The 72,089-nt window shown below is 37.8% G+C and overlaps 2 protein-coding genes and 5 non-coding genes across 7 annotated transcripts; 5 read left to right on the top strand and 2 right to left on the bottom strand.

Annotated features, from left to right (window-relative positions):
- Positions 1-24,091: 24,091 nt before the first annotated feature.
- TRNAR-ACG (transfer RNA arginine (anticodon ACG)) lies at positions 24,092-24,164 on the top strand. Its single transcript has one exon. It is a non-coding gene; the product is annotated as a tRNA-Arg (tRNA).
- Positions 24,165-24,250: 86 nt separating this feature from the next.
- TRNAR-UCG (transfer RNA arginine (anticodon UCG)) lies at positions 24,251-24,323 on the top strand. Its single transcript has one exon. It is a non-coding gene; the product is annotated as a tRNA-Arg (tRNA).
- Positions 24,324-24,409: 86 nt separating this feature from the next.
- On the top strand, positions 24,410-24,482 carry TRNAR-UCG (transfer RNA arginine (anticodon UCG)). Its single transcript has one exon. It is a non-coding gene; the product is annotated as a tRNA-Arg (tRNA).
- Positions 24,483-24,568: 86 nt separating this feature from the next.
- On the top strand, positions 24,569-24,641 carry TRNAR-UCG (transfer RNA arginine (anticodon UCG)). Its single transcript has one exon. It is a non-coding gene; the product is annotated as a tRNA-Arg (tRNA).
- A 91-nt stretch (positions 24,642-24,732) lies between these two features.
- On the top strand, positions 24,733-24,805 carry TRNAR-ACG (transfer RNA arginine (anticodon ACG)). The gene has a single exon. It is a non-coding gene; the product is annotated as a tRNA-Arg (tRNA).
- Positions 24,806-45,288: 20,483 nt separating this feature from the next.
- Positions 45,289-47,692, bottom strand: LOC149644047 (ankyrin repeat and KH domain-containing protein mask-1-like). The gene is made up of 3 exons (XM_089850488.1): positions 47,409-47,692; positions 46,483-46,538; positions 45,289-46,244 (listed from the first exon to the last, which is right to left on the bottom strand). The coding sequence occupies exons 1-3, from the start codon at positions 47,690-47,692 to the stop codon at positions 45,289-45,291; spliced, it is 1,296 nt and encodes a 431-aa protein (XP_089706614.1).
- A 20,400-nt stretch (positions 47,693-68,092) lies between these two features.
- Positions 68,093-69,442, bottom strand: LOC149644046 (uncharacterized). The gene is made up of 2 exons (XM_089850472.1): positions 68,687-69,442; positions 68,093-68,607 (listed from the first exon to the last, which is right to left on the bottom strand). The coding sequence occupies exons 1-2, from the start codon at positions 68,972-68,974 to the stop codon at positions 68,098-68,100; spliced, it is 798 nt and encodes a 265-aa protein (XP_089706598.1). The 5' UTR covers positions 68,975-69,442; the 3' UTR covers positions 68,093-68,097.
- Between the last annotated feature and the right edge of the window lie 2,647 nt (positions 69,443-72,089).

The following is a 72,089-nucleotide window of genomic DNA, read 5'->3' as shown; positions in this document are numbered from 1 at the left end:
CGAAGACGCGCCAGTCTAGACAGGTCTATTGAGAAGAAATTACCATCCATAGAAAAGTAGATTCCGCACATAGTGTTAATCATCAGATTAACAGGTTTATTTTTTGCCGTATGTATGCCTATACACCCTCGTTATAGCCGAGCTGGGCATCGAAAATAAAGAATAGATATAGGCCTAATAAATAGAATAAAAAAGGCACCACTATATTTTGTGACAATAATTATAATTCGTACGACTTTATGCAGAAAAAACAAAAATAAAATAAAAAAAAACAATTTCTTAATGCAAATGATACAGTACATATTAGATAATGATATAAAGAAGTGCTGCAGTCTAGAAATATACCGTAAAAAAATTATAGCATGGCTCATAGAAGTCAAATACTCCACGCTAACCTCTATTCTCAATAATGTCTAACGAAAGTACTATTTTATTAGCAATTAATTACTTTCTGGTTAATCAAAAGATGTACGAAGTTCCCCAAATTATTCAAGTATAACAATTATAATAATTACATTAATTTAAATATAACTATATACATAACCCTGCCACGCACGAGCTTACACTCATGTGGCAAAGGGTAGATGTACCATTTTTGTATGAAAATTTATGAGTAACATAGACATCAATAAATTAATAATAATAATAATAATAATAATTATGATATTTATACGTCATTCGACGATCCTCCTTCACTCCTCCTTGGGGGAGAAGAGCTGGTGTTTCTCGATTACTTCCCAGTCATCGTAAAATGGGGACAGCCAAATTAACGAAAACATAATGAAATAATAAAGAAGTAAATTATCTGAAAATTCCATGTGAATTATTCCTTGGGATTCGAAGTGTAGCACTTCCCCCTATAGCGCCACTCCTTCCCTTTCTTCAACTATTCATAAGAGATATGAAAACATTTTAACTGATGTAATAGACACAATTCCAACGCTTCCGAGGGATCCCCTTTACCCTAACTTACTTTGGCTTTCTCCCAAGAAAAAAGGGGGAACTTGGGTCGCCTCTCTGGCCTCATTTTCGCCAGCTCCACACGCCACGTGAGGACCCTCCTCCTCTTGGGGCTGGGCTGCGGCTGGAGCAGGGGCTGGGGGTTGGCCAGGGGACGGTGCTCGCCATGGAGCTGGGGCTGGGGGTTGGCCAGAGGACGGTGCTGTCAGATAAATTCTGAAAGGTTAAATACGAATATACTTTTAACTTAAAGCAGTTTCAAAAATAGGAACATGCCCGCTATCCGCGAGTTCAAAAATATTACAAGCCTAAAAGTGGGTTTCCAAACGCGCTTGAACAGCTAAAAGATTGAGCTTAAGCTTGAAAATTTCAAGTTTACGCTTAAGCTCCACGTCGTACCATTTCCAATCTCGCTTTTTAAGTAGCTTGCGACTGAAAAGTAGCCCGCTTGCGCTTGAAAATCGCGTTAAGCTTGTATCTGTCGTGAGTAGATATTTGCTTGAGCTCAGACAGTTCAAGCTTGACGTCATAGACTTTTTGCCCAATGAGGATCAAATATCATGTAGCCAAGGCCCAAGTTTTTATAAGCTCGGACTCGGATATAGAAAGTGAAATCAAATGAGGATGCCTACACAACGCGAATTGAAAGAGTTAATTAAAATTTAATAGGAGAAATAAAGAAACGGCGGTGGTGAAAGAAATATTTATCTAGTTATAAATAAGCCAGCAATTTGGGATAGACAAACAAACCCACTGCAAATTTATTGCAACTGGAATGAAATTATCAAGTAGGTTCAATTCAGTTTTTTATTTAGGTATTAAGCTATTCAAATAGCCTTTGAAAGTTTGAGGACATGTGTAAATCTATAGGAGTTTATTTTGTTGGTTTGAACTTTGAAATTAGTTGATAATAAAACTGAATTAGCAACAAATTCCGTTTAATAAGCAAACGTCGTTTCCGCCATTTTGATTTCAGAATTTTTTGAACTATGCAACGCCAACTAAGCAGCTATTTTTAGATTCTTTGGAAACAGGTAACGCTTGTGCTCATACTCATGCTTCGACGCCAGATGGCACTAGTTATAGGAGCGCTTGAGACGCGCGGATTTTGAAACGCTCAACGCTCAAGCTCAATTTTTTTGATTTTCATGCGCGTTTGGAAACCCGCCGTTACCCTTTTGGTAATACGAATCCCTCTTCCCGTGACGACTTACTCTATAATTCCTTATTAATTTTGTCCTTCACTCAATTTGCCAACCTTTTTGAGTTAACTCGATGTTAAAACTCGCGAATTTCTTAAGAGTACCAGCAAAAGCGGTTAATTTGTTCTGGTTTAGGAGATTACATCCAATTTTAAGCTATAAAGTCCGTTTATAGAATACTAAATATTAGGGAAAATCCGTTGAACCACATGGACGTTACTTGATAAAGAAGGATTCTGGCTTATTACAAACTCAAAATCATCTTAAAGTGGATTTTTTTTACTTTATACCACCGTATCTTCCATGAATGGACTAGGTTCGACGAAGGCATTTGAACTTCTTTGCAATTGGTTTTTGAAATATAATAAGTACTTTAGTGGTGCATCAGGTTGGACGACATAATCATCAGCAATTTTTAAAAAGCTATGAATAGCAACACCAAAACCTAAAATGGCAGTCTTTCTTGGTCCATTAAGAACTAAATTTCCTACAGTGTCTGTTAAATTAAATAAAAGACTTAGTTTTCAGCAGGTCTTTTATGTGATCTCAAGGTTGTACCGCCGATTTGGCACTTTGAAGTTTGAAACCGTTAGCCATGGGATTTCTCGAATTCAGAACATCAAAAAGACTAAAAGCAAGTAACAGTAGTAAAGTTGCGAATGTCGATAGGTATAAACATCAGTCAAATAAAGTAAAATCGTCTCTATAAATTGTATTGTTGGCCAACATCCCTGAAATACAGGATCACCCGCTTCCTTTAGGAACTTCATGCTTTTTGTTACTGAATTTCTCAGTACTTGAGCAGACAATTTCACTTTCATCTTTTGGGTTTTAAATTTGATGTGGAATTTTGTTAGCTTGTTGGCTAATGTCAAACCTGCTTGTTGCTGATACTCATGAAGAGTAGAAACATACGCCCAGTAAAAAGCCTAATAATTAGCAGGTATCAATCAATACAGTGCTTAATACGCTTCTAGATAACTATTCTTCTTCAGTTCGTCTGTCCAGCAGCATTCCATAGTGTTCCCATAAATTTTCACACGTGTCATGCATCAAGAACAAAATTAACCCATTCTTCATAATCAGCTGAAACTGTTGTTTGGTCAATGACATATATATTTCAAGCACATCAAATATTTAAACAAATAACCTGGATTAGAGAAATCGCACTGGACTAAATCCTCAGTAATAACAACACCGAGTGAGTTTGCCATTGTAATGTTGCTTCGCAACCCATCACAATATAAAGCAATGCATTTTGCACCAGGATTTTTTTTTTGAAGAAACATTCGGTGACTAGATTTTTGAGAAGCCAGCCTTCAGTTCAATTTACAAAGAAATATCCTAGTGGAACTATCCAATGTCCATTGACAGCTGATGCCATAAACACAAGTGCCAACGTTGCAACAACATTGTTATCTGGGGCATTATTGTCTAGTCAAAGGTTGACGTAGCCAGAGAATTCCTTGCCAGTCTATTCAGTGTGTTTCATCAAAGAGGAGAGACAAAGCTATTAAAACTGAATATTCTGATTTCTCAACCTCTTGTTTTATATAGGCGAAACTTTCTGCGGTAAAGCCAGGATTGCCACCAATTTTACTAGTCCATTCTCTAAGTGTGTTTGGATGAGGCAAGCAGAAACGTTTTCGAATGAAGTCGTATGCGTTTGGTGAATGGAAATGAAGCGTCATGGCAAAGCTTCTAATTAGATTCGAATATTGTTGTTTCTTTCGATTTTTGAGTCCAGACTGTCGTAGTTGAGAAAAACGCTGAACCGCTGTTGGGCCAAACTTCTCATAAATATCTATGGCGTTTTCTTCGAGTAGAAGTTTTTGCTCTTTCATTTGTTGTGAAGTATATTTCAGGTTGCCAAGTTTCATGTCTAAACATTTCCTGGCCTGTTTAATTATCTTAAGTTTGTTGCCTGTAATTTTTAGTTTTTTAATTTCGCTTGTTGATTTAAGATCTATGAAATTCACAGGTGTTTGGCACATTTCTGGAGGATAAAATATCTTATGCTCAAGAGCAAAAGTCAAAATTACACTATGACCTCTTAAATTTAATACCTCTGAAGTTGGTCGTTCAAGGATTAGTGCTGTATTGTCAATGGACTCTTCATGGCCATTATCGCCTACGAGTTCTTCGTGGACCTCCAAACCGGCAACTTCGTCTTTATGAACCACAAAGGCATCAACAACTTCTTCATCAAGAAATTCCTGTTTTCGATTTCTTCAACACTAGATTCACGCAGCATGGAGTATGTCTGTGGAAGTTATTGAAAATGTTAAAAATGTGGTATAAAGGAAAAAATTAAGTTATTTCATACATAATCTTCCATTATATTGTAACCACGCTTACGAGATTTATAAACTCGCCCCATTCGCACGTGGCCATAAAAGCCTTGGCTATAACTAAGAGTAAACTACACTGTTCCTTAGCTTCAATCATACTTTATTAAACAAACTAATTAAATGCCACTTGCATTATAAAATTAAAGAACTTATAATAATTACTATTAATGGATGAAGTCCAATACCAGGGCAAGACGCCCTATGCTCGAGCATACTACTACATTCTAGTAGTGGAGAATGACTGACTTAATAGCATAAGCAGTCGACGCTTATATAGTACGGGGAAAGGTCAGAGGTAACACAGGGTGTTAATCCTCCATGTAACCTTGCACCCCTGGAGTAGAACTCAGGAGGTTCCCCAATTACTACGGAAGGTTACATCCCCCCAGACGACAAGAGTTGGACTTCATCGGCAAAAATTCAAATACATAAATTTTCTAAGTTAAACATAACATAATAATAGTAATTAACTTTAAATAATGTAACAGATAATTAAAAGATTCCAGTTAATTATCATACTAGGTTAATTATTTAAAAGTTTAAGTAGTTTGATGAAAGCAGGAACTGTAGCATCGGTTGGCTCGTCCTAGCTTTCGTCCTCCCAGGTTAGATACGTCTTAAGCGTCCTGGATGAGGCTAGTCAGATCTAAAGCTGCCGTATCAGACGATGTGGTTGAGGAAGTCTTCGTAGGAAGGTGGTCCGCGGTTCCACCGTCCGTTGAAGAACTTGACTCAGAATCGTCCTCTGTAGGCGTTGATTGCTGACTGTAGATCTTCTCTTAAGGGAATGTCCCATGGAGATAAGCCAAGTTATAAAACTTGCTTTTGAAGAGTTGAGCATGAATTGAACACCGTGATCGCAGTGAATTGTTGTAAAGGAAGGCCATTCCGTAGTGCTTATCCCGGTAGACCCTAAGCCGCAAAGGCACTACCCTAACTTTACTCTAACAATTAATTACTACTAACTGTGATCACACTAAGGCCTAGCATAGCCAAAGCAAAATCCAAATAGACTAGGACCCGTCGGTCCTGGCAAGCTCGCCATTTGTGTAACCACGCTTACGAGATTTATAAACTCGCCCCATTCGCACGTGGCCATAAAAGCCTTGGCTATAACTAAGAATAAACTACACTGTTCCTTAGCTTCAATCATACTATATTAAACAAACTAATTAAATGCCACTTGCATTATAAAATTAAAGAACTTATAATAATTACTATTAATGGATGAAGTCCAATACCAGGGCAAGACGCCCTATGCTCGAGCATACTACTACATTCTAGTAGTGGAGAATGACTGACTTAATAGCATAAGCAGTCGACGCTTATATAGTACGGGGAAAGGTCAGAGGTAACACAGGGTGTTAATCCTCCATGTAACCTTGCACCCCTGGAGTAGAACTCAGGAGGTTCCCCAATTACTACGGAAGGTTACAATATATTTTTTAATATTTTCCAATTCATTCAGTAACATGCTTAAGAATAACAGGTTGTACTAAATTTTCGCAAATTGTTTCGATGCCATTGCGAATTCCGAGTCGGTACGACACACTTATTTATCTACGAGTGATAAAGATGAAGCGGAACACGATGGCAATTCTACCTCATTGCAACTGTAAGTTTTCTATATCACATGTATCACATATCGAACTGGATGTGAAAATATTAGAAACACAATAAATACTTTAGTTCCAGTTTTATTAAATTCTAAAAACGTCGTCTATAATTTCCATCAATGTATCATCTGTCCTAATTATTTCCACGAAAACCGAAGGAATTGTGTTTTTCTTTAGAGTTTTGAGCTTGGACGAGATCTGATAATCGCTTTTGTTAGAGTGAGTTTCACATACGAAGTGATTTTTCCCGGGATGGAAATTTGACCGATTTATCGCGGCGAGCCACTTCGTGCATAATGAAGGGTTAGATACTCGAAACCTTTTAATACAAGTTAACTCAGGCATTAAACCTAAATCCTAATAAATATGCAAAACGTTTTACCAATTTTCGGATCAATATACCTATGAAATGCAATCCTATGTCAGGTAGTCAGAGTAGACCGATTGCTACACTTTGGAACTGCGCAAGATTTTACCATTTTTATAATTTGTATTTTATTACAAATTATTTAGACATTGATTAAACATATGATACAAAAACAGTTTAATTTTCTTTATTTTTGCACTTTTATTCAAAAGTAATAAATTTACGAAAGCTTTACGTCGAGTTAAAAATTATAATGCGCCTTTTCTATAATTGTAAATTTAAAATCGCATTTCCCGCGAATTTTCACGCGCCGGCGCAAAACAAAAATATTATTAAGTTTGCGATAGATGGCGTTAGTAGTTTCTCGAGGATGTGGGCAATTGGAATTAAAAACGAGATTTTTCAACAGTCAATAGTGAGTCTACTCTTTTATATGTCTATGGATTTTAACTAGCTGGACTAAAGACGGTCTGACTCCGATCGGGCACCATTAGCCTGTTAAAAATCGTGTCTTAAAATTTAATTAATTTTAAATGAAGTTCATTAAAACACTAAATGTCGCAAATAGTATTTATATATTTTTTATTAAAACCAGAATTTAATTTCTTCCAAATGTACAAGAAGTGTAATGCTTTTTCTAGTAATGTGTCTTATCCCTTCTGTAATACCCCTGCTTTGAACAAAGAGGTTGGAAAAATCGCCTTTCCACGTTTCTCGCCTCCCGGGCTCGGCGTTACTCAGCTATTTTCAGTTCTTCTCAGAGGCTCTGAGAAGGAGCTTCTATTATTTCGAGGAACGACGAGCAAGGTGGTAAGTTGGTTCTGACTGTGCCACTTACCATGGTTGAAATCGGGTTATATATCTAATGAAAGTGAGGTTAATTCAATTAAATTGAATTGAGGTGGAAGTTTAAAGTTCCGAGAGAAGTGCGGACTTCTCTGAGAAGCGTTAATACGCTCTCGGAACGAAAGTACAGCCTTCGTTGTTAAAACGGAAGCCTTTGTTAGTCGAATAAGTCAAAATGATGTGTAAACCTCAGACCACCTACCCATGGACAGGCATCCCCGTGTTAAACCGCGGTTTTCGAATTGAAACGCGTAGCACGCGCCCTCATGTGTCGGCGGACCGCAATATATCTCCACAAGTGACACGTGATCATTTAAAGAGACTAAATTAGTTTTTTTGCCAAGGCTTAATATTATATTCTTCTTATAAAGTAACCGAGAGTTATATTAACTAAAGTATTATTAATTTAACGTTTATAAATCTTTAGTGAGATGAACTAAAAATAAACTAATGATAAAGGGTTACTCAATTTGTCACATTTATAAGATTTTTGGCATCTCTTGACGCCTATTAGGCCACTATTCTCGAGGGAGTAAGAGTTAATATTTTTCACGTGAGTGTGTTTGTAGAGATGAATTTCCAGTAGCCGACACCGCAGCGCTTTAGTCAGGCGTTACACTTTGCTAACCTAGCTCCCTATCCTCATGCCTGTCCATGGGTAGGTGGTCTGAGTGTAAACGCACCAACTGCTGTTGGAAAGAAAAGGAGGCAAGAAAACAAGGGAAGTTATTTTCGTAAGAAAAACTTAAACCATTGATGTGAAATGTTTTTAAATATTTAAATATCGTGGTGTGTTAAGAGTGGCCAATTCTGTGACTTTGTTTGAAAAATGTAAATTGAGATTTGAAATGTTTCATGGCAAGGTTTCGTAACAACTGTAAGTTGAAAACTCTTTTGTGGAGTTTGAGATATGAAAATTTTTATATTGTAAATAACTAGGAGTTTAATCTAGCCTTTAGTTTTGAAAATGTCTTGTATTCTGAATCGGTTTTCCGAAGTGGATATGTCTGGGATTTGAAATCAGTTTTTTGGGGATTTTAGATAATCAGGGATTTGAAAGTTGGTTTATTGGAGATTTGAGATATCAGGTATTTGAAACATGGTTTTTTGGGGGGACTTGAAATATCACGGGTTTGAAACCCGGTCTTTTTGGGAGACATGGAATATGAAAGATTTGAAACCCGGTCTTTTTGGGAGACATGGAATATGAATGATTTGAAACCCGGTCTTTTAGGGAGACGTGGAATATGAAAGATTTGTGTGATATCGTAAATGTCCGAAGTCTTACTAAACATTAAGTGTATACCGAATTACGTTTTATACATATTTGAACATCAATAAAGCAATTTTTCAACCTTAAAAATGTTTTTTAGTCACTTCCGTCACTTATTTTTGGGTGCAGGTGAGTATCAGGCCTGGGAATATGAAATCTGGTTTTTTTTTGGGATAATGGGACTATCGGGCATTTGAAATCTGGTTTTCTTTGGGAAAATGAGACTATCGGGCATTTGAAATCTGGTTTTATTTGGAAATGGAAGTATCGGGCATTTGAAATCCGGTTGAAATCTGGTTTTCTTTGGGAGTATCGGGCATTTGAAATCCGGTTGAATTCTGGTTTTCTTTGGGAAAATGGGACTATCGGGCATTTGAAATCTGGTTTTCTTTGGGAAAATGGGAGTATCGGGCATTTGAAATCCGGTTTTATTTGGGAAAATGGGAGTATCGGGCATTTGAAATCCGGTTTTATTTGGGAAAATGGGAGTATCGAGCATTTGAAATCTGGTTTGTTTTTGGGAAAATGGGACTATCGGGCATACTGAAAATGCTACCAATCATCCACAAAAGAAAAAGAACACTCCAAAATGGTTCTTTCTGGATCTCAAAACTGCCTTACGTAGGAAAGCCCACTTCCACCGGAAATTCAAGAGAAGTCCCATAGCCCATCATAAATATACATTACAGCGCATTTTGGTCAAGAAATTTACTCAAGCGGGACAGACTCTATCGGATCTGAAATCAGGAAAAATGTTAAGCATAATCCAAAAGCGTTCTGGAAATATGTCGGCTCTAGGCTAAATAGCCCACAACTCGATATAACTTTGAAAAAAAGAGGGCAGTGCCATATGGGATACACAGGATATTTCGAAGGAACTGTGCAAAATTTTCTCAACAATAGCTGAAGATAAATCTGACCTGTCATTTTCTTTTAGCCCCACAAATAAAATTCGACAAGAGATCTCACCCCAGGATGTGTCGGACGCTTTTAAGAAACTTAAGCCAAAATTAACCTGCGAAATTGATGGAATACCAAATTTTATTATTATCAAAGGCTGCCAGCATGCACTAATCCCACTTATGGTCTTCATCACAAATATGTGCATCAAGTCCGGCATATATCCCGACGCGTGGAAATATTCTCTCGTTTCACCAATATTTAAAAAATGGTGCACCAGGTGCAGAGTCGACCCCCAAAACTAGCACCCTATATCGTTGCTATGCTCCTTAAGCTTAGTCTTCGACTACATTATGAATAAGAAACTATACGCCTGGTTCCTCCCAAAACCTGCCAGTTCAACAGCATGGGTTCGTGAAAGGTAAAAGCGTAGAAACCAACCTATAAACCTTCTGTTACGCTGTGAAACTCGCAATTTAAAGCAAAGGGCAGGTTGACTCAATCTAGGACATGTCAAAAACCTTTGATCGATTCTCACATCAAATACATTTTAAAAAATTATCGTACTATGGTTTAAAAGAAAATGTGCTAAATCGGTTCAAAAGTATATTTATACGAAAGGTAGAACACCATAAATGTTAACAAAATGATCTTATGACCTACGGTTCTCTCGCTTTATCTATGGCCGGACAAAACATCTCTACGTGCTCAATGTCCTCTTTTTCCTCCCCACAGAGGGGGCAGCCGTCCTTCTTATCAAAAATGCGAGAAAGGCGGGCTGATGTTGCCAACGCACCCGTCCAGGCCATGAATAACAACCCACTAGCCAGGGAATTGTCATAGAAAGGTTCTATGACGGGGTTTTCTTTAAAGAATACAGTGTAAAACTCCTATGACTAGTAACATCCGGGATGTTACATCCCTCCGCCATTGTGTCTGAGAATAATCGGCAACAGCCTGATCTACTTTGGTATATCACTCATGCAACGAGTCTAAAGAACTCCGGGACAATCCAGCACCATAGGTTTCATGTAGAAACTCGACGCGCTTTAGTCAAGTAGTTTTTTAGTTCATTGCTCGAATATTGCATAAGACCCGCTGCGTAATGCGCGTTTTGTCCATAAATATCAACCTACCCAGGTAGCGGAGCTTCCTTTCAGCCTCCCTCTCCTCGAAGGTTGACCAGGCCATTTTACCCTTGACAGCGGCATACGAGGTCATAAAGTTACCACCCAACGCGGCCATACCCACTGAATTAGAGATACTTAGTGGCTTTCACCAAAACATGGTCAGAAAACGTCTTCACTAAAACTTCGCTGGCAAAACCACTACTAATATTATTATAAGAACCCAGTTCATATAGTTCTTGAGCTTTTCCTTGGTGTATTGAGATTTTCTATAAAATAAATAATTACAAATATATCCATAACTTACATATTGGAAGAGAACTTCTACAGCTTTTATAAAAATTTCAGGTTTCATTAGCAAAAAGTCTTACTTTTAGTACATTGTTAATAAGTTTGAGTTTTTTTAATACCTTAACGGGTTAAGATTTTAAGTATTCAGATAGGTCCATATTCAAGTATGTTAGCATTTTAGCAATGATGAGTGATTTGACCGACTTCAAACTTCTGAAAAGGGTAATAAGTTTGTACCAATGCATGGGTATGAAATAGGGCTGTGTGAGCCTTGATTTTTTGGGTTCGAGCCTTAAGCTGCATGTTCAAAATCTGGTTTCGAGCTTTTATCGAGCCAAAACTTTCAATGGCGAGCCTTAACGACTTTCAATTTTAGCTCTTAATTTGGAACGATATTCCTTTAAACTTTCAATTACTGGCCTTAGTAAAGAAAAAACCCTATTAGTTCGTAAATATAACAGAAAACTTTAATTTGACTATAATTAAACTTGAATCCTATTATCACTAAACGAAATTACTTACGTGCACTGACAATCGCATTGAAAATACAAACCAAGCGTATTTTTCTATACATAAAAGTAACACTAAAACTTCAAGAATGATTTTTCATTTTTTCTTTGCCCAAAAGTGGAAGTAAAACTTACGCCAATCAAATGTGGGCTTACAAACAAGGCACCAACCAGAATAATTTCCTATTTCGCGCGTCATTGCAGCGTCTCAACATTCAGTAGATTGTGTTAGATGGTATTTCTTGACTTTTAACCAAATCTAGAATCTCACAAACCACTGACTGAACCTCGATAACCTTAAGCCTTGGTCTCGAGCTTTTTTCTGAGGCTCGAAAACTTGTCGAGCCTTTCAAAGGTTGCTTATCGAGCCTCGAGCCGAGTACTCGGCTCGAGGCTAGATCGAGCTTTCGAGTCCTATCGAGTACTCGCACAGGCCTAGACTATAAAATGAGTTTTGAAGGCTATAATATTCATGTAGTAGATACAGACGTTGTTAAATTTAATTATTACTTTTAACTAAGAGCTTTTCGAACACCAGAACCCTGTTAAACCCAATTTTCTCTCTTAATTTCGCTCAAAGTTTTCAATAGCAACTGCCCCACATCATGGCCTATAGGCATCTTTTCTGTACAGGGTTGGCCCATAGGGCATTGACACGACAAGACTAAAAGTTGATTGGAACATGAAGACAATAATGACAAGCCATAGGTAAGGAGATTTGGAAATTCCAGCATATGCTCGCGACGCATTTTTTTTCATTTTTTTTCATTATAAGCAACTAAGGCAAATACCGTACGCTTGTACGTATCTTCGACCGTTTTTATAGCTTGTGAAGCAGCTTCCTTACAGTAATCAGAACTTTTAACCTCGGCTTCTGCATCTTGAGATGTTAGGAGAAAAATTTTGCTTCCAGTGTGCATGCTTGTAGCTAATATGGGATCATTCTTACAACTTGATCAACCATCCTGCATAAGAGTTATGGTAACATGCCCCTCCTTTTTTAGCTCACTTTCGAGTTCATATTCAATTTCGTCAGTTACTTGGTCCAGTATAGAACCTGCCAAATCTTTTCTCGAAGGTGGTTTGTACCCTGGTCTTAATAATTAGATCATTGCAGCAAACGATTCACTTTTGAGCAACATTGAAGGCAATGTTATTGCTATAAAAAAACTTGCCAATCGTTATGTCTAAAGCATGCTTCTGTGATGAAGAAGTCTTCATTGCGAATTCAGAAATCCCTGTTTGGCGACGCTTTGTTGCATGGAATTGAGAAGATCTTGGTCCAAAATCTATAGGTGATGGAGTCTCAGTTCTTGCATCACTCAAACTGCTTGAAGGCCGTGAGTGAAAAGAGGACTGTGATTGCGTTGAATAAATGTCAAGATTATCAAGTGTGACCCCATCATTAGGCGAGTCTAAAATGTTGCTTGAAATCTGTTTCGGTACAATATATTTCTTGGGACATTTCAACAAATGTGCTTTAATACGTTCTGGTCTTGCACTAACGTCGCATGATCAGTATTTACATTTAACCTTTTTGTTACAAAATGGTGTTTTTATCTAAATAATTCCAAAACGATTGGTGGTTACCAATGAACGCTTTGTTCAATCGCGCATGGAAAGAATCGACGTCAATGTCAGTTCGTTTTTCGTTCCATAAACTGGTATTACTGCGGGGGAAACTGTTTTAATCCAGAAATGTTGGATGTAATTTAGAAGCAAAGTTAGCGCCCTAAGTATGTCTTGGCCGATCTGTAGAAGTGTTTAGTTCGTTTACTAAATATTTGTACGTTAGAGACGCATAAAGATATAACAATGTACCAATGGTTCTTCATTCAATGGGAGAGTACAAAGTCTAATTATTTGCAGCCCTTGACCAATACGCGCAGCTGGAAGTACCGGCAGAACTATTATCATTTTCACAATCTTCTTGGGACTGTCACGAACTGGACTTTCCATACGTATATCCCGTCTGTAAAGTTCACCGAAGGGATTAACATTGATTCTCCGGTAAATAGCCAAAACGACGGAAAATAATCACAATTCATGATAATATTTCGGGCCCACTTCTAAATTTTGAATTTACGTTATTAATTCGTTGTTTCGTAATAATTCCTGAGAATAGTGAAACCAACAACCAGGAAGTCTAGCTCTCGGGAAGAAAGAGTGCAAGGTGGTATGCAATCCCATTTGAAAATCAGTCATAATGTTAGTTGGCTGAAAATTCGGGTATTAACTAGCTAAGTATTCTATAAGCTCGTGATAGGCCAAGGGGTGCTCGATCGAGTTTCGGAATTTTCAAATTTTCGTGGGCGGCTGGTCTCACGTCACCGAGAGACCCCCGAGGGAAAGAATGTTTGTTTTTACTTGTCAAAACCATTGATTATACGTATAGGGAAGCAATTTCAAAGTTTTCAAACTATTTTCATCCCATTTTTTGTTATTTTTGCAAAATGTTCGAGGGAAGAGTTTTTATTACATTATTTTCAATAATATTGTTGGATTTCGGAGGCTGAACGCCGAATAATTGACCATGGTGTTTTTGACTTTTTTGCTATTGCCAAGGCCCAAGGTTATTTGATTATTCAAATTTAAGGATATTTAGTTTTTGTTTCTTTTAGGGCTTTAAAATATGAGAGAAAAGTGTTTTTTTTCTGTTAATCGTTAAATAATTTTCAATTATTTCCTCATCCATTGTAGTACTGAACTTTACAACTCCAATGGCTAAACTATACAAATTTAAGGTGAAGAATGGATAATAGGATATTGAAATTGAATGCACAAACTACAATAGTTTACATGTTTCAGAATTTGAAACAAACCAATTTAAAGCAATGTAAATTATTGTGGTTAATTACTGCAATATATTTTGTCTACATAGCGAGATTACGTTGGATATTTTCAAGAAAACTGTGATGTAATTCTGGAATAAACACAAACATTCGTTGCTAATAAACATTTTTTTTATTAAATATGAATCTTTAACATAACAGATGAAAGATAGTCTGACTTGTAGAATCATTACTAGGAACATTTTTTTTATTAAATAATAAATATGAATCTTTAACATAACAGATGAAAGGTAGTTTGACTTGGAGAATTATTTCTAGGAACATATGTTAATCTTATTAGATTTATTGTTTTATTGTTTATTATTTGATATGATAATGCTTATCACAGAATTTAAAGGGCAATATGGCTTGGAGCCTCGTTTCTCGAAAACGGAAACATAAGTAAATTTCAAAGATTCTTATTTCATATCACAGTTTTAAAAGGCAAAAGTTTATGGTATTTTAAGAAGCATTTCAAATAAGATAGGCTAAACTCTTAAGCGGCTGAAACTAATGAATTATCTTGTTAATTTTTTGGCCTTTTTCCGACCACTGTCACCATTTTCAGCATCTGTTTTTTTGACATTATTAAGAAATTTTATTCTAATGAATACTCTTAACTTCACAAAAGATTGTACTAGTTCCTTGGGTAATGAAGAACTTTGCAAAATTAAATCACTGATATTTTTGACTAGATTTGGCTCGTTTGAAAGGGAAAACTGGTAGATAAGATCTAAAAACTGATTCAAATGTATTAACAGTTGCTAAAAATGAAGAGGATGAGATGTAGATAAGATCTAAAAATTGATTCGAATGTATTAACAGGTACTAAAAATGAAGATGATGGGATTGCTAAGCCTCTGTAAGATAAAACATTGCCCAAGATGGCAACTCATAACTATGGTCCAAGAGTGTTTTAGTTTCAGTTAAGTTCAAATCAGGAAACTGTTTGTTATGCTTTTTCGCTAGCCAACCCGCGCAAAACTCAATACCATTTTCCTCCAAGTTTGAAAAATCACTCTCGTCCAATTCATTAGTATTCTTAATAGTTTTTGATGAGTCACTATTTGCTAAATATGTTTTATTGTCATCAATTAAACTATTAAGATCTGCAGCTGTGCTGAAATCTGGATTTATAGGTTCTATTGAGGCTTTTTTAAAGGCACTAGCTTAAACATATTCTCCTTCCCGAAAAGATGGAGAATTTACAATATCACTAGAAAGATACTCGGATTGGCTTAAATCAGACGTATTGCTATTTTTGTGACATACACCAGGATTTTTTCCCATTTTTATCATTCTAGTTCGGTATATTGAATTAAGAGGCGTTGGGTGATCATTTAAGCCTCCTCTAGTACGAACCTGAGAAAAAAATTCTCGAGGCAGTCTTGATTTAAACGATTAGTTAAGATATATTTATAGCCAAATTTATTTTTAAGGTCAAAATATAAGTCTTTTAGAGACTTAATAGAGATCAGCAACCCTTTATTAAAAATTTGTAGGCATTTCGTTCCTTTACACCTAATTCAATCTATTACATTAGACATTTCATTTAATACCTCTAACTGCTCTGTTAAATGAACACCAAACGCACATTTAATTTTAACAGGATCATTATCAGTGTAGAAATTGAAAATTTGAAACCACGCATTGACCTTTTCTATGAATTTGGACAGATTTTGGTAGTCTTCAAGATTTTCATCTGAAGAATGACTTAGTTTTTTGGAAATGTAAATTGAATATAATGCTTTTGAAACTGTTATGTCCGAAGTGGGTTAGGAGTGATTAAGCGTAGTATTTAAGTTCTAAAATCATTTATTTACAAACTAATTATTGCGCGTCGTATGTACATGGAGATTTAAAGGGGAACTATCATATTACATGGCTATTGACGAACTGGATGCAATTACATGGATAACTGATCTATTTATATAATAGGAAGATGTTTTTTACTGATAACACAACGAGTTAACGGCTAGCTTTTTTATGCTAATATAGTTAAGTTCAGTTCAGTTCTAGATGTAACATTTCCCTCCCTCTAGGATTTGAAGGCGTTCAGGTGGGTGTCTTGTTCGTGTCGATCTCCTTGTGACTGTTTCTGCAACTGTGGCTTCGGAATTGATTTGGTTGTCTAGGTCGTTTTCTGTGGTCGTAGTTTCTTCTAGGTCTGTTATGGTGCCATGACTTGCCAAGGCACATGTCCAATTCGATCGAGAGGTGTGACATTTCCTGGTCTGAGTGACGTGGCGTCGAACGTTTCCTTTCGCTGTTTGAATTTCTAGCATGGTCGTGCCAATTTTGTCGATGATGGTGCCTTTGATCCATTTGTCTCCTTGGCCATAATTTCGAGTCCATACGACGTCTTCAACTTGCCATTCTTCGTTTAAGCGAGGCGTTGTTGAGGTTTCGTGATGCTTCCTGGATGTTGGTCTTAGAAGATCCAATCGATTGCGCAGTTCGCGATTAAGGAAGAGCGAAGCTGGTGAGTGACCGTGTTCGTCTGGGATGATTCGATGCGAGGATAGGACCTTTGCAATTCGGGTTTTGATGATGCCGTCTGTGATCTTGGTTACCCCATTCTTGATGGTGCTCACTGCTTTTTCTGCGGGACCATTCGATTCAGGATGGTAGGGTGCGATGGTGATGTGCTTGAACCCATTATTTGCCGTAAACGTGCCGAATTCATCGCTGGTGAATGCAGTAGCATTGTCCGAGACCAAGCATTCTGGTATTCCGTATCTCGCAAATATGTCTCGTAGTATGTCTATGGTGGTTGCAGAATTCGAAGACTTTACGGGATATGCTTCGATCCAGTTGGAAAATGAATCGACAAATACGAATATCATCGTGCCATGTAGAGGTCCGGCGTAATCAATATGCACTCGTTGCATAGGTCTTTCAGATAATGGCCAGTGTGAAGTAACTTGAGCGGGCATGGAGACTTTCTGTTGGCATGAGTGGCATGAAGCTACTGTTGTCTCTATGTCCTTGTCTATCTTTGGCCACCAAACTTTGGATCTTGCGATCGTTTTCAGCTTTGTCATTCCGAAATGTCCTGAGTGCAGCTCGTTCAATATGTCATTTCTGAATTTTCTTGGGACGACAATTCTGTTGCTCCAAATGATGATTCCGTCCAAGACTGATAGTTCGTGTCTTCTGGAGAAGTATTCTTTGGTTGAGAATGTTGGAGATGGTGGCCATCCTTTGCGAATATAATGAAGAACTTCTGCGGTCTCAGGATCTGTAATCGTGGCTGCTTTGATGTCTTCTGCCGTCACGGCTCCGGATGAGATTGAGAAATATTTCTTTTTCTCAATAGATTTTCTTAGAATGCTTACATGTGAAACATTGACGTTGCTTGAAAAGCGACTACTTGAAATTAAAGTTGTAAATGATTTGGATTTAATTATAAAAACATTTAAGGAAATTAGAACTTGGTCTTGTGAGAAAGAGATTTCAGAACAACTAAACAATATAATTTTCAAGACGAAATTGTTTGAATGTGTATCAGAAAGTGCATACATTCGAGAAATTTTGAGAATTTCTTTTGAAAAAAGAAACACTGACTCGCTACTTTAAGTTATACGATCAAAGAGCTCAAACTTTAACCAACTACCCGAATCTTTCCAGAAAACATTTATACAAATGCTATTTCGTGATCGCTTTTCCGGCATCCTTGTTTATGCAAAAATTGGTATTCCGGAGCTGAAGAAAAGAATTGAAAATAAAAAATGAAAAGATGCAGCAATGACAATGGAAGGATCGGAAGTGAAACCAAAATGGCCAAAAAATATTTATTCTCGTGAAATGAATGATGATGTCTTGCGATAAGTTGCTGGATTTCTTGGCAGAGCGTTAAAGTGGAAGAATTGTCCAAGGGAAATCATGGTTATTGTTGAAAGAACTCGAGACCCACTAAAGATGCCACCAAATAAATCAGAACGTTGGATTAGTTTATTAAATAGAGGAGAACTTATAAAAGTCACAGAAGATTTTTTTAACCTCGTAATATCAGATAGGTCTTACACTTATAACGAGTCAGTTTGAAAATATCAGAAATATAAACTTAAAAGTAACAAGTTGGGAAACCAAAATAAACCTCTCCGAGTCGAGACGAATTTACTTTCCAAACACAGGTCCACCATGGACGAAAAATACTGAAGGACGGATGGCAGAGGGAGAAAGTTGAAAACTTCTTGTGAATTCGCCTTCTAGCGGCAGATAGTAGCAAACCAGATAGTGGGGAATCAACGTTCTAACGAGGGAAGCAGTTAAAGTCTTATTTTGTCTAGATGGCGCTAGCGTTTTCCGGGATTTGACTCCGCATTTTCATAAACCCCTCCATTTTGGGGCTGAAAAGGGGGAAGTAAGCTTTACATTGGTTGTTTAGTCGCTTAGTAATGGGGGCAGTAATGGGCTGACATTGGTTCTTCAGTATTACTTCGTCCATGGGTCCACCAGCCAATGAGAAAAACCGGAAATACGTAGCTCAAATTGGCGGGATATTGCGAAAGGTTTAATCGTTTAACATTTCCCTGTGTATTCTCATAATTCTAATGAGCACCTAATATCTATCACTTAAGTGTGTATTTAACTTTCGGCTCACTCTGAACCGTTAACACCTCTTGTAAGAGGACACGAAACAATGTCAATTCTGGCTTAATACTAGGGTATCTTATTTTATAGACCCAATCGCTTCAACGCTTATAGAGAGACGAAGTATTAAAAGCCATATTATGTAGTGAAATTATAAGTTGCGTTTACACTATATTTAAATGTAGTAAAGCTGAATTAAAAAGTAAACACCAAATTTGAAATGTTAATATCAAAAGATGTTCTTGGAATATTGAGATGAAACAGAGCTTTGTAGCTACACAACTACTAAAACAATCGTAATGCCGAAAAATATTTAAAATATTTCCTTTCAATATTCTGCAAAAAGGAAATGTTATCGTTTTGTAGGAGATCTTATCATCCTACTCGCTTTATATTAACTTTGATATGCGTGTAGTGTTTCGATTCGGATGCAATCTTCATTACTCGTTCTATATTAACTCTCACTTGTGTCATTACATAGAAATAAGTTCATCTTAAATAATTAATTAAATATAAATGATATTAATTATTTTAATCGCCAGTAAATAACTTTAAAATAGTTAAATCGTTTAAAATAAAGTTGTTCCTATTATCTTTCGAAACTTTGCTAATATTGACGTTTAAAATGAAGGGTACCCCTCTTGCCCGCTTTCTTCAAATTTTGGGGTATATATACGATTCGTTTCCATTATAATAATAGATAAAAACGCATTCGCGTGAACCGATGGTGGAAGCCCTTCCATTGGGAGGCTAGACGTTTCTCGTAACCCTAGCCGATCGCCGCGTATATCTTGAAACCATTAATAGATAAAAACGCATTCGCGTGAACCGATGGTGGAAGCCCTGCCATTGGGAGGCTAGACGTCTCTCGTAACCCTAGCCGATCGCCGCGTATATCTTGAAACCAAACGATGACGAAGGAAAAGAAGCCAGAATGGACTGACTGGCGTCCATGTGGAATGGACAAAGACCTGAAGATGATGGTGCATAGAAGCTAGTGTCAATGTGGAATTGACGAAGAACAGAAGATGGTGGTGCATAGAAGCTGGTGTCAATGTGGAATTGACGAAGAACAGAAGATGGTGGTGCGTAGAAGCTGGTGTCAATGTGGAATTGACGAAGAACAGAAGATGGTGGTGCATAGAAACTGGTGTCAAGGTGAAATTGACGAAGAACAGAAGATGGTTGTGCTTGGAAGCAAGCAAGTACAGACTAGTGTCCATGTGGGATGGACAAAGACTAGCAGATTGTGGTCCTTAGAAGCCGGTTAGTAAAGACTGGTGTTGGTAGATGAATGGCCAAATTTCCTTGAACCGCGAACGCGTTCCGGAAATCGGGTATTTGTTTGCTCCGATTTGTAAACTGCGAACGCGGTCACGTGGGGTCTGACAGACAGACACACAGACAGACAGACAGACAGACACGGCCAGTGTAATACCTCTCCGTGACGTCATCGTCACTCGGAGAGGTAAAAACCGCTGAAGCGTTGTTCAAGATGAAATATTATTATCAGAGTGGAGAAAAATAACTACGGTGGATGGGCACCCTAAATGGCTGAAACAAATAGTAGAAACGTTTCTAAACACTCGTGGGAAAGTTCTAGTTAAAGGGTGACAAGCAGCAAAATCAAAAAAACTGAGAATTTGTGCCTAAAAGGTAGAGCAGAAAAAATTATCCAAGAAAATATATACTTTTAGTACATTCAGAATACATTTTATAGTCGCAAAATTGCAAAAACCAAAATTGGTAAAATTTAAAGTCTGACAAATTTCTGGGGGGCTCTATTTTAAATAGAGCCCCCCCACGCGCCAGCGATTAGAGACATTGGAGATTCTCGTTCCGATTTCCCGTGCTTACTGCCTTGAGCGCGTGACCATAGAGGGCACAGGGCGTTTACGGGTCACGGGTGCGAAGCGCGCTCTCGAGTGGGCGAAACATAAGTGTCAGAAATAGTTTTAAGCCACGCCCCTAAATTGAAAATTTGAATTTCGCCGGGAATTTTTGGTGTAAAAACGGTGTTTTGTAATTCTTATTGTGAAAAAACGACTGAATATTTTTAAGTGAAATTTTGCATGACCACGTTTTACATCATTACTCACCCAGAAAAATAGGTTTCAATTAAATTTAATTTTCTGCACCTCCCCCTTTAAGGATATACTAGAGCAATATCGCCTTGACACGAAGGCGTCATTAAAGGCTAAGAAGTCTTTAAGGAAAGATATTAAAGAAAGAAGTGATGCTGCAAGAACTAAAATTAAAGAAAATAGTCACGATGCTGCTACAGTAAATGTTAAAGACTCCCAAATGGAAGGAAAAAATAAAGAAAATGCATTACCAAAGGGAAATGGAAAAAGAAATACACAGTTTACAAATGAGGCTGTCAAGTTATGATGCCTAGTCAGATTTTATGTGATACCAAAGTTCCTAATTCAAATGTTATGCAAACATCATGTGATAATACACAAGATTACAGTTTTTTAGAAAATGATCCTGATATGGATTTATTTATGCAATACATGTAATTTCAACTAATTTGACAAAATAATTGAGTGCAATTTTATTTATATTGTTTTAATAAAAAAATTATACACTTATATTAAATATTTGTTAAGTTTTCTTATTATCCTCTTTAGTCAGTTTTGTGTTACCTCCAATTGCTTCTAAAACTAAACCTTTTAGCGTTTCTAATTTATCAATATTATACTGGTATAACAAACTGATGGGTTGTTATTTCTACCACCAGCCGATCTCATACGGCCAAAGTACTGTTCAAGTGGATCTTGGTTTAGATGTCGCGTTATGACATTAGGGACACCCTTATTAAGGAGAAATTTCACAATATTTACAGTTGAGAGTGCTAAAAATAAAACGATATCAGACTTTTTCCTGTCATAATTTTCCCGCTAGCGCTTTACCTGTCTTTTTTAGGCCTTCGATGGTTTCCTTACTTAGAAGCATCTTTGCCCTTTATTTAAATAAGGTATCCATGAATTTCACCAAAAAAATCGTGCTTTGGGTTAATTTCACCTTAATTTTATTTTAATTTAAAGGTTTATTTCGATTAAGTTTATTTAAAAGGTTTATCTCGATTAAGTTTAGTTAAAAGGTTTATCTCGATTAAGTTTAGTTAAAAGGTTTATCTCGATTAAGTTTAGTTAAAAGGTTTATCTCGATTAAGTTTAGTTAAAAGGTTTATCTCGATTTAATTTAGTTAAAAGGTTTATCTCGATTGAGTTTAGTTTAAAGGTTTATCTCGATTAAGTTTAGTTTAAAGGTTTATCTCGATTTAGCTTAAATTGAAGGTTTATCTTGATTTAGTTTAAATTAAAGGTTATCTCGATTTAGCTTAAATTGAAGGTTTATCTCGGTTTAGTTTAAATTAAAGGTTTATCTCGATCAGTTTAAATTGAAAGGTTTATCTCGATTAAGTTTAAGTTTAAATTGAAAGGTTTATCTCGATCAGTTTAAATTGAAAGGTTTATCTCGATCAGTTTAAATTGAAAGGTTTATCTCGATTAAGTTTAAGTTTAAATTGAAAGGTTTATCTCGATTAAGTATAATTTAAAGGTTTATCTCGATTAAGTTTAATTTAAAGGTTTATCTCGATTAAGTTTAATTTAAAGATTTATCTCGATCAAGTTTAATTTAAAGGTTTATCTCGATTAAGTTTAATTTAAAGGTTCAATTTCAATGTCAATTTATTTCAAATTCAAATTCGTGCTTACATTAGTTACGTTTCGTAAGGGCCTAAGTCATCTACCGACTTTTTGGTTTATCCTGATTAAGTTAAATTTAAAGGTTTATCCTGATTAAGTTTAATTTAAACGTTTATCTTGATTAAGATTAATTTAAACGTTTATCTTGATTAGGCTATAAAATGAATGTCAATAATTCATCTTAATTGCATTTTTAGTGGAGTTTTTGATTCTTATTTTATTATAAACTTTTGAATTTCGAGTCTTTTAATGTACTTTAAAGATAATTGAAATTAACTTAAGTGTGAAATAGAAATATGGGGCTTTATCAACAGCTATACAGTTTTAATATTAATTAAGTAGTTCATTTAAAAGTTATTCGAGTTTTTATCCAAAATATGTATATTTTATGTTTAAATTCACCCTAATTATTCTTAATTAAGTTGAAATTAATGAAGGATTGTGGCTTGGCAGTATTGATTTAGCTTATAAATTGAGCTTCAAAAAATTACTAACCTTAATTTTAATGTTTAGATGAGTTTTTGATTAGTTCCAACACATTGCGTTCAATTTTAATCTAGCCCCGTGCTAAATTTGCGGTAACGTGAAGATTAACAATTAAATATGTTGTACCGGGGAGCCCGTTACAACGGATCACTACAAAGGTTACAATGTTAATGAATGATGTGATTCCATAGTTTCACTTAAATACCAGTAATTAAATCAAATACCTAAACAATTCATAGCAATTCTGACATATAAACAAACGGCAATGAGGACTGTGGAAATAGCGAACGCAACCCTTTGTTTCCCACGTGGTTACATTGAAAAAATCTGCATATGGAATTTGTTTGACTAATTACGTAAAGACAATGTTCTCCTGGATTAACCAGCACCACTGTTACTTATATTTCTAAATTAAACAATCCACTCTTGGTAACAAATAATTTATAAAATGAAATACCATATACGGACTGTTGCAACAGGAAAAATTGTTTTAACGAATGATGTTGTCCTCTACATTGGTTGAGTTTCAGGAATTATACCACTTACCTTCACAATTAGTAGCATTGTAGTGAGATTAACAAATAATAAAACCCTGTATACCTCAAAGAAATGTTGAATTAACTGCAATAGAAACAGTTATTGTAACGGTTGCGGAGCTTCTGGAATTTTAAAAATACTTCTAAAATAAAATAAAGATAAGTCCTTCAAGCAGCAGCTCTTTTTCTACAACATACTGTTACTATCCTAAAGAGTGAAGATCAAGAAGCATCACTATAATTAAAATCTTAAGATCTTTTATGCGTCATAAAAAATGCATAAATACAATGTTTGGAAAAGTTTTTATATTAGAGAGCAAGGGCTTGTAGCGTAATGTATAGCGCGTCTCCCTTTGAAGCAGAAGATTCCAGGGTCGAGTAATGGCAAGTTCGGAATTAACATTTAAAGATGATTATTAGAGTGTATCGGAAGGGAAATCTATAAAATTGCAATGCTTCAATAGCATCTAGATAAACAGCTAACGGGCTTGTGGCGCAATGGTTAACGCGTCTGCCTACGGAGCAGAAGATTCCAGGTTCAAGTCCTGGAAAGCTCGGTCTTTATTTCAGTGAACGATCTTTTATGCGTCATAAAAAATGCATAAATACAATGTTTGAAAAAGTTTTTTATAGTAGAAAGCAAGGGCTTGTAGCGTAATGGATAACGCGTCTGCCTTCGAAGCAGAAGATTCCAGGTTCAAGTCCTGGAAAGCTCGGTCTTTATTTCAGTGAACGATCTTTTATGCGTCATAAAAAATGCATAAATACAATGTTTGAAAAAGTTTTTTATAGTAGAAAGCAAGGGCTTGTAGCGTAATGGATAACGCGTCTGCCTTCGAAGCAGAAGATTCCAGGTTCGAGTCCTGGCGAGCTCGGTGTTTGTTTTAGTGAAAGATCTTTTATGCGTCATAAAAAATGCATAAATACAATGTTTGAAAACGTTTTTTATAGTAGAAAGCAAGGGCTCGTAGCGTAATGGATAACGCGTCTGCCTTCGAAGCAGAAGATTCCAGGTTCGAGTCCTGGCGAGCTCGGTATTAACATTTAAAGATGATAATTAGAGTATAACGGAAGGGAAATTTATAATATTGCAATGCTTCAATAGCATCTAGATAAACTGCTTACGGGCTTGTGGCGCAATGGATAACGCGTCTGCCTACGGAGCAGAAGATTCCAGGTTCGAGTCCTGGCAAGCTCGGTGTTTGTTTTAGTGAAAGATCTTTTATGCGTCATAAAAAATGCATAAATACAACGTTTGGAAAAGTTTTTTATAGTAGAAAGCAAGGGCTTTTAGCGTAATGGATAACGCGTCTGCGTTCGAAGCAGAAGATTCCAGGTTCGAGTCCTGGCGAGCTCGGTATTAATATTTAAAGATGATAATTGAGTATAACGGAAGGGAAATTTATAATGTTGCAATGCTTCAATAGCATCTAGATAAACAGCTAACGGGCTTGTGGCGCACTGGATAACGCGTCTGCCTAACCGAATCTAAAAAGCTAGAAACTGTTGCGCTGGTGTTAGGAAACAATTTAAATTGCTGGTGGAATAGAGTAAGTCCGACTATAACGACTTGGTTTGAATTTAGAGACGCGTTTTGCAAAGCATTTTCAGGAAACGATTATAAAAGACAGTTGAAATGAAATATATTGAATAATAAACAAAAATTTAATGAGCCAGTATTAAGTTATATTTTGTAAATTGAAAGATTATGCGCTCAGCTAAACACAACAATGAGAAATAGCAAAATTGTTGAAATAGTATTAAAAGGAATGGATCCAAAACTGTTGCAAAATATGAGGTTACCGGATAATTCCACGTTGTCCGACGTTCAAGAAAAAGCCCAAGAGGCTCAGGCTTTGATGATTAGATGCTCGAATTATGAATCGGAAAACAAACCCCGAGAAAGATATGGGGCCAGTCAAGTAAACCCAAGATTCAATAATCAAAGAGCAGTAAATTCTTACCCAGCTCCTAATTACCCCAAGAGTAATGGAAACTATGGTTCAACACCTAAAAAGAGAATGAGTCCCAATGAAAAAACGAAAGATTCGGATAATGACTACAACAAACGTCCAAAGCGGCAAAGAATCAACCCACGGTATCTCCGTGATTTTGAATGCAATTAAAGACTTTATTTATGCTAAAAGTGTTTTTACAGCAGTTAAAGCCTCATTTTTCTTTAACTAAGAGTGTTTCATTCCTATAGCTAGCACCAGAGTTATGCTGACTATGAACATCACGTTTTGTTAAAAGTGACTTTCGCGCACAGGCAAAATTAACACTTGATAACTTACCATTAGCGTTAAATTTATACTGCGAAAACAAACTCTCAACAGCACTTCCATTCAATCTGAGAGGGGCTAAATAATACCCTTTATATTACTTGAAAAAAGTATTAGCTAGTCCTTCCATCCCATACACCATTACTCGTAATAAGTCCCACGTCTATAGAAAAACAAACCATTGTTAAACATAAAACAGATTACCTCATTCTAGGAGAGCGATAGCTCTCTTAGATAAGACTTCATACTGCTCTTAATGTAAAAGGAGTGTTTTTGTTTAGATGTAGGTTTTATTGTATTGTATTAATTGTTTCGAAAAAATTCCACAGAACTACAATTCCGGCCCTCAATATGTGGTTAAAATTTCAAAAAGATCCACCCATTAGTTTATTTTATAAAAAATAAAGTTGCTAAGGGTGGTTTTCATTTCCATATTCCATTTTCATCTCCAATTTAGCCATATTGTGACCACCCTTTCGAAATGAAATATTTGTTTGTTACGTTTGGGAACGGTTTTATATCAAAATATAAACCTTTTTCTAGGACCATTTTTAAGGTTTTTGCGAAAAATTAAGTTTAAGTGCTAATTTCATGTTTTTAATCATGCTTTGACTTACGTTGTTGCACCCTATATGTCTTACTGTTGGACTTACGGCGTTTTACCGTGGATAAAGCCAAGTAGAAAGCTACTCTTGCACTTACGCTGTTTTACCGCGGACGTTCATCTGATTTTACTCTCTTTCGTTGCAAAAACTGAATGATATTCATATATGAAACAATTTTAAGGAAGGAATCAAAATTAACAAATAACTTTTGTGATAATTAATCGATTTAGCTGATAATTTCGAAGGGATAGTAACGATTACAGGTAATTAAGCTAGATAAACGATTGCAGGTAATTAAGCTAGATAAACGATTGCAGGAAATTAAGCTAGATTTCCTATGGCAGGTAATTAAGCTAGATTACCGATGGCAGGTAATTAAGCTAGATTACCGATGGCAGGCAGTTAAGCAAGATTACCGATGACAGGTAATTAAGCTAGATTACCGATGACAGGTAATTAAGCTAGATTACCGATGGCAGGCAATTAAGCTAGATTACCGATGACAGGTAATTAAGCTAGATTACCGATGGCAGGCAATTAAGCTAGATTACCGATGGCAGGTAATTAAGCTAGATTAACGATGGCTCGTAATTGAGCTAGATTACCGTCGGTCCGTAATTAAGCTAGACTACCGATAGCAGGTAATTAAGCTAAAGTACCGATAGCAGTTAATTAAGCTAGATTACAGATGGCAGGTAATTAAGCAAGTTTACCGATGGCAGGTAATTAAGCTAGATTACCGATGGCAGGCAATTAAGCTAGATTACCGATGGCAGGTAATTAAGCTAGATTACCGATGGACGGTAATTAAGCTAGATTACCGATGGACGGTAATTAAGCTAGATTACCGATGGTCTGTAATTAAGCTAGATTACCGACGGCAGGTAATTAAGCTAGATTACCGATGGCCGGTAATTAAGCTAGATTACCGATGGCCGGTAATTAAGCTAGATTACCGATGGCAGGTAATTAAGCTAGATTACCGATGGCCGGCAATTAAGCTAGATTACCGATGGCAGGTAATTAAGCTAGATTACCGATGGCAGGTAATTAAGCTAGATTACCGATGGCAGGTAATTAAGCTAGGTTACCGATGGCAGATAATTAAGCTAGATCACCGATGACAGGTAATTAAGTTAGATTACCGATGGCTCGTAATTAAGCCTGATTACCGATAAGCATATGACTTGTGCTGGTGCTCAATTCTAAGACATTTGTTGGTGCTCAGATCTATGGAATCTTTTTGTGCACAGGCCTACTTAATCTTTTTGTGGTATAACTACCGCTTGCTCTGTGATGTGCTTGTGAAAATGAAGGGAAAGCAATTTGAGTTTGACTGGACGTTAATTATCAAGTCAAGCAGTCAGGATTGAAAATATGTAATAGATGGTTAGTTAGTTGAAAAGCTTTAACTAATAAAAGTGTAACGCCCTAAAACCTTCCCTCCTAAGGTTTCTAAACTATTTTAATTAATATTAAGACTGAAGTAACAGATATTAATAAAAACTGTCTTTGTAGACAAAGAGATAAGTGTAGAAATTTAATTGCCTGAAGTAATAGATATTCAATTTTCACTTTGAACACATGATTATAAAATATCAATTATTTGAAAAAATTCTTATCTTAGTTTTTTTCACCAAAATTTCATGTGCGAAAAATGTTTTTCAACATTATTTACCCTAGTATTTTGATCTCAGTATTAGCTCTAGAAAAAGGCTTCTTCAAGAATTTTTAAGGGATACTAGCTTGATACTACGTTTTACTTTCGACTGACATGGTCTTTAAGAAGGTTCAAATATTGCATATCTAAAAAAAATGAGATTTATGAGTTTAATTTTTATATTTTTAAATGGGAAATATTGCGAAGCGGAAAGTCACGTTGGCAGTTTGATTGTGATGTTGATACTAGTGTCGAAAAGATCTGTAGATTGATCGTGGTCTTTTGAGAGCTATACATAACGTGAATTTTTGAAACTTCGAAAACTTTCATTTTAACGAACACTTTTTGTTTTGATACGGTTTTCTATTTATCAGCTATTAACATTTTTCTGTCCATTTTATTCCCCTTATAGGGTTCAACCAAATTGTAAATATTTGAGAGAAAATAAATGGAAAACGCGTATTATTTTAAAATGATATATGTGTCATGTTAAAATATTTTAACTAAAGTAATTTTGGTTAAAAAAACTAAGATAAGAATTTTATCAAATAATTTATGTTTTATAATCATGTGTTCAAAAGTGAAAATTGAATATCTGTTACTTCAGGCAATTAATTTTCTACACTTATCTCTTACTTTTTCCGTCTTTGTCTACAAAGACAGTTTTTATTAATTTCATTTTGGTGTTTTCTAGAGATAACGTAGCTCCTAATAATGTTGCCGAATCCTCTATTGTTGATGTACCTCTCGAAAATGTATCATTTGTGGCTGCATTTGCTTCATCAAAATCAGCTACAGATGCTTTGCCTTCTAACGATGCAAAATCATTATCTGAAACATATAAAATAAATATAAACACTGAAAAACTATAATTAAGTAAAATTAAGCTTGATTCTAAAACACTGGTGAACAAATCCACTCAGTATCGTTCATTCTCACCAAATTTTAAGACTTTGCTCTGACAACAAGGTGTTGAAGTAGCCATAGGATTTTGAATATTTCTTTGAAGCTTTGTGGCTTTAGGGTATACTAACTCCTGATTGTTTAAACGTTTTAAACCTACCCTCCTCTCGGAGACGTTTGACAGTGCCTGGAACTTCTTTTGACTTTGCTACACCTTTCAGATCATCGGGTTTGTTCTATTATAAAGTTTAGATGGTGCACCTAAAATCCAAATATATTATCTTATGTACGATATTTACATACTACTAGACTGATTTGGTTAAGTATTTACATACCTGAGAAAAAATGCCTTGAACACACTCTTGTATAAGGTGTTACACCGTTAAGCCTTAGGTTTAACATCCACTTTTCGCGTCTATCTGTCGAAAGGTCCTTGCTTTCTACTCCCTGATTTTCTATAGCTTTTGCAACTCTATAAAAACTTAAATCTTCCGACTGATCGTTTGAATTTCTATTCCGTTTGCTCCCTATGCAACCGTTTACACAACAACGCCAGTGCTTTGTGGCCATTTTTGTCTTGAATTTGCCTTCAAAATAGAGAAGGGCGAAATAAAATAGTTCCCACTAGTGACGGTAGATGGCTGGTGACTAGTAAAATTTCATCCCCCCTTTCCCTCCGCCTCTTGTGACGTCACACTGATCGTAGAGACTTTACTCTACTGAGTACTGACTACAACTTTTTATAAAGTATTTAGAAAAGTGTACAATATGCTACACAGGAAGATGAGAGTTTTTTGTTTTGTTTTTTTATATATAGACATAACTAATTTATATAGATGGAGCACATAAGACTACATTGCTAAGTGATTTAATTTTTTTTGTAACGTGAGTAGGAACGTGTTATGTAAATGTTATCATGGGCGGATCTGTTTATAATTAGAATAAAACATTCGGGACATTTTTATCTACGTGTGTGAATATATAAAAAGCGCTTGGATTATAAGAACAGTTTGGAGTTAGTTTGTGGTGTGATTGCGGAACACGAAAGACAAGCTTGTTGAGGAACAGTTCAAAAGAAATTCTTTACCAGCTCCGAGCTCGCGTCGGGAAAGATTGAGTTGGACAAATGTAGAGTCCACGCTGGCTTTCGCAGCGTCCCTTAAAGGAAAGCGCGGCTCCATGATCACCCCTAGCATTCTGGCTAATCTTCTGGACACGAATTTTACCTTGCCAAAGGCAGGAGCCCATCAGACCTAATGCACTAGTTCCCATTGGTTCCTGCCTTTGACTTAACTGGCCTTTAGCAAGCTTAGTAGAAATGCCATCATTAAGGGGGACCAATGGAGCCGCGCTTTCCTTTAATTCGTATCTTCTAAGCACTCGCGTTGAGAAAGAGGGCTCAAGTATATAGCCTGGCCAGTAAATTTTATACATTTGGGTTTCTTTTTCTTTTCCCAATACGACCAAAATGTTTGGTGAAAATGGTGGCCCTTCTTAAACAATGTGACCCGACTAGACTCGTGGGAACTGTAAAATTATTTGTAGGCTAATAATAGATTTAGTGAACTACTTCTCGGCATAATTTTCTTTCAATAAAATCCATATACAGCCATGGAGTAACATTGTCTTATCGAGTGACGCTAACACAGGTAGATATAATATTATGTAATCGTAATTTTCTTGTTTATATTCCGAAAGATTTTTTTGTTTAGAATAACGGACACCAAATGATACCGTACTAGTCTTACGACAGAGCAGCGAAGAATCGCTTCTCTTTCGTTTCTAGATTGTGGATTAGAATTTTCAGCGCTAATAAACTGTACAACCTTCGAATATAGCAATGAATCCCAAGACAATACGACTGTTTTCATTATACGAGGTATGTTATATGTCCATTTTATAAACATTTTGACGCGTACCAGTAAATTGGCACAGTTTATAGTCTACCTATGAAAAATTCCCTTCCATTGTTAGGTTAACAACTCACTCTAAACACCTCCTCATCCTTTGTTAAGGACACTCCAACAATTGTCAAAGTAGCGTATGTTTGTTTGAATTAAATAACGTTCTTTATTCGTAGTCACAATGAATTAGAGTTTAAAATCTAATTGCTTAATTCACCTGATGCATCGTCAGACCTTTCTTAGCTTCATTATTCGGCACACGTCTCATATGATTCAAATCCCTGATCTGACATCAGGCGAGTTACGTCGCGACTAAGGTCGACCCAGTTCGACCGTTGACATAGTTGTTTAATTTCGATTTTTCTCTTTGCTTATTCAAGTTTCAACCTTTATATTATATGAAAGATGGAATCAAGGCTGATGAACTCGTAATTGAGAATTACGATAGAATGATAGCCGAAGCCCTGAAGGCAATAAGGAGATATCTCAAGTAAATATTGCTCGATGTCTTTTGGAAAGGCCCTCCTTTACCAGTAGCGTCATGTTTATCTACATTTAGTTCGGTTACGGAACACCGAAATACGATAACTTACAGAATTTGTGACAAAACTAAGTTATCACTAGGCTAATTTAATGGACTTCTGTCACTAGTGACGTGATAACTTGAAAGATGAGTTAAAGAATTGACCCCAGTACGTATGGGCCATTTTGAGTGGAAAAGGTTCTATGACATTTTCCGACTCCAAGATACTAAAATTGACGGTTTCCAGTTAATTAGAATAAATAAAATAACAAAGTGCATAGTCCTACATTTAAAACATCGATGTTATTAAAAATTAATTATTCTTTTTATTTTTAGCGTGACGTTTGAGCTTGTGTACGATGTAAGATTTTAAATACGCTTCTTTCATCAACTCCCGAGAAAGCGAGCACCTAAGGCTTGCAGACGACGCGACAATTCACTTTCACCCGCACTTGATTAGCGCTACTTTTTTTGCTATGAGGTTTCGCTTAACATATTAATGAGCTTCAACTTTCGTTACTTGGTCAAGTGCCAGTGAACTGATCGAACTTAAAAATATCTCTTAGCCCTTTTGAACCTTTTCGTTTCGTTCTAATCACAGATTGAGTACCAATAAATTACGCCCTCTCGGTTTTACCCCTCAACTTAGCGGTTTCGACCTATGTTTAAGGAGGGTGTAGTTCCCAGAAGAGTAGTTCCTGAAATAGCAACCGCGAATCCATAAAAACAGCGGCGTTGTTCAAAACTACTTCTTTTAGAAATAGCGGCTGCTGTTTTTGAAAATAGCAGTGTTTAGCTCGAGTTTTGAAAAACTCTTAAAACTACAGTTTATCTTACCTACCTAACTTAACCTTACCTACCTAACTTAACCTTACCTGACCTATACAATATCGGGGTTCAAATAATAAAACCGAACCTAAGACTATTTTGGTACAAATAACTAAATTTAACCTAACCTAACTTAACCTCAAACTATTGGGGTTCAAATAACAAAACCTAATCTAATACTATTGGGGTTCAAATAACCTAACCTAACCGAAGACTATTTTGGTTCAAATAACCAAATTTAACCTGACTTGATTAGCCTGATCTCACCTAACCTAAAATTATTGTGGTACAAATAACCAAATTTAACCTGACTTAATACTATTGGGGTTCAAATAACCAAACGAAACGTAATCTAAGACTATTTTGGTACAAATAGCCAAACTGAACCTGACTTAATTAACCTCATCTAATCTAGTATTATTTGAGTTTTAATAACGCAACATACACCATCATAAACGACTGTCGTTTGACTCGTTTTCACATCCCGGTTGTACAGCTGTTTAGGGAACTGCTGTAACGTTTCGCCGCGTTTACGAGAACTGCCGTAACGGGCAAACTGCATTTTCGGGAAACCGCTATTTAGGGAACCGTGGTCAGGGATGATGGGGAGAGGATACGTAGTCTGAGAGAAATGGGCCCGCTATCTGTTTAACGGCTCAGGTCTGGTGGGACGCTTGAAAATGTGGGAGGAATACTCGGGAAAAATGGCGGGCGGTCTTCCTGATTCATCTGATTCCCGCCATTTTTCCGAATATTCCTCCCACATTTTCAAGGGTCGCACAAACCCGAGTCGTTCCAGAGTTAGCGGGCCCACCGATTTCCCTCAGATTACGTATCCTGCCCCCAACATCCTTGCCGTGGTTACGAGGACCGCTATTACGGGATCCGCTCATACGGGAACCGCTTATACGAGGGCTTCCCATTTAATTAGGACGATATTTGGGACTTGAAGGCTTTCCCCAACGTTGTCACGTACAATCGCCTACCATACTTCCGATATACGACTGAAATCTACTACTCGAAAATTACCATGTTTTCGCAACTATCCCGAACTAAACGTGGAAGTTTCTTGTCCAATATATTCACGATACCTTCATGGGTAAGTTACGCAACGTGGTAAATAGAGATGTATTCAGTTTTAGCAGGGATAGATTTAACTATAGAAGTAGGAATAGAGAACGGTTAGTATTTACTTCAGTCCGACTCATAGCCCAGTATAGAGCTCCTCCCTCCAAAACGTAACGGATTGTTTAAATTATCTTATTGGCTCACTTAAACAGCTACGTTTTGATGACGTTGCTGACGGGGACGACGAAAAATACGTAATTCCTTTATACATCTGTCGCTATGACCGCGCCTCTTCTTTCATACCCCTCCGTCCCTTGGAAGGGGGTCCGGGACTTTGACGCGCGCCCACATTACTCTGTTCTCCATTTCTACTTCTAAAATTAAATCTATCCCTGATCCTACCAAAAAATTGCTCGTAGCCGCCTAAAATTATAAAATATAAAAATATATAAAAAATTATATTGATAGATTCGTTAAGTTTCATCTTTGTAGAGATGAATTAATTTCAGTATCAAATAGTATAATTTTGAAGAAAAAATCAAAGAAATGAACGAAAAAGAAATAAATTGGGACCATTCATGATTCAACAGATGGAGACACGTAAAATGTTTCTCGTTCTTTCGAAGGGGGTCCCAGTAGTAGCGACTAAAAGCAAACTAAAACTAAACTTAAAATAGACGAGTGAAGTTCCTTCACCCACAAATGTCTCATTCAATAACTCGGTTCGGTACTCGATCAATAAACATTTGTATATCTTTAAAATACGAATAATTTCACGTTGACACAAAATTTGCGATTGCTATAAAGGCCTACACATATGACAATGAACCAATTATGCAGATTAAGCCCCCCCCCCACAAATTTCAAACCCTAACGACGCCACTACAAATGCTACTAGATGTTCTCATAATCCAGAGGTGGAATTGACTGGCCCTCTAAGCAAAGGCTACTTTTAGCCCCGCTCTCAAGACTAGTTCTCCTATCTTTGGCAAGATAAAATTATGTGTAGAAGGTCAGCCAGAATGTTAGGGGTGCCATAGGAGCCGACATTTGCTTCAACCGTTTAATCGATAATATTTTGCGTGTTATCGATTAGTCGATTCGTGTTTCGATAAGAGAATTGTAAAGTCACATTTAATTCTTGATTTTTTTGTTTTCAGTTCTATGGATTAGTTTTTCTGGCCATTTTGGTTCTTTCGGCGTTAACGAAATATTTCGAAAAGTCAAACAAATTTGGGTCTTACGTGTGGATGTATTTTTCACCACTCTTTCAGAAAAGTGAGAAAACAGTACACCATTACTATTCTTATCGACAGTAATACCTTTGTCCGTCGTTCACCTTGTAGAGGTTCAGCTACTGAGCCTTCACACACACGCGTAATTTCACATTAAATTAGGCTTACCGTTCAGGCTCCTGTCTATCTAGTTTATGCCTAGTCCCATATCATTACGTATTTTGAGTCTCCACACTCGAGGGCGCTCTATTGCAGTCCCTGCGCGCCCCCTTGTGTTTATAGGCCGAATTAGTAATAAGCTAGACCCTATATACTATAGTCATGGAGACCAGAGAGAAAGTGACTTGTTAGTTGGTCCAGCGGAACGACTTTGAACACACGGCATTAAGTTTCCATCTCCTTATCGGCGTGGTTGAGGGTTGGCCATTCTCGGCCCTCTAGCAAATATAGTTTTAGTTCTCGCGTACTACGGTTTAATCTAGGCACGCTTTGCTTTAAAAGAACATACGCAGGAACACAGTATGGCTCTTTGACTTTGGCATTGTGAATATCATCCTTAATTTAAACCATGTTTAAACTAATATATTATTATTTACTTTATCATTTTTCTGTATAACTAAACCAATCACTAACAAGTTAACCTGAGCCATTAAAAATAACTTAAGCACTAAAGATCTGTCTTGAGTTCATAATTTCGGTTACAACCTATTTTTTAAATTTAAGGTTTTCCGGTGAAAATTGTCCACCGAGTTTCGGAGCATTTGTTAACTATCTGGTACGCGACTTTGATTTTCCTAAGCGTTTTGGTTTCGTGTGATATTACCGCCGATGTCTTAGTGGGACAAACAATTATTATGAATCATTTAAGCGATATCCTGAAAGTTAAAAACCTCAAGTACACGACATATGACTCGGACGCCATGGATGACTTTTATAAAGTAATTTTATGGCTTAGCAAGTGAACATTACGATGAGTTTTGAACGTTGTTCTATATTAGGGAATTCCCGGAATTGAAGGAGAGAAAATTCGAGAAAGGGCTTCTTATAACGTGGAGAGGAATAAGTTCAAGAAAGTGGTGAATGGCGAAATGGTTTACATCACCTGGCACGAAGAAATGGCTGAACTCGATGAATTTTGCAAAGATGAACTAAGTGGAAAGAAATATCACCGTCCTTTGTTGTACCGATCACCTTTTCCCTTGAAAACGGATGCAGTTGGACTCTACCTGTCACGAAATCACTCTATTGATCAGGATACATTGCGGGGAATAAATAGAATGTAAGTCAATCCCCAATTCATCGCCCCATTCAGGTTTGCATTGATCTTAAGGAATACCAAGTAGTTGCTTGGGGTCATTTCCCAAATAAACCATATCGATATCACGTCTGCTAGTAATTTGTTAGACTTATTTCGAGTCCTTCGTTTGCAGTTTGCGGTACGCGGCTTCATCGTGCTTGTGTGACGAAGCGATCAAGAAGGCGTACGCGTGGATGAACACCAAATGCGTCACGACGGAGAACCACGTCCAGGACATGGACTACGCCAAGAACGAAAGCGAAGCGCGTCTATTGTTCAGCATGTTCCTCGTTAGTCTAATGCCGGCATTCCTCGCTTTGACATGTGAAATCTGTTACAAACTATGTCCGTGGTTCAAACAACGTTCTATTAAACGACAATCCGTTGCAAAAAGATGGTGCGAATAATTATCTGGGCTACAAAATGGCTAGGAAAAGCGGCACTCACAGGACGTCCTCACTTCAGAACCTTATATTACAAGACAAGTACTGCACCATATATAGACCAAACCATAGTTGATGCGTACCTAAGTAAAATTGTATCTACATAAAATTCTTCTGTCAGAAATTGTTTTTTTCTTTTAATAATAGAACACGGCAAATTCCCCTGCCCAGTGGTGGTGTAGTAGACCACGCCCCTAAAGAGCATCCACACGCAAAAACACGTAACATCAAGTTTTATTTATTAAGGCATATTATAAGTTATATTTTGGTTTATTGCTAGAATTCGTTTAAGGAAGGCTTCCTGCCTTCGATCCCGCCGAGGGGTGTCGCTACTATCTACATATGCATATTTTGATTTGTTTTATAATTCTTAATTACAGTGTTCAGGGAATAGCTTCGGAGCGGACTTGTAACTGGAATGGTAACAATTCTGAAAATAACGATATATAAATACATACTTAAATATAACGGTATAATATTTTACAAAATTACCGTAAGAACACTAATGGTGTAATCCTCGAAATATAGCGGGTCAATATATGGGTTTTCTTCTTTTCCAACGTGACGTAGAAAACACTTCGCCAAATTCGGAATATCCTGAAATTAAATATATCTGGAATTAAAATTAGTTTTAAGATTGAGTAGTGCCACGCGAACGTCAGACGCCAAGAAATTGTCACGGCTAAGACAGACGCTAGTTCGACGATGGCATTTCAAATAATGCCAGGGATAAGTACAATTGAAGGTATTGCAACCACCTATTTAATTTCTTTACGCATTGTTTTCTGACTTGGAGGAATGATACCATTCACACCAGGAGACGAGGCTACTATGTACTGCACTTTGTCCACCAAGTAGCCTTGGTCTCCTGGTGTAATTGAAGTATCAACCCTCCTAGTCTGAAAACAATGTATAATAATGCAAGATAGAATATAGAGCTTTCATTTGTGGTAGTGGTACAACTTGGTTTTTGTCAGCCATATTGCTGGTTTTCAGCTTTTCCAGCGCAGTTAACCCACCAATAAGGCCGCCTATAAATTACGTCACGAGTCTTAGCCCCTACCCTAACCGAAAACTCTTTATTGCTATTACGTTTGAAAAGTTGTAATTTCCTCTAAGTGACACTGAAAATCCCTTGAGATAGGGGTTCAAGTATTTTTCTTCATATTTTAATTCTTCAACTAACCAGTTTTTTATGGTTATTGCACATGAATAGTCGAACTGCAATCTCGTTGTCTCTGCCGGAATCGCCAATGTTCTCGCTGCCCGGCGCAAATTCCTTGCATTTCGAGAAGGGTTTAGCCAGCTACAATATAATTTGTTTAATTTGTCTCTAATTTACCCTTCATATGAAATTTTCATTGGCAAAATACTCTTAGCTTACCGAATAGGCGTAGTTTTCTAATTCACAGTTAGAAAAAGTTTCATTTTGCGATCCAGCATAACCCTCTGAAAATATATATACACCAAGAATGTATTGATTTCTTCCACTCGGAATCTTTAACAGGTCCTTTTCTGTATGGGCCTTTCTGCTTCAATTAAAGGGGAGGAGTGTAGAAATTGTCACTTTTTACGTCACGCGTATTATATTTGTAACCGTGTCTCTCTCGTGATATTGACTTGGCTAGCGACCTGTGCCTCGACTTACGCGACCTAGGGTCGACGGTTGTCTTATATGGTTGAATATGAGAAAATGAAACGCCAGGAAGGTGAAGTGGGCGATTTAACAACGTTTTAAGCCCTTCCCCTTTCCTTCAGTCAGGTATTAGTATGGGGTCTACAGCCTCATAAAGATTGCAAGTAGCCTAAGTCTATACAGTCCTGTTTCAACTTATTATATGATTACAACCCTTTTGTGAAGAAGTCTTAGATGGTTTTAAGTAACGCGTACATTAGGCCAATGAGGACTTGTCTTCACTTACGGCAGCAGTAATAGAGCATCCGCATCATTTTCTCTGTTATATTTCCACATTTCCCCGATAACGTCATAAACTTGCAGGCTCCGACTTCGGGCGAAAGCCAAACGATGCTCAAAGACACGGCGACAATGCTAAAATACGTAAACCCACTCATAGTCGGGTTGTTATTTAGTTTCAAAGGACAGCCAGATTTACTATTTATACCTTCGGCTAAGTGTATAATTGTAGTGCTGCTTCTGTCATTGTATTTCTGAAGTTCTAGTTACAGCTTAATCTGACAGTTAAGAAGATTAGTTCTTCGAATACACATAAAGATTATCCTGCAAAAACAATTTCACAATATGTACCCTGTCAGATTAAGAGGATGATCTGACATTATGACGCATTTCCTGGATCGTAGCTAGCTGACATGGCGCAAATTAATTAAAAGACTTTTACCTGACACTTTTGAAAGTTTTTAAACGAGTTTATTTTAGCGTTTAAGTACCGCAAGAGGCCACGTTTTATTGTTTTTTAAGTTGATCTTATTTTCAGTATAGTATTACAATTCGTAAATATTTTATTCAATTATAAAATATATTTTCAAACAAAACGTGAGGAAGTTTGGTAAAGTTTCTAATTCCCAAGACGGAGTATCCAATTGGCCATCTGTAATTCAAATGGGCTTAGTTCCTTCTTGCAGGAGGGGTTTTGATTGCGGGGTGATGTCGTAGTTAGCTATTTGGAAATTCGAAAACGCTGTTGATGGGTGGGCATCATTGAATGCAAATATTTTATTTTTTTGCTTGTTGCGAAGTCAAGTGTAAATTAACGTTCTTGTACCGATAATAATATGGAACCTAAAGCCAATGGCCAACCAAATACTAGGGTAAATTCCACGTCCCCACATGAAACTTGGCTCTCGTGTTAGCGGTATAGAGTATGCTACCCATGAAATAAACTTCACTCGCCCGAGCATAAGTTTATAATAATAATAATAATAATCTAGGCTTTGTCTACGAAGGGAGTTCCACGCTAAGCCTGTGGCTTATTTACAGGTGGGTCCCTTTACATTGCATAGAGGGGTGGTGGCTAGCCCCTATGCCCCTACAGCTAACCTAAAGCGCCCTATACTAACTATTACCGTTAACCTCTGCAAGTTTTGATGGAAAGGAGAAACCGGGTTAGACTGCGGATGAACACTCCATTTAACAAGCGGGGAGAGAACTTGCAAACTCTACGCAGAAGGATTTGTTCCCAGATTTTCACCCGGTGCCACAGTCCGGGATCGAACCAGACTTGTAAATAATGGGGCTCCCGACCCCCCCAAAGCCCAATTTTCTTGGGTACCCGGGGCTCCCTAGTGGACAACTGAGGCTTGAACTCTTGATCCTAGAAACTGCGTCACACTCGCCTAGGGAAGGGAACAGAGGCTAGGGAGTAAGGGAGCAAGCCCAAAACAAATTGTGAGGGAGGGAAGGATGCATTCCGGCTACAAATTTGAGGGGAAATATTCGGCAATTTATTTTTTCCCTTTTTTGAGAGCTGTTTTGGTCTGTAGTTATGGGGGAGAGTTCTCATCGCACCGATTTTTTCAGGGTACCCGGCTGGTACCCCCCCCCCCCATAAAATATTTTTTAAGGGTGTCCTGTGAATTTTCTTGGGTGTCACAGGCTCCCTGGTACCCCCTATTTACAAGTCTGGATCGAACCCGGGATCCTCTTGCTGCGAGGCGAAAGCGCTAACCGCTACGCCACCCCACTCTCTCATATATTTCATAAGTATACCTTTAGGCTTTTATCTTTAAAATAAAATGTGCCTAGCTACCTTTCTTTGTATGAGGACGGAAGAGGGGGGGCGGAGAAAGGGGTCATTGACTGGTCACCCATCTTCGTATATTTATGTCAGATAACAGATATCAGATAAAAAATAAATTTCTTTGTATAATCACACGTAATTTATTAATTCACATGATTTAGTTTACTCCCTACATTGTCCTTTCACTTTCTACTTTGCGGTTTATTTTCAGCGAGCTTTTTTCTAAGCGTTTCCCCTTTATGGATATCAGCTCCATGGTCCAACAAAAATTTCGCAACTATCTCATTCCGATATTTGCTGGCGAGAGACCATGGTGTGTTTCCCTCCTTGTCCATGGCGTTAACGTCGGCGCCCTTCTTGGTCAATTTCTTGACGAGAGTGGTGGAACCCCACGCGGCAGCGCACATTAGTGGGGTTTTATCCGAAATATTGTAGGCGGTGTTGACGTTGGCCCCGCTGTCTATTAAAAACTCCAAACCACGTTGTAGATTGTCGTCCGCTTCCTGACTTCCATCCCGATTCCAGCAAGCCCAGTTTAAGGCGGTAGTACCCTCACAGTTCATATGGTCAATATCCGCTCCCTTTTCAAGCAACAATTTGGTAAGATTTACTCTCCCGTAAAGTACCACCGGATAAAGCCATGTATGGTTACAACTATTACACTCCTTGTTAGGGTCGAATCCTTTTTGGAGAACTAATTCTAAAATATCAATTTTGTCATATTGTATGATGTCCGATAAAAATTCGTCCTCAATTTCCACTCCTTTATCGAGAAGGACTTTAACCAGTGTCTGCAATCCCGCCTTCATCGCCGCAACTAGTGGAGAAAAATGACTTCCTTCGCAACTCGCGTTCAGATCGGCTCCCATCTCTACGAGATAGAGGGCTAACTCTTCTTTTCTCCATAGAATTGCGAAATTAAGAGGCGTTTCATCCATTGGTTGCAAGCACCCGTTGATGTCTGTCCCGTTCGATAATAAACCCATAAGCTTTTCTTTGTCTCCCGCATCAATCGCCGCGATGACGTCATCATTCGATTGAACGCCATTTACAAACAAAGCCTTAATTTTTATCATCGTTGATATTTTTAAAGTCAATCGCTTTTAACATTGTGACGTCATAGTTGATATCTTATTTCAATATGGTTTGATTATTTTTGACGTGTTCGTAAGATCTTATGTTATTGCGTAAAAGATGGCAACCTGACCCGCGCAGGATTTGCCCCAAGGTTCTAGTGCAAAGTTTCAGCTATGAAATTGCTATATTTACCGTGAATGCAGACAGGAAGAGCACCAAAGATAATTCCTTCATCATTTCGAGAACTTATAATTCCGACAATATTTCGGTTCAATGTCGAATGTACGATACCCGAGAATGGAGCCTGCCTTCTCTTTTTATGTTAATCGAGCAACAAGGAAGTTCAGTTTCATTTCTGGACCCAGAAGGAGTAAAGTAAATAATTAAAGAATACAATCTGATTAAACTTCCTCGATTACACGTGCTTCAAAAGGAACAAGGTCGAGGTTAACAAACACGGAACTCACGTTGTCTCAAAGACTAGGAACCGAGTCTGTCACGTGTTAATCGCTTGTAACGAGTGTATGGAAGTTACAATAAATCAGATACATACACGTGTAATGAACATGAGATAAACATCATATTTGCTGAACCTCGAATTATAAATATTGCGTGTTCGAAAGAATTGTCAACGCACAGTAGCCGGAAAATTGAAGCTATCGTTTCTCTTTATTTACGCACTAAATTTAAACTTAATTAATCTTTTATGTGCATAATATATATTTTTAATTTGCAAACGATTGTTTTAATTTTATATTTTCCTTAATTTCTCCCAGATTGGTTAAATATAATTGAAGAGGTTGTACCATTGAATTTCGTTTCCTGTTCATGATTTTTCGAAGTCTCTGCCTTTTGAGTCAATTATCTGCTTCGGAGAAGATATACTCTGTTGTTTAAAAGTATTTGTAATGATTTGAAAGGGATGAAATTGTTAAGTTACACGTTTAACATTGGTTGTGATACTGTAGAGATGATAAGAACATGTTATAGTGATAGCCGCTGACACGGTGATTGCGTGAAAGAGTTTTCTTATTTGGCTTGACAGAACCCTTAGTCGTCTGACGAAGAATCTACATAGGATAGATATGCCTAGCTACCTTTCTTTGTATGAGGACGAAGGGAGGGGTGGGAAAGGGGGTTAAGGAAGGTCACAGACTGGTCACCCATCTTTGTTTATTCTTGTCAGATAACAGAAAAAATCTCTGTTTCCTCATATGTAATTTTTATTTATGATTTATTTCCATCGCTTATTTATTCTTATTCTTTTTTCATTGCTGTTTATTCTCAGCAAGCTTTTTCCTCAGCGTTTCCCCTTTGTGGATGTCTGCTCCGTGGTTCAACAATAATTGTACGACTTCTTTATTTCCACTTTTGCTGGCGTTAGACTATGGTGTGTTCCCTTTCATGTCCATGGCGTTACCGTCGGCTCCCTTCTTGATTAATTTCTAACGATTGTGGTGGATTCCCACGCGACTGCGCACATAAGCGGGGTTATCTTATCAATATTGTCGGCGGTGTTGACGTTGGCCCCGCTCTCTATTAGTAACTCCAAACCTCTTTTTAGATTGTAGTCTGCTTCCTGACTACTAACCCGATTCCATCAAGCCCAGTTTAAGGCGGTATAACCCTCAAAGTCTTTATGCTCAATATCCGCTCCCTTTTTAAGCAACAATTTGGTAACATTTACAAGTCCGCGAATTACCGCCGGATAAAGCCATGTTTGGTTACAATCGCCATATTCTTTGTTAGGGTCGAAGCCGTTTTGTAAAATAAATTCCAAAACATCAATTTTGTCATAGCGTATGATGTCCCATAAAAATTCGTCCTCAAGTTGCATTCCTTTTTCGAAAAGAACTTTAACCACCGTCTTCAATCCCGCCTCCGTCGCATCAGCTAGTAGAGACCAGTGTTTTACTCCAGGGCAACTTACATTCAGATCGGCTCCTTTCTCTATGAGAAGGAGGGCTATCTCTTCATTCTCCTCCCTAATTGCGAGTGAAAGGGGTTTTCCATCCACCCAATGCAGGCACTTGATAATGTCTGTTCCATTCTCTATTAAATCCAATAGCTTCTGTTTGTCTCCGTCTATAATCGCCTCGCTGACGTCATCCTTCGATCGAACACCATCTACAAAAACAAGCTGAAAGAAAAGCTTCGATTACAACGTTGAATTTCACTTTCATCACCACCTATTTCGGATGGGCTTTTTCTTATTCAACTTTAAAAACCAAGTCTTACGAAGAACAATTCGCGCAATATTTCTCCAAGAAACTAACGTTGATATTTTTACTTCAATCACTTATTACATTGTGACGTCATAGTTGAAATCTTATTTTTATAGGGCTTTTTTTTAATTTAGACGCATTCGTAAGACCGTCCTTTTGCTTTAAAGATGGCAACCAGACCCGCAGAGAATCTGCCGTAAGGGTCTAGTAAGAAGTTTCAGAGATGAAATTTAGTATAATTACCGTGAATGCAGCTAAGAAGAGAACCACCGCGAATACCTTCATCATTTCGAGAAGTTAATTCCGACAAGACTTCAGTTGAATGTCGAATGTACGATATCCGAGAGAGAAGCGTGTCTTCCCTTTTTATGTTAATCGAGCAACAAGGAAGTTCAGTTTCATTATTCGACGCAGGAGTATTTAAAGTAAATAGTTAAAGAATACAATCTGATTAAACTTCCTCGATTACACGTGCTTCCAAATGAACAAGGTCGAGGTTAACAAACACGGAACTCACGTTGTCTCCACGTCGTTATGTCGGAGACTGGCATCTGAGTCTGGCACGCGTTAATCGCTTGTAACTGTTATACTGAAGTTAGGATAAATCAGGCGCATACACGTGCGATTAATATGATATGAACAGCATATTTGATGAACCCTCGAATCATATTGCGTGTTCGAAAGAATTGTCAACACACAGTGGCCGGAAAATTGAAGCTATTGTTTCTCTTTATTTACTCACTACATTTTAACGTAATTATTCTTTTATGTACATAATATATATTTCTAATTTGCAAACGATTGTTCTAACTTTATATGTTCCTTAATTTCTCCAAGTTTGGTTAAATATAATTGAATTTCGTTTCCTGTTCATGATTTCTCGAAGTCTCTGCCTTTTGAGTCAATTATCTGCCTCGGAGAAGATTGTTGTTTAAGTATTTGCATAAGTTTATAATTTATGTTCCATAAGTGTGTCACTCGTTAATGAGAGCTTGTCATGAAGTGACGTAGGCGAAACGTCATAGATTCTCGTAAAGCGACGCCTGGTGAGGCGCTATCAAAGGCTTAGTATAGACTAAATAGGAGGATGGACTGCTAAACCGAGTGTAGTCAATTCTCGCGTCGTTCTTGGACTAGCTCTCATTAAACCTCTAGCATTACGAAGTAGAGGTAGTGACATACTTATGGTATTTGTAATGATTTGAGAGGGATGAAATTGTAAAGTTACACGTTTAAAATTGGTTGTGATACTGTGGACATGATAAGGATATGGTAGAGTGATAAATGCTGACACGGTGATTGCTCGAAAGGGTTTTCTTATTCGGTTTAACCCTCAAAGATAAAATTAAGCAAGTGGTCCACTAAGCCTTGTGAAACCGTATCGTTAACGTAACGTCACGTATCCAAATACGAACAGAACGCCATCTGATAACTTTTTTTAAACGATGCTTTCGGACTTAGGTAATGGGCGTCCTCTTTCGGATGATTTACGAACTTAAAACGGTAACGATACGGTTTCGCAAGGCTAAGTGGACTACTTGTTTTAAGGCTGTAGTGCGCCGTGACAACCACGCATTGTCACGCCCCTCAACAGACGCGTACGCTATTCCCATGTGAGAGGGAGTCAGCGTCTGCTTCCCTCTATACATCAAAACTCTGTAAAACAGACATTACACATGACCTTGTCGACTAGTCATTTATAGAGAGAGAACTCGAATAACTTTGGGGTCTTATCTTTGAATTAAATATGCCTAGCTACCTTTCTTCTTATGAGGACGAAGGGGAGGTCACCAACTGTCACCCAATTTGGTTTATTCTTGTCAGATGAATGTTAAACAAAACAAAAAACAATTTATTCAATCAAGCTTAATTTATTTCCTTCACTTATTTATTTTGTTATCTTTTTCTTTATTATTTATTCTGAGCGAGCTTTTTTTCTCAGCGATTCCCCTTTGTGGATGTCAGCTCCACGGTCCAAGAATAATTTTGCGAGTTTCTCATTCCCATATTTGGAGGCGTCTGACCACGGTGTGTTTCCCCACTTGTCCATGGCGTTAACATCGGCGCCATTCTTGATTAAAATTTCGGCGATATCGGTATTTTCGACTCGTAGCAATGGTGTGGTTCCATTCTCGTCCATGGCGTTAACGTCGGCGCCCTTCTCGATTAACTTCTTGACGAGAGGGGTGGCACTGGTGGAATTCCATCTGGATGCGCACATTAGTGGGGTTATCTTGTAAATATTGTCGGCCTGGTTGACGTTGGCTCCGCTATCTATTAGTAACTCCATACCTCTTCGTAGATTCTCTTCCGCTTCCTCCTGATGTAAAAAACCCCTATGCCAGCAAACTCCGTTTAAGGCTGTGAAGACCTCACAGTCTTTATGTTCAATATCCGCTCCCTTTTTAACCAACAATTTAATTATATTTATTTTCCCGTCATGGACCGCCCGAAAAAGCCATGTTCGGTTACAAACAGCATATTCTTTGTTAGGGTCGAAGCCGTTTTGTATAAAGAATTCTAAAATATCCGTTCGGTCATAACGAATGACTTCCCATAAAACGTGGTCGTCAATTTCCATTCCTTTATCGAGAAGGACTTTAACTACCGTCTTCAATCCCGCCTTCGTCGCATCAGCTAGTGGAGAACGGTGTTTTTCTGCAGCACAACTTGCATTCAGATCGGCTCCTTTCTCTATGAGAATGAGGGCTAACTCTTCATTCTTCATCCCAATTGCGAGAGAAAGGGGTGTACTCCCCTCCGAATTCAGGCACTTGTTAATGTCTGTTCCATTCGCTATTAAATCAAATGGCTTCTGTTTGTCTCCCGCTTCGATCGCCTCCCTGACGTCATCCTTCGATTGAACACCATCTACAAACAAAACCTTCAAGAAAAGCTTTGATTACAACATTTGATTTCACTTTTACCAGTTCTTATTTCGAAGGGTCTATTTCATGTGCGACTTTAGAAAAACTCCCTATTCTTTTCTTGCAGTCTAACAAAAAATTTTCTCCATTCACAATTTTTAATTTTCCAAAAACGTTCTTTCGATATCCTAACTTATACGCCAGGTTCTACGAAGTTTTAGAGCTGAAATTGGTATATTTACCGTGAATGCAGACAGGAAGAGCACCACCAAAGATAATTCCCTCATCATTTCTAGAACTTAATTCCGACAGGACTTCGGTTCAATGTCGAATGTACGATATCCGAGAATGGAGCGTGCCTTCCCTTTTTATGTTAATCGAGCAACAAGGAAGTTCAGTTTCATTATCCTACCCAGGAGTATTTAAAGTAAATAGTTAAAGAATACAATCTGATTAAACTTCCTCGATTACACGTTCTTCCAAATGAACAAGGTCGAGGTTAACAAACACGGAACTCACGTTGTCTCCACGTCGTTATGTCGGAGACTGGCATCTGAGTGTATCACGTGTTAATCGCTTGTAACGCGTATATGGATGTTAGGGTAAATCAGGCGCGTACACGTGTAATGAACATGAGATGAACATCTTATTTGCGGAACCTCGAATAATATTGCGTGTTCGAAAGAATTGTCAACACACAGTGGCCGGAAGCTGAAGCTATCAATACATTGGAAAACGCCACTATGCTTTAGTTTACTTGGGCCTAAGATTGCAGCCTTATCTATCGCATGCCTCGGTTTTAGCCACATCTTATTTGTGAGCCTTAAAGAAAACTTTGTTATTTTGTCCACTAGATGCCCACGCTATCGCTAAGCATGCTGGGTGTTTTGAAATAGGAACATGATTGCAATGGGTGTAGGCTGTCAATCTGGTCCCTCCGAGATCACATATGACCTTCCAACTACATTTTTGAAGAGAGAGAACTCGACTAACTTTTGCTCACTCGTTTTATGCGAGGAGATCAAAGGGGGTTACGAAAGGAGGTCACCCAATTTAGTCTACGCTTGTCAGATTTGATGATAAAAAACAACTATTTATTCAATCAAACTTATTTTATTTCTATTCTCATAACTGCCCTTCTTACCCTAAGGACTCCCTTACTCTCTACCCAAGGTTGTGAATTTCTGCCCCATGATCCTGCAAGAATTTGGCGATCTGGTCAAATCCTCTCGTGTTGGCGATAGACCACGGTGTGTTTCCATAGTTGTTCCTGAAGTTAACTTCGGCGCCCTTCTCGATTAGTTTCTTGACGATAATGCTGGAATTTGCGGAAGTGGCGAATATAAGTGGGCTTGTCCAGTCCTGGTCTGCTTTGTCTACGTTGGTCCCGCCATCTATTAGCACCAGCGCACATTTTTCTATCTTGTCGAATAGAGTCGGGTTAAGCTCCATTTCCCGGCAAGCCCAGTTTAAGGCGGTATGTGTTCAATATTAGCTCCCTTTTCAATCAATAATTCGGTAATATTGACGCATCCTTTAGCGACCGCGAAAAACAACAAAGTGCGGCCGCAAGAATCTAACTTATAATTAGGGTCGTAACCTTTTTGTAAAAACAACTCGACGATGTCTTTTCGATCATGGTCTAAGGCGCTCAGTGCCGCGTCTTTGTCAATTTTCACTCCTTTATCGAGAAGGGCTTCTGCTAATGTCATAAGACCCAGGCGCGTCGCTCGTTCCAAGGGAGTATGATGCTCAAACCTTAACATGCAAGCCGCGTTCGCATCGGCTCCTTTCTCTAAGAGAATCAGAGACATCTCTTCTTGCTTCAATTCAATCGCGAATGAAAGGGGCGTGAAAAGATACTTGGCCGAGCAATCGCTGATATCTGCCCATTTCGATATCAATAGCGTGAGCTTTTTATGTCCCTCGCCATAATGGCCTCGATGACGTCATCAGTCGACGGAGCGCTCCAAGGGAGTTTTTTCAGCCTTGTTCCTTTATGTATACCAGCTCCGTTGTCCAATAAAACATCGATAATGTTTTCAAATCCATTTTTGCCCGCGACGGACAATGCCGAGTTACCAAAGTCGTCCGTGGCGTTGACGTCGGCGCCCTTCTCGATCAACTTCTTGACGACAACGATGGAATTACTCATAGAGGCGTAAATAAGCGGGGTGATCCCCTGGTGGCCTTTGGTGTTGACGTTGGCTCCGCCATCTATTAGCATCAGCGGACATTTTACCGAATCGTCGGGAAATGACTCCAGGTCGCGACAAGCCCTATTTAAGGCGGTATAGTTGTAATGACATTCTTTCTGTTCAGTATCCACCCCGTTTTCAAGCATGAATTTAATCGCCTTTATGTTTTTTTCCGTGACCGCGGAGTAAAGTACAGTAATGTTACAACGAAAAAAATCAAAAAATGTTTTGTTGAGGTGGAAGCCTTTTTGCGCAAATACTTGGACAATGTCTTTACGATCATGTTCGTAGGCGTTCAGTAAAGCGCGTACATTGATTCTCGCCCCTTTATCGAGTAGCATTTTAACTAGTCTCATGGAACCCTGACTGACCGCTGTTCCCAAGGGATTATTACTCAAAGGATCGTTTTTCCAGCAAGAGGCGTTCGGATCGGCTCCCTTTTCAATCAGGCATAGTGCTATTTCTTCATTTCTCAAAGATATCGCGAACGAAAGGGGCGTGTGTTTTACCCGATGCGAGCACTCGTTGATCTTCGCACCTTTCGATAATAAATCCAGAAGCGTTTCTTTCTCTCCCGCTTCAATCGCTTCGATCAGGAGATCAGTCGATTGGTCGTCCCAACCACCTCTTTCCACCTCTTCTCTTATGACTATTCGAGCTCCATTTTCCAACAATAATTGCGCGATATTTACCAATTGCCCTTTTTTGGCGACGGACAATGGCGTCTCTCCGTAACTGGTCTTGGCGTTAACGTTGACCCCCTTTTCGATTAATTTCCTGGTGATAACGGTAGAGTTGGCGGAGATGGCGAATAAAAGCGGGGTATACCCCCGATAGTTTTGGAGGTTGACGTTGGCCCCGCCATCTATTAACATCAGAGCGCATTTTTGTCTGTTTTCAGATATTTGAGTCGGAACCTTATCTTTCCAATTTTGGAGAGCCAATAGTAAGGCGGTATTGCCTTCCCAGTCTTTCTGTTCCACATCAACTCCCTTATCAAACGATAACCTGATTAGATCGGCGCATCCTTCTTCGGCCGCTCCAGTGAAGAAAGTTTTCCCACGAAAACCTAATGTTTCGTTGGGATTGAAGCCATTTTCAAAAAGTAATTCGGCAATCTCGGTTCGATTATAGCGCAAGGCGTTGACCGATGCGAGCTCCTTTTGCCAGAAGAGCTTCAACCAGCGGCTTGGACCCGGCAATCGTCGCCGCTGTTAGGGGAGATGCTTGAATTGGATTCTCAAAATATCTGGGAGGTTCAATATCTTTGCAAGCTTCATCCGGATCGGCTCCTCTCTCTATGAGAAACAGGGCTAACCTTTCTTGTTTCCTTTTAATGGCAAAATAAAGTGGGGTTTGATACACGGGATACAAGCAATTTTCATAGCCTTTGTTTTTGGTTGCCAGTAACTTTTCTTTGCTGCCCTCTTCAATCGCCGCCATGACGTCGTAATTCAATTCAACGCCATCTACGAATAAAACCTGAAAGAGTCAGCTTTCATTACCACATTGCAGCTGGTGTTTAACAAGTTGCTAGTGCGCTTCTTTGGCCCGATTGTGTACATACAGGGTTCGTACGGAAGTCAGGGATTTGGAAAATGGGGAAATTAGTTAGGGATTTAAAGTTTCTTGCTGAAACGTCAGGGATTTCGTTTGATATATCAAACCACGATTGCTTCGAGAAATGCTAAATATGTGCTGTAGGTGTAATTATGAGATGGGCTCTGGTAAACACGTACTTAAAATGGTCAGGGACATTGGCTAATCTTGGTCAGGGATAAGATGGAAATGTCAGCGATTTTCAATATAAATATTTTGTCTAAACCCTGATATTGTAAAGGCGTTAGATAAGTGGCAATAAGTCGCAAGATGACTTGGCCCAATTAGCTAGCTAGCTAGCTAAAAAATATGACTCATCTGGATTTTCTTGTCAATTGTTAAATTTTTTGGATTTCAGAGAGCTATATATTGAACAATATATAGGTATATTGACCTTTGCCCTTTGGCGATAATTTAAATGTCGTGATGAAAATCTGGCTGTTACGTGGGTTATGTTAAACATGACTAGTTTGCTATCCGGTGAGGATAATCATTTGTAGAACGATGACTTCAAATTACTACGTCACTTACAAGTTAGTGTTCAGTTCGCTGTCTTCTACGCGAGGTTCTAGTACGAAGTTTCAAAGATGAAATTGGTATATTTACCGTGAATGTAGACAGGAAGAGAACCATCGAGAACTCCCTCATCATTTCGAGAACTTAATTCCGACAGGACTTCGGTTGAATGACCAATATACGATACGCGAGATTGTAGCGTGCCTTCTCTTATTATGTTTAATCGAGCATATGAAAATCGAATAACAAGGAAGTTCATTATCATTATCTGACACAGGAGGAGTAAAGTAAATAATTAAAGAATACATTCTGATTAAACTTCCTCAATTACACGTGTTTCAAAAAGACCAAGGTCGAGGTTAGCCCGTACGTTATGTGGAAGGCCACTAGCCGAGTCTGGTATTCTTAAACGAATGGCTATTTGTTCAAGTTTTAACTGTATTGCGTGTTCGAAAGAATGGCCATAACAGGAACCCGAAACTGAAGCTTATATGGGCTTCTTTATTTTTGATTAAAGATGATCTTTTAAATTTTGGTCTCTTGAATCCGTTCTTGGTATTGTTACCTTCTTGCCGTTGTGTTCTTGTTCATTTCATCGGTTTGAAAGAGTGATTATTATGTTTTTACGTCGAAAACGTTATTTGGGAATTTAATGTCTTTTGCAGAGATTCCTGATTCTAATGCGAAGGAAACTCAACGTAACTTTTATTTAAAATAATAAGCAAGTGAAAAAAATAATGAAAAGCCGTGATTAATATCAGATTTAAAACATCTTGATTATTAGACAATTTTTCGTTCGGCCATTCAGCGAACTATGTTATCGCTTGCGTCATCAGTACGAGAAATATACAAGTTAACCTCAAGTACAGTAAATGGACCTGAGCGTAGCTCTCGTCATTGCATCCAAACGCTAATATTTACAAATGTAACATCGTGCTATTTTTGAGAGATTTTGTCGATACATTTATCGTTATTCTCAATTGTTCGCGATTCATTTCGCAAAAGTTCAAAGCGAAATATTTTTTACAAGTGGCAGTTTTACTTTGATATGTTGGCGACGAAGGTTTAATAGAGTGATATCAAGTTTAATTCAAAGACGTCTTATACCTACATTTCAGTGGGAGACCACGTAGAGGCCTAATTATATCTATTAACTATTGCAGTAATTTAAATTATTCAGTAGACGCGAAAATGGTCAAAAAGAGATTTTGTGGGTGATGGAATGATATGCTTTTGTAGACACTATCCTTTTTGTATTAGTAATGTCCGATAAGTTAAAGCGCTACCGTATTACTTTTCAACATGTCAACGTATATTTCGAGAACGAGGGTGACGAGGGACGCGGAGAAACCAAAGAAACAGACGCGGAAAATGACCATGAAAGCGGAGACGTTGATGACGACGAACGAGTCCGGGGTATCCGTTCTCTGACAGGGATGCAATTCATTCTTCAAAGATGGGTTCAGATCCTTCAAGCAATCGCCCTCGGTCAACTGGCGCAGTCTGACAAATACGGGGAAATAAACTCAACCATAAACGTAAAACTTCGAAGGGGACACTAACCTTTTGATGATGGTCTTGATGAGCGTTTGCGAAATGTTTTTCTTGAAATACAACACTGAGTGGGTTATCATTAAAGGTTGACTTAGTTTCAACTTGCAACTTCCCGTCTCGGCGTATCCTCTCTTTATTACATTCCAGAGAATTATATCCCCAGAAATTATAAATCTTTATCGATTTGCAATTCCTGAATTAATATCGACGTTTTCCTCTAAAGTGTCATATGTCGGGTAACACGAATCTGGGTTCGCATCTGCTCGCTTTATTACTTCCGCATACGCCATGTTGATCAATGCATTTTTCTAAATCGAAATTAAAAGAAAACCTCAAAGAACTTCTATTTAAAGCGAGGAACACACATGCGTAAAAATTTCACGGAATCGTACTAAAAATTCGTAAACATAAACTATTTTCTATTCCGTTTACATTTACGTTTCTGGATCTGAATCGCACTTGAACACGTAAACGTAAACGAAAATCTTAATTTGCGGTGTTGAAACTCAAAAACAGTGACATTAGTCTATTTCGGTTAAAAAGGATTAGCCGCGGACCTTTTATATGCTCATAGAGGAGACCGAGGCTTAGGGTTGAAATCATTGCTACGAACCTGATAAACTGTACCGTGCTCTGATGGTTTGCCAAATAGTTTTTTCGAAAATCGGATCATTAAAATAAAATAAACTTGTCAAAAAGATATGGAAAACTTCTAACCTTCCCTAAATTTGCCCCAAATCAGCGCTCTTCTACGATCTGCTTTTTTCTCCGCCATTTTTGCGAAAAAGCTCATACGGATCCGAGCATCTGATTGGCTGGAACTTAGCGTAAAATCTTTTACGACGGAAAAAGTTGAGACAATTTCAACTCTCTTTTCTAGTACGTTTACGTCGAATTTTTTTGTACGTTTACGTTTCAGTTTACGTTTATGTCGAACTTTTACGCATGTGTATTCCTCGCTTAACGAATGAGAAAGTAACGCGTAACCTGACCTGAATAAAATTTAAAATTGCATCGTTTTTGGTTAACACAGGCTTCGCATTGGGAAAGTGAAATACATTGTCGATGGTGTCGAAGGGTAGCGCTTCCTTTTTGCTGGCAAACTGCGACGTCATTTCCGAGGATACGAAAAGCAATAGAACGAAAGACTCCAAACTCCACAAGACCGAAAGAAAACGAGACATTCCGTTGCAATTGAAACTTTGTGGAACTTGGAATGAAATTGAATTCAGTTATGATATGAGCATAGCGTTACTTTATTACTTCTTACTCGTTCCCAGAAGACATTGCAACAAAAACATGAAGGGAAGTTCCGATTTGACTTTGCCATATTTAGAGTTTAGTTTCCCCGTCATGTAAATCAGCAGAATGACACCAACGGACCCCGCAATTATCTAGATACAATTCGTATCAACACTTTCAGAATGAACATTGATGATGGATACGAATGAGAAAGCTAAAATAAATATATTATTGCCGGGAATATTCATTTTAATCTGCAATAGAAAGCTTCAACCTGTAGATATAAAGACTGATAAACTTTGGGAAAGTGAAACTTGACGCCTTTGATAACAATTTTAGATGGAAATTAGGAAAAACAAGTTACCCATTTATTGACAACCGAGAAAATATCGTTTTCATTTGATTGCTTTGTTCCGAATAATATTTGGGTTCTCGAAGTCAAAAAAGGATGCGAAGATGGAAAGGAATTGAAGCGCTCAGTGAGTAATAACAATGGAGATATTGCAAAATCTCCCTCCTGTGTGTTCGAAACGTTAACTCAATTATTGTTGAAAGAAGTTGACCAAGAACTAACTCGTATTACTGTAAGAATATAGTAAGACTCGGATTCTGAACTAATCTATGACTAACACTATACATAGATAGATTTTAAAATGGTGTTATTATCTATCTCGAAATTTTGTTCTTGTATTCATAATTTTCATCTTCTTGGCTTCACAACAAACTAGATTTTCGTTTCGAAATAACCGTATGTGAATATTTATTAGCAAAATCAGGAATCTTCTATTTCATTACGACAGACGGCTAAGCAGACTACACTAGTTTGAAGCGCTTTTTCCTCTTTCCCTTTCCAACGACCATATCAAAGGACTAGGATCTACCGTACCTTGTCCATAAGCAATAGTGTCTGAATATGGTATTTGGCGGTTCGAGGATGTCTCGCGTGTTTTAACGTTATGCCTATGGCGTCTTGTATACTTCCCTCCCGTAGGGAGGTTTCTTATATTAAAGGAGGTTTATTTTATATTACTTTTGGTAACAGTTAATCTCCATATAAGACTCAATGCTACTATGTTTTGAGTCCACTATGCCCTAATTATTTTTACACGTAAATTTAGCATTGAAATGATAAAACCAAAAGCGGATTATGCTTCACACATAAAGTACGTAAGTCCCACTTTTCCATAGCTTTGGCCATGGATTTCATGACATTCCCGAAGTAAAAACTAAGCAGACGAGAAAAAAAATTTAACCACGGCTATTACTATTTTCTTGCATGGGACCTCGACTCGACGTCGCCGTCGACATAACCGGAAAGCTCGGAAGGCAAAATACCGTAATCGTTCGTTAGTCGTTATGTTATATTCATCGTTTTAAAGCTCAAGTTTCGAAAATTATCGAGTCATTTAATAAGTCTTCAACTAAATATTATAAGATTTTTTTTAATTTCAACAGAAAAATAGCTCTGCGAATAATAGTACAGAAAACATTCCTCGTAAAAAAACAGATACACGGCGTCTTAAATAGTCCAAACAAAAGCTACCCAGATTGATAAGATCTTTGTTCCTTAATCTTTGGTATTGTGAATAGTTCTATCTAAAAATATTTTAGACACCCTACTCAGTCTTTATAGTAGTTCCATAATTTACGTACGTAGGTAAATTGGTTCTTAAGGGGGAAGGATTGCAAGGATCCGAAAGAGCGGCGTTACCGAATTTTGTTCCTCAGGGTAAGGGGAGGTTCTTTCCTAGGACCTTAGAGAATATCGTGTAGCTCCTCAAGGCACCTGTTACGTACTTCATGTGTAAAGCCTAATCGGCTTCTGATAAAACGTGCTATTATCATATATCAGCCAAACCATGAAATTTCGTTACGCGTGGGTTGTAGAAGAAGATAAAGCGATGCTAACATATTCTTAGTATCGAGAATGAATTCATGGTTCAAAAAATATTTTTAATTGTACATTTCTCTCGAGCATTCCTAGAAGACCATTCCACGTATTATTAACTTTCGCTCCCCAAAACTTATCAGCATTCGGGATAAGAGTAACGCTGAAAAACATTCTCACCATGAAAACGGACCACTAATTTTACTTTTTACCTCTCCGAGTGACGATGACGTCACGAAGAGTTATTATATTAAACATCTCGGGGTGTCTGTCTGTGTGTCTGTCACCGCGCTCGCAGTTGGCAAATTGGAGCAAAAGTATATGCTATATCCGGACCGCGTTCGCACTTCGCAGAGAGCAATATTAGCTTCTACTTCGTTATCATCGTTAGGGTTAAGATCTACGCGGCGATCGGCTAGGGTTAAGAGAAACGTCAAACCAGAAGTGAGATGAGACTAGGAGTGAAGGGCTCTAGTATTGATAATAGATCCTGGCATTAGTGAGCAAATTTGAGGATTTTACGCCGCTTCAATCGCGCCTACGCTAGAGAGAAACAAGATATGCCCCAAGGCATATTAACGCTTTTTGCAGTGCGATATTGTCTTTAACAAAACCCGAAATTAGGGATATTCACACCGGTAACGTCAACGATTCCCGCTACCAATAAGCAAAGGCGTGGAAAAGTATGGGAAAAATATCGATAGTTTAACAACAATCCGTAGTGGCGCAGACGTAAAGTATCCGCATCCCACACCGCCAACGTCAGTTCGAATCCCGCTACCTCCGAGCACGGGCCACTAAACTACTTAGTTAAGTGGCCCGTGTTCCGAGCATTTTCTCGTCGAAAATATGATCGAATTTAGTATAGATGTCGCTAGTGCGGTGGAGAATCAAATTCAGGCGAGTTCTGCCGCGTAATTTAAATTTACGAAAATGTACGCGAACGCGAAACAGCCAGCCTGCTTCCAGGGGTCTCCGTATGAAGCTTTTGCTATGGGCAAAAAGCTTAAAAAATTGGTCGAGTTCCAAAAAAATTTCTTGGTGCTTGAATCTAGTTCAGCCGTCTACCACCGCGAGCGTCCCACGTTTTGGAGGGGAAATCCCGAAACCGCTACTAGAGGGCCAACCGTTGGTGTCTTATCAAGAATATTCATTTTCGCCGAGTGAAGAATTTGGTTAGCTCAGTACTTCTAGTCTCATCCCACTTCTGGTCTAACCTCAAAATGACAGGGCTTCCACCAAAGGTTCACGCAATTTCTGGTTTTCTTAACACGTATACTATTGGGAATCGGCAGGCTTTTATACAATAAATTTGCAAAAATTGTTAAAGAGGCATACGCTAAAAGTCAAACATTAACAATAGCTATTTGAATTAAGATAAACTACTGCCAATTAAAATAATATCTATTTAATTAAGAATAACGAATTGGGTAGATAGCCTTCGTCTAGACTCGGAGAGGTTTATTTCGGTTTCCCAACTTGTAATTACTTGATATTGTCAAATATTTGTAAAACACGCAGAAATTTAATCATGAAGCCAGTTTTTCCTTCTTCTTCAGTCAAGCTAACAAATGGCGGTAACTGGCAAAAAATATAACGTACTCAGCTGAAGTGTACAAAGTCCTCGCGATTGGACTAGTAACATTATCTTTGAACAGTAGCAAATCATGAAATGCTTAAAACTTACTGCCATGAAGGGAGCTTTGTAGTATTTTGCTGTTTCGTCGTGCGTCATTATTTCTTTTCAATTTGTCACTGTAATCGACGCAGTGTTGTTGGCGAACCAATCGCGAAAGAAAAAAGAATGCTTTAGAATGTATTGAAGTATTTTGGTCTCTTCTTAAGTTGCGCCGTACTTCGACATTGTAACCGCGCAGTATTCTTAATGCGTGTCGAATTTAGCTTTTGGGAATCGCCATTCGCACAAAGCGACCACGCACGAAAACAATTTGAACGAAAATGCTGAGAAAACCCTTTCGATGTTTGAAATCGTTTTTCGGAGCTTTGTTACGATACTTGTGAATATTGACACCAAGAAAGTAATAAAGTTTTCCAAAGAAGCGAAGGAATCAGAGCAAGGATAATGGACCGATCTTCCTTTATATGGAAATCTTATTTCGGGATCGATGACGTGTCGACTTTTGTGGGAACTCGACTCGTTAGTTGCTAAACAACCAGTTTATGGTGTCGCTAGTTTTTGAGCTTCTAACACAGTGCTTCACAATTAAATGTTTAAGACTTACTTCATTTAAAGGGGCCGAATGGTTGGTTTTGAACTCGATACTATTCGTAAATGAGTTCTCAGTTTTTCATTGTACTTGGTGCAGTTATGAAAGGAAGAATTCCGAAATTGCAAACGTATTAAGCATTTTATCATAAACTAAGTTATTTCTTTCCGTTCTCAAGTTCGCGTTCTCTAGTAGATGTTTAACTGCAGTACCAATTTGATTGTGAGTTTAAATTAAATTGCGTGGATCGATACTCAAAAACCGCGCGTGCACTCAGGCAAACATTTAATAAGGGCAAGTCTTGGGAAACTCTTCGCGTGTTTCACCTTAAGGCCCGTTCAGATTAACCAACTTTAGCCATCTGACAAAGCCGAACTGACCAGTCAGGTTAGATTGTCAGGTAATATGAACGTTTCACCCAAACGTACTATTGTCAGGTAATATGAACGTCTCACCCAACCGTACTATTGTCAGGTCGAAGCTCTGATTTTAATCGGGTAGATAGGCGAATTGAATCGGGCCGAATAAGGTCAGAGAGGGAGCAAACCAATCACAATAGGCGAAACTATTACGTCATGAGACACGTGTCGTTTTTACTTCAAGCTCGAGAGAGAGTACCAGCCGTTATTTATTTGTCGCCGAAAACCTGAAAAACGATTTCGGGCCTTGGCCATTTTTAACACGAGTTGATTATTAAGTTTTGATGGTTGTTCCTCAATGAATATAAGAGGTAATATGTAGGGAAGTTTCTTATATTACTTCTGATATTATTGACCTTGGTCTATGGTTTGTCAGCTGACTAAAATTGGGTAATCTGAACGGGCCTTAATTTTCCCAGCCTACAAGTTTTAGTTTTAATTTGAGGCATGAGTGAAAAATATTGTTTTCTTCAGTTCTGAAGGAAACAGAGCATAAATAATGGCTTTTCATTTCTCGGGTTGTCGATGATAAAGTAGCGACATATCTTATCGATTTCTTTGAATTGGTCATCTCGTGTCAGCTAGAAGTCCCCAGTGCGTTACAATAACAAGCGGTATCCTTTTGAAAAGCTAGGCATAAAAGTATCATCATAGTTTGTGATAATAAAATCGCTTAATATTTACGAAGTAATTCTTTATTCAAATTACTTTTAGTGATACAAATAGTCCAATACAATACACCGGAAAGACTAGATACGCCAGTACACCCTAGTTTGACTGAAGTGTTATGCTTAGATCCCTTCTTGTTTCTTTCCCCTTTTGTCACTCTCTGAACTTCTTATCAATTGAGTTGAAGGACCTTCAATGAAATTCTTTTTCTCGTATGATTTTCTGTGGTGGACCATGAAGCTGTCGAATTACATCTTGTGGTTTAAAATATTTTCTATAAGCTAAGGTGCTACCGTGTTACTTTTCAACATTTGAACGCATATTTCAAGAACGAGAGTGATAAAAGACGCGGAGAATGAACAAAGCTCCCAAGAGGACCATTACTATTTTTGCGCCACATCTCGTATATTTTAGCGAAATCGAAACCTTAAAGTTATATTTCAAATTACTATTTAAAATATTATTTTTTCATATTATTTAAAATATTATTTTTTCATATTATTTAAAATAAATAATTTATATAATTTAAAATAATATTTTGTAAATGAATTAAATAGCTTAAAATAAATATAAATTTTTAACCAAAATTTCAAGGTAGGCTCGAACGCGCGAGCCTCGGTTTTAAAACAATCCACGAGGAAAATATTGTCGAGCGATTTACCACTGGGCTACGACTAGCTCTGTGATTTCCGTTCTGTTTGCGTGCTGTATACATATTCTAAAGCTAGAGTTGACTGATAGCTGAGGGTGAAAATTAAGGTGGGGTTTTCGACGCCGTCCAATAAGCGGTGTGACGAAGACGAAACGAAGGAGGAGTTAAACTCTCTTGTTATGCTCCCCAATATTTTTACGCCATCTAGCGTTGGGCGCAAAAATAAAAACGGTTTTCTTTTGTTGCGAACGCGATTGTTGTTGATGCTTTGGTCAACTAAAATTAAATTTCTTTTCGTTGTACTTCTGTGGGGGACCATGTAGGGCCAAATTACATTTCTTGCAGTAGTTGAAAATATTCGGTAATGGTTTGAAAGCGATTCTGTAAGTGATGGATATGGTTTTGCAGACACTGTTCTTTTTGGTATACTTTCTTTTGAAGGAGTGATGTCGGTCTAAAGATATGACACCGATAAGCTAAGGCGCTACCATGTTAACTTGCAACATGTCAACGTATATTTCGAGAACGAGGGTGACGAGAGACGCGGAGAATCCGTAGAGACAGACGCGGAAAATGACCATGAAAGCGGAGACGTTGATGACGACGAACGAGTCCGGGGTTTCAATTTTCTGACATGGATGCATTTCGTTCTTCAAAGACGGGTTCAGATCCATCAAGCAATCGCCCTCGGTCAATTTGCGCAGCCTGACAAATATGATTAAATTATTTCCACCATAAACATACAACTTCGAAGGAGACACTAACCTTCTGTTGACGGTCTTGATTAGCGTTTGCGAAGTGTTTTTCTTGAAATACAACACCGCGTAGCTTATTGTTAAAGGCTGCTGGATTACTTTCAATTTACAGCTTCCAGTCTTTGTGTACCGGGCCTTGATTATATTCCAGTGTAGCATTTCCGCTGCAAAAAGAAAACTTTGTCGATATTCAATTCCCGAATGAATGTCATCGTTTTCCGTTAAAGTGCCGTATGTCTGGTAACACGAATTCGGGTTCGCATCTGCTCGCTTTAGTACTTCCGCATATGCCGTTTTATTCAATGCATTTTGCTAAATCGAAAATAAAGAAATAAAAATGAAAAACACCTAAGATGAAAACAATGAAGGACGTATATTAACCGAATGAGAAAGTAACTCGTAACTCTTATATTAACCTGAATGAAATTGAATTGTGCCGTGTTTTTCATCAGTAAAGGTTTAGCATTGGGAAAGTGAAATACATCGTCGATGGTGTCGAAGGGAAGTGCTTCCGATTGGCTCGAATACTGTGACGTCATTTCCGAAGATACAAAAACCAATAGAACGAAAGACGCCAAACTCCAAAAGACCGAAAGGAAACGAGAGACTCCGCTACAATTCAAACTTTGGGGACCTGAGATTGAAATTGAATTCAATTATGAAATGAGCATATCGCTTCTCTAAAAGTTCTTACTCGTTCCCAGAAAGCATTGCAACAAAAACATGAAGGGCAGTTCCGATTTGACTTTGCCGTATTTAGAGTTTAGTTTGCCCGTCATGTAAATCAGCAGAACGACACCAACGGACCACACAATTATCTAGATATATTAAATATCAAAAACTTTAGTCCACTGTTTCAACATGGATAAAGTTATAAATCAAGCGAAACATATTTTTAGAGAGAGTTTAATCTACAATAGAAAGCTAGATCCGGTTTACTGATAACAATTTTATATGAAAATTAGGAATGACAAGTTACCCATATGTCGAACACGGAGAAAATGTCGTTTTCATTTGATTGGTTTGTTCCGAATAATATTTTGATTCTCGAAGTCCAAAATGGGTGCGAAGATGGAATGGAATTGAAACGATCACTTGTTTCGAACACAGGAGTTATTGCGAAATCTGCCTCCTGTGTATTGGAAACGTTATCTCCATTATTAATGAAAGAAGTTGACCAAGAACTAACTCGTATTGCTATAAGAATATGACAAAACTCAGATTCTAAACCGAATCAAGTAGGCCCTAATTATTTCCATGAAAATTAAACCTTAAAATGACAAATACAACAAAACCATGAAATTTCATTTCTAGGAAGCTAAAGCCTAACATATTCTTAGTATCGAGAATGAATTCTTGGTTCAGAATATATTTTTAATTGTACATTTCTTTCGATCATTCCTAGCATTCCATTCCACGAATTACTAACTTTCGCTCCCCAAAACTTGTCTACATTCGGGATAAGAGTAACGCTGAAAAACATTTCCATGATTCTGGTTATTATGAGTACCATAAAAGCACCACTAACTCTACGCAAATTACTTGATATTGTCGAGTGTTTGTAGAACATGCAAGAATTTAATCATGTAGCCCGTTTTCTCTCCTTGTTCATTCAAATAAACAAATGGCGATAACTGGTAAAAAAATAACGTGCTCAGCTGAAGTGTATGAAAGACAACGGGCGAACATAATCTAGTGAATTTTCGTAGTTCAAGGAAATCCTTGCCATTGCACTAGTAACATTATCTTTGAACAGTAGTAAATCATGAAATGCTTTAAACTTACTGCCATGAAGGTTGCTTTGTAGTATTTTGCTGTTTCGACGTGCATTATTATCAGTTTTTAATCAGTCTCGAAGGAGAACCAATTGCGAAAGAATGAAATATTTTAGAATGTATTTTGGTCTCTTCTCAAGTAGCCCCGTTCTCCGACAGAGCCACTTCGCAGTATTCTTAATGCGTGTAGAATTTAGCTTTTGGGGATCCCGCCTTGCGCAAAGCGAGCAGTCACTAGAATAAATTGAAGGAAATCCTGAGAAAACCCTTTGCGTGTTTGAACTTGTTTTTCGGGGTTTCGTTTTCGTATGTTACTTGTAATTTGTGGCATGAGTGAATATTGAAACCCGTTAAAATCAATAAAGTTATAAAGTTTTTCAAAGTAGCGAAGGAATCAGAGCAAAGATAATGGTCCTACCTTCCTTGAGAGGAAATCTTTTTTCGGGATCGATGACGTGTCGACCTTTGTGGGAACTCGAGTCGTTAGTTGCTAAGCAACCACTTTCTACCAGAGGCAAAGTCAGTACAACGGATTTCTCAAACTTTGGCGAGTAATGCCAAGACTTAAGGCCCGAGAAGTTGAATATGATAATAGGCACTTTAATTGGTTTATAACCCACCGATGCCGCTAAAAGCGGATTTTAAGGCTTTACCTAGAACGAAGGCGGTAACGGTTTTCGAAAGAAGTATGACTTCACGGCACCATCCATCATCTTACCATTCCACGTTCTTGAAGGTATCCTGAATTCGTTCTTGGTTTTATAAAGAAATTCTTCAATTTAGTAATATTCTCATGAATATTTCCATAATGTACTGATGAAGTATAAACTAATCAGAAACAATCACCTTGGCTTAAGCGATAGAATATTCATTGAGATATATGAAGATTCTCAAGTCTCAACGGGATATCGAATAGACAAACCAATCAGAGCAGAGCTTTCTTGAAGGTTTATTTGATAATAATTCTCTAAGTTGGCGATCCAATCGCTAATTGAGCCAATTTACATGTGATCCCTGGTCTACGGTCGTGAAGGTAATCATACGCAGAGGGGAGTCGATTCTGAAAGATAAAGTGGGGGCTTCGCATATGACGTGGCCTAATTTGTATACCCCATGCACCGTGTTTAGTAACAGGCATGGAGATGCATTCAGAGAACATCTGATTAGGCGCTGCACCTAGAAGACTGAAAATGACCTAAAAGAAAAACTAATTCAACTAATTGAAGTTAGAAAAGCCATATGGGATCGCCGATCCGAGGAATATCGGAATCGGGATACTAAAGATATGATGTGGTTAGAAGTTTCACAGGCTTTGAATTTATCCAGTGAGTATTTATCGGTTTTAGATATTTGTTTATTACAATATTCAACTTACTAAACTCATTAAGAGGATGAATGTAAAAAGATGTGGAAGAACCTTGTTGATCATTTTCGTGGTGTTTACAACACAATCTCAATTACTTGTAGTGGACAAGGAACTGATGATAACCAGTTAGAAGTCATAAAGTGGATTTTCTTTAAACAAATGCTATTTATGAAGGATGTGGTGTAAAGAAGAGAGTATGCTAATGTTTTAATTTTAAATTCTAATGCATATTAGACAGGTATATGATATTGATTAATTTTAATTTAGAACATCATCCAACTTTGAGCCAGAAGGGGAAAGTTCTAAACATAGTGAAACACCAGCTCTTGAAAGCGAAGGAAACATAGTACAATACATTTTAAAAATTGAAATACTTGTAAGTGAATTATTGACCGTTTATAATGTGATATCATTGTACAGCACCATCATCAAAACATGACCATGCTTTCGTAGTAACGTTTTGCATTAAACAGTAATTTTAAACGACAAAAATATGTTCAAATGTTTTATTTTTACTAAGAAAAATATTTTCATATGAGATTATGCGTAACAATGTTTTAAGTTATTTGTAATTGGGCCTTTTCACGCCAGTTATCTCCCATTGCCATGGTACTTCTCCTTGACTGTAGAAGTACTTGGTGAATTGATTTCTGATAGCTGCAGCATTCATGCTGAAGTTGCGAGCCGTGGTGTACCTTCCACTTTGTATCCCCAACGCAGGACTGTCTTTGCAAAATGCGTGCCATTCTCCTTCTTTGATGGTCCCATCAGCTCTTATTGATTCAGCAAAATCAGAAGGACAGTAAATCTTTACCTCCGATACATCTTCCTCCATCATTAAAAAATTGTGCATGACAACGCAAGCTTTAACAATAGTGTCAACATTTTTGGGTTTAAAACAGAGGGGCTGTTTGAAGACCCTGAACCGTGATACCAATATGCCAAACACATTGTCACTAGTTCGTCTAGCTCTGCTTAGCCTGTAGTTGAAAACTCTGCGTGGATCTTCTAGTTCAGCTCTTGGAAAGGGACGCAAGAAGTTTGGCAAAAGTTGAAAGGCTTCGTCACCCAATAAAACATGGGGTAAAGAAGCATCAGAGTTGGGCAAAGTCTTTGAGGGCAGTATTATTTTGCACTGCCTGCCCAAATGATGATGTTTTAAATATACCGCCATCCGAAAGCGAACCATACCCTCCCACGTCAACTACCAAAAACCTGTAGTTAGCATCCACGGCTGCCATTAACACAAAAGAAAATAGAAAATAACACAAAGTGTCTATCAGGAAGCCCCACCAGCGACGTCCATTTTGAAGGGGGTCAAATATTATCAAAAACACTTCCAACCCCCCTTGCCTATTCACTCAAAACGAATTTTTGTGCTAATACGCACGAGAGAAATAGTCCCGCGTTTTTTTAATCGGGTCGCGAAGTCAACCAGAGCGTAGCTGGCTCAGTTGCGTCTGCTACGGTCAGGCAATTTGGTTAAGGCTTAGCAGGCTTATTGAAAACTTTGACAAGTAATGGTAAGTAATAAATTGATTTTGAAATTTGGCCTAATATAAATTTAATTTCTTACTAATCAAAATTAATTTAGTTATTATGGCCACTCACGACATAAGTTTGAAAACCTTATTAAACGAATATAAGGACGATTTATTTAAAATAAATGATGATCACAAGAACATAATTGAACAACTAAAAAACACTGGGAAATTAGAAACATTAGTGGATAATTTGTACAAGAATTACTCTCTTCTAAAGAACAAGTATGAAAAAGAAAAAAACGGAACATCTCAATTCCTTTGGGCTAACAGCTTCAAAGTTGGAGAACTTCTTGCGACAAATCCACTATATTTGAGTAATTTTAATCAAGAATCGCTAAGCGCAGTTGTTCATTGGCTCAATTTCCGAATCATCGATGAATTGGCAATAGTTAGAAGGCAAAAAGAAGGGCCTGGATTTAATCCTCATATTTCCCAATCTTGTGTGGACGGTGGAAAAATGGATCCAAAAGAGATTGAAGTTAAAAAATCTTCTTTAAGACATATTAAGACTGATCGCCTTTACACGATAAATAGACTTGGAGGTGGTACGTTAGGAGAAATTTGGAAAGTAAACAAAAGGAATATGCAAATTCACGCCAAATTGAAAAGAGGAAAGAAGCCTTTAACACAAAAACAAAGAGACGAAGCTCATTTGTTATACAAAATGAGTTTGAGTGTCAGAAACACCGAGCTCCTACCAACAGATATGACACCTTCGTTAGTTATGCTGAATAGCGAGGGCATGTTTTTACCAGCTACAGTTTTAATTCCGTATGTAACTGAAATTAGCAGAATTTTTGTCGCAGAATACAAGAAGTGGATGCTCAGCAATATTCCCTCAAAAAGCATTTGTAAGTAATTTATTGAGAATTAATGTTAGAATATTGACCTATTATGTTAATAACTGACCTAATTAATTGTATTGAAAACCATGGCCCGTGCCACTAGTGACGAGAGATTGAAACAATTGTTCCATGAAGTGGTAATAACTATCCCGGCTGTTATGCAACAAGGTTTTAAACGCGAAGACTTAGAAAAGTTGAGAGTCATTTGGCAACGAAAAATTGGCCATGCTAAAATTGCAGACATGGTCAGGGGACAAATCAGTAGACGAAATGAAATAAGAGGCAAGAGAAGTAAAGGTGGCCAAACGTTACGCTGCAAGCTGTATAACATCACGAAAAATTAAACCACAGTAGCTAAAAAAACCTATTCAATATTAGAGTTTAAAAATAGCGGGGAAAAAGTTATCCAGAAAAACAGGGCTGAAAACTCTTCCAAAGTGTTGCCGAAAATAAGTGATAAAAAAGTGATAGTAAAAAGCAAAACAGAAACACAAAAACAATGTGATAAAAAATGATAGTAGCAAGCAAGAATTATCCTAAAAAGCAAAATTGTGATAAAAAAAGTGATAGTAGCAAGCAGTAATAATCGTAAAAAACCAAACTGTGGCGAGGAAGTAATGATAGCAAGCAATAACAACCCTAAAAAACAAAAAACCTGTGATAACAAAGTGATAGAGGAATCTGTTCAAAACCACACTGCCAACCCTACGCTTTCCAAACTTGCAGATGAAACTTTTCCAACTTCTAAGCCAAAACCTTGCGTCTCCCCCTTAAGATCAACACGTAGAGGAAGGATCGTCAAAAGAAAATTAGCCAAAGATTTTATTTATTAAATTTTGATGTGCTTCTTTTAAAAACATAAGTGCTGTAAACACAACTTTGGTTGAAGTAAACTTTTGTTAACATTTGCAAGAAGTCTATTATTACTATCTAAAGAAAATGTTTATTGTCATTTTATTTGTTATTTTCATTTGTTACTATTTATTTTCAGTTAGGTTTTTTTAACTATTTATTACTAATTATTTTGAATTTGTTTTGTTTTTTTACTATTTATTACTATTTTCACCATCATAAAGAATATCTAACCCAACCTTTCGATAGGAGGCTTCACAATTTTGCGAGGTTTTAGTGCAAGCTTTGATTGATAGAGAGCGTTTTGCGCTTCTATAATTTGTACTCATCAGTTTACCACCTGCAATATACTTCATCTGACTAAATACAGTTTCTATCGCAGATCCATTTATTCTGACAGGGAAGATGTATTCATTTCTGTGTCTACTGCAAAAATCGGTTACCAATCCGACAAACCCATTAACGGAGATACGGAGAAGCTCCCACGTCTGCCAGGCTAAAAAACTTTTATTCTGGCCAATATTGTCATCGCACCTGATAACTTCACTAGCCCCAATCTTCAAAATATCTCAGGCCCTTAAGCATAGACTGAATTGGGGCAGAATCAATTGAATCGGCTCGCTTGTGGCATAATAATCCCTCTTCAAAAATTTCGTTGCAAGATTTTAGATAGAAAAAACATTCCATTACAGCATCTCCGTCTTCAGGCTTATCTTCAAACTTCGGATTGGCATAATTGTACAATTCTCCAAGAACTGGACGCTGCTGCATTATTTTAGCAGGTGTCACTTTTAACTTCGTCCACGAATTTCTATCTATATGCGACTGTAGTAAACCTTTAACTTGCGACAGTTCATCCGCATCTCTACGAGCATCTTCGCGTTTCTTCAAATCAACAATTTGATCCCAGCCGAAATGAATTCCGTTTCTAACAAAGTACCTGGTTCCTTTGGCTGTTGAATGTTCTAGCGCACTAAATAGATTCTTCATTTCATGACTGGGACAATCCAATAAACCCATAATGAAGGATTAAAGGGATTTCTAAATTTAACATTGATGGAGAAATCTATTGACACACACCCAGACTTTGCCTTAACGCAGCTATGTTGTTGCTTCCGCCATCACATACAAGTCCAATTGTGGTAAGACCAACAGTGTGAAATGCCCACATGGCTCTCTGAAGGGTAGACGTCATCAAGGCGTTGGAAACTGGTTTGGATGTCATAAAGTAAGGACCGACTATGTCAAAGTTCGTGCAAACGCATCTCCACAAATATTGAAGGACGTATTCCACTTCTAGAACTTCAGAAATGGGTACATCTTGGTAAAGGTCATCCAAAGAGGGATATTCTTCCGGTTGTAAGGTACAGCCAAGAAACTTTCCATCGCGAGAATTCCAAATGAGCTTTCCAATGACTTTCACCTCATCAAATATCAGTACTCCTTCTTTGGGCTTTGTTTCCCCTTTGTACGTACTGTTAATGTATTCGTCAAATCTTTGGGCTTCGGTCCTTAAATAATTCAAATCAATTCCTTGATCAGATGGTATTTCTCTCGCTTTTGCTCGCAAAGTAGAAATACTCGGAAGCTGCAAAATGTCAAACGATGCCAAAGCTTCGTAAGCAGCGGGTGAACGCGAAAAGACAGCTAGGGCAATGTCAGCGCACTCCACCTGTTACCTTTTGAGCCTTTGGTACACTTCACTTGATCTTTTAAAAAATCATTTCTTTCTTCTAGAGGGATTGAATCGGTCTCCTACGCCTTTCTCATTTCCTTACCAAGTAATTTATTCTTAGAAGTTGCTTCCTTAAAAACGTTTTCCAACTCATTTTGACCTTTACGAGTAACCTCTGAAACTAGTTTGATCATTTGACCATTTTGTTCACCTTCCAGTTGAAGTTGTGTATCATCCAAAAGTTTTTCCAGTTCTTTAATTTTCTTATTTTGATTGTATACCCGGATGCGATTTTGTTTAAATCGTTTCGCGCGTGATTTTGGGGTTAAATTACCTATTGTACACCTTGAATCAGCGGATGTTCTTTTGAGTTTTCGTCTTGGGCTTACTGCATCTTTCTTTTCCTTTTGGTCTTTGAGATACCTATTTAAAGCTCGGGAATTTTGGCACTGATACACTCCTTGCTTTAATTTCACTTTTGGGACATTCTGTGGTGGAACAAACGAGACGGTGCAATCAACAGATTGAAATCGTTCGAAAGGGTATATAAATGATTCCAAGTTTTTAGTAGTTAGGTTTCCGCAATCATCCTTTAAAATAATTAAATATTGATTATTAGTTGAAATAAAGAACAAGCGTATAAAGAAACCCTGAAAAGTAAAAGCTTACCTTTGATATCCCTGGGCAATATACGTGATTAGGAGCTAGGATGAGCAAACTTCTGTCTACAATGTCAAAATCGATACGAACGCTGGTGGTTTGATCATTCAAAAGGGTGAATTTCATCTCTTCAGGCTTCTTGAATAAACGCAGTACAGCCAGCGTGCCATTAACAGAAAACAAGAGACGAACTGGTGTATCAGCATAATGTACTGATGGCGAAACAGGCAAGGCAGAATTCTTTAACGTAACTTCTAAATGGGCATATTTTCCATAGAAATTTTTCTTATATCTCATCTCAATGTAATCTATAAATGTAATATTTCATTATAATGGAGTAATATTTATGAGTATATTACAAACAGAAAGGAACTTAAGTTTTTATTTAAAATGTAACTTTCAACATCGTAAAGTATAACGGGGGCATCTTGCATCAGTTTTGGAACTTTAAGTATCTCTACTGTTGATGTTTCTTTGTCGATCAGTTTTACCTTCTTTGAAAGTTCTCTCTGATTTTGGGCTTTTTCCTTTGCAATCACGAATGCATTTAAATTATTCCCAGCCGTATGAGATATAACAGTTCCAATAATTTCAGTCTGAGTCAGTGAACTGACAGTAGGTTTATGTTTAGCTCGCGAAGCCTTGGCCTTACCCTCAAAAAGGTCTTGTAAATAAAGGTTGCACTGGGTTGATTGTGATTTTAACGCGCTTCCTTTGTCGGTCGAGCCAGACTTATTTAACGACATTTGTTCATTAAATTTTATCGACTTTACAAATATAAATACCTTAAAAACGTTTAACTTGGCCGGTAACAAGTTAACAACCTGAAGGAACTGAAAGCAGACGAAATCTCGAAAGTAGAACGCTAATGCGACGTATCGCGAGTTTCGCGACCCTCCGCCGCTATTACAGTTGACCGCTTGGCGGCGCACACCTGATTTTACCGAAACGATTACCTCTTCGATGAACAACCTGATTGGCTTAAATTATTTGAAAATGGCATGCGCTTCAAAAAGCATGTCAAGCAGTGCCAAAGGCACTCTAAAATGACTGATAGACACTTTGTGTTATTTTCTATTTTCTTTTGATTAACACAATTGAATTAAATCCCTGAAAATAAGTAAAAAATGTTTTCCGTTACACAGAAATTATTTTCAAATTTCTATCATTACTTTGTAATTGTAATACATAGTTCCAGTCTTGTTTGGTTGCAGAATCATTATGTGCTTTCCGTCCACTGCTCCTACGCAGTTTGGGAAATTCCATTTTTCTTCAAAATCTTTGGCAACCGAAACCATTTTTCTGTAGTCAGCTGTGGCATATAGATGGGTTATAAAACATCCCATATTGCCAAGCGCGTTTCTTCGAGGGGTTAGTCACTTGAATAATCAGGTGTACAAAACCGCAGAAATCGATTACTTGATTTCTAGAATTCTTTGAAAATCATCGGTAATCAAAATCATTTCTGCCGGTAATCAAAGGTAATCAGAAATATCCGATAATCACTGGAAATCACGTGAAATCTTGAGAAAATTCGAAATAATCACATGATTTACTAGTAATCTTTTGTAATCACCTCGGTAGTCACGCCTTTCGTGAAATAATCACGCATAATCAATGGAGGAATTCGATAATCCAAAATAAAAATCATAATCAGTTGAAATAGAAATAATCACTGTATTCATCGAAATTCACGAGGAATCCAGTGGTAATCACGGCATTCACCAAATAGTCACCGGAATTCATTGGAATTCAAATGGAAATCACAAGTAATCCGCGGCAATAACGGTAAATCAGTGTAATGATTATGGAAATCACCGAAATTAATCGTAATCACAGAAATCAAGGAATTCGTCCAGTAATCATAGGAATTCATATAAAAATTCAGAAATCAGTAATCAGGTGTACAAAATTTTGGCGAATGACTAGCCCCTCGCGTTTCTTTAATTATGGTATGTGCTGTTGTTTTCCCAACACGAAACGAATATGACATGGATGCGAGGTTGTTTCTAGTTGCTAGAAATCTAACGTTGCCAATAGCCACCAATAAGTTAAAAGAAAACAGAACTGCGAACGTTTACTTTACCTTAAGGTTAACGCCAATCTTAACCCTGGTGGAAGTGGTTCACGTGACACTGGATATTTTTGCAGTCTTTTTTCGAGTAATTTAAGTAATTTATCAAATTTTGAAGGGGACATACGTGTATAATTGGCAAATTTGTAGTGATCCGTTCTCCTCATGGTTTTCATCTACGTAGAAAATATAAACACCTATTTGTTTCTATTCTGTCTGTTTACATTAACAAAGCCAAGGCCTATGCTAAACAAATCATGTACTTACTTCTGTTTCATAATCACCTTCCCGTTTACGGTTTCACCATACTGGGTGTACCCACCACCGTTTGTTGCTGTATCGCCTTTTGCCAAATGTACGGTACTTCAAATAATATATTTGAAGTAAAAGCAATTTTTTCTTTAAAGAGTAAGTAAAGACATTTTTACGACTTCTTAAATTTCTATAGAAATCATACATTTCTATAGATTTCAACGTCCTCATTCAGAATAAAAAAAAATTTCGCCAAAAATCCACCTCTAAATATTAAAAAATTAACTTCAAATATTGATAAAAAAAGAGGTGCTAAAATTGCCGCCAAATAGAATTGAATTTGTCTCTGCTGTCTAACGTCATAGCTTAGGGATTTTGACCGCTCTGATAGTAGTAAAATTGGTACTTTTCTTTCCATATTTTCCCACCAGTTAGTATCTCGCCTCCTACTGATAGTGCTAGACTGCCAGTGCAGCCAGTATCCTTTTTAAAAATATACGGTTGGCGTGATGGCCGTCTTGTACTCTTAATTAGTGATAAATTATATTTTGGAAAGTTTAAACGTGTTTTCGTAAAATGAACAGTTAATCTTACGTAAGTTTTCTGCAAGTGTAAAACTTACCACTATAGGCAATACCGCTGCCGCAATAGACAGTGTTTTTATTTTGTGATCAAACCAAGGACTAAGCGGTGTTATTCCACAAGGGTCGGTTTTTCTGCATGCCTGGGCACCTTTGCTAGTGTGTTCCAGGCGGAAATTGCCGCGATCTGTTATTGCGCAGATTACTGTATTAACAAAGGGTATACCGGACGGACTGTGAGAATTTACTCTGACAGTCAGGCCGCCTTGAATGCGCTGAACCAGTGTGAGATTACCTCTCAACTGGTGCGCAGCTGCCTTGATCTGCTAGCGCGACTGGCATCCTGCAACAGGGTTCTGTTGTACTGGGTGCCAGGGCATAGCGGATATCATGGCAATGAGCAAGCCGATAGATTTGCGAAAAGGGGTGCGGAGGCCAAGCTCTTGGGGCCGGAGCCGGCCGTCCCCATCCCCTACAGGCACGTCAAACGGTGTCTGCATGACAG

The sequence above is a fragment of the Phalangium opilio genome, unplaced genomic scaffold (assembly GCF_054372755.1).
Source record: "Phalangium opilio isolate 3A_F unplaced genomic scaffold, DU_Popi_V2 ptg000091l_1, whole genome shotgun sequence".
NCBI classification, from domain to species: Eukaryota; Metazoa; Arthropoda; class Arachnida; order Opiliones; family Phalangiidae; genus Phalangium; species Phalangium opilio.
This window is presented reverse-complemented; position numbering and strand designations above follow the sequence as displayed.

What these genes read in the sequence shown, in the direction of transcription:
- LOC149644047 (XM_089850488.1), bottom strand. Translation starts at nt 47,692, where the DNA reads ATGGAGCTTAACCCGACTCTATTCGACAAGATAGAAAAATGTGCGCTG. An exon ending in GCAGAAATTCACAACCTTGG is followed by an intron (nt 46,539 to 47,408) that starts GTAGAGAGTAAG and finishes GTCGGAATTAAG; the next exon opens with TTCTAGAAATGATGAGGGAA. An exon ending in TCTTCCTGTCTGCATTCACG is followed by an intron (nt 46,245 to 46,482) that starts GTAAATATACCA and finishes TTTTGTTTGTAG; the next exon opens with ATGGTGTTCAATCGAAGGAT.
- LOC149644046 (XM_089850472.1), bottom strand. Translation starts at nt 68,974, where the DNA reads ATGAGATATAAGAAAAATTTCTATGGAAAATATGCCCATTTAGAAGTT. An exon ending in ATTGCCCAGGGATATCAAAG is followed by an intron (nt 68,608 to 68,686) that starts GTAAGCTTTTAC and finishes ATTATTTTAAAG; the next exon opens with GATGATTGCGGAAACCTAAC.